Genomic DNA, 71,193 nt, shown 5'->3' with positions numbered 1-71,193 from the left:
CAAACCTAAGGAGATTAATTGTCTTAAATAAGCTTATGGACTTGAATAGGAAAAGCCAAAGACATCCTTACCATGACACTCCTTAGGCCTTTCATTGTGTGGAAGCATGAGAAAGAAATTGGGTGAAGAGGAAAGAAAGATGAAGGCAGAGGAGCTGAAAAATTAAATGCAAAGCTGCTAGGTCTTTGGTAGAGGATTAGTCTCTAGTCCCTACACACTCACAAATGAATAGAAATGCTGTTAAAGTCAAGGATATCACAGGAAATTTTTAATAAAATTAATAGACAGATGTACAAAGGTCTCAGACAAATTTGAGAGTGACGGTGGGAGAGTGGAATTATTGTTGATCTGACTTTTTCTGACCTCAACCTTATCAGCTCAAAGCTGTGCCAGATAAACCTACTAAAGGAATAATCACTATTTTGTCTGCGGCTGAATTTGCTGTTATAGCATATCAGAGCAAGCATCAAGCAGTCTTTAGTTTCTAACCAGATGTATTTTGGTCTTTTATCATTGTAGTATGTAAAATGTTTCCTAGATTCCCCATAGTCTGCATCTAAAGAACATTGATCTGTGATGTAACCAGAAATTATACATAAAAAGTGGGCATAGCTACCATCAGCAATGGTTACATGCACACTTCTTTCAAACTATGGTTACAGCTCAACTTGTCTATTTGACTGGACCACCGTCATTGTAAATGTATGTCCAAAATCCTGAGTTTATTTCAGAGTGAGATGGAAACATGATTCGTCACACTGGTTAGTGAATTGCCTTTAGGTATTTGGCTGTTGCTATCATTCACCACTAGTCTTTTTGAGCCAGAAATTACTATATTTGTTTGAGTAAGTGGAAAGGGTATTACATAATCCAATTAGATCAAATGATGTATCTTTTCCATCTAATAAGTATATAGTTATAAAATGTCCTAAGTGATCATCAGCTGATTGATCAGAAGGAAAGGATCTAGGTAATGACACCCTGATGACGTGGATAAAAACATATTGGTTAAGTATTTCATGATGCTTTTTTGTCTGTTGGAGCAAGTACCAGCAGTGGAGCAGTGACTACATAAATCTGTTTTGTTTTTTTTTCTATATGGTTCACGGATGTTGCAGCAGCAATGATTTGCATGCAACCATTTTGGAGAGACAGTTTGGGAATTTTAGGACATCTTTTGAAAAAAGGATGCGACAATCTGATCTGACTTATTTCTGCAACAAAAAGAGTCCGCTGCTGTCCCTCAGAAAGAATGGAGGACTAAAAAAACTTCCAAAATGGCCTCATTCTCATAATGATGATCAACATGCCATGTTGATGACATTCTATCGAGCTAACATGTAGTTTCTATGATATCAAGTCATTTGGAACAAATTTTAAAAATGACCTAATGATGCACTTGATGAGTCCCTGACATTATAATAACTCACTTTAAGAAGGGCATGAACATCTGTCCCAAGGAATCTAAACATTGTACCGGATATGTCATCCTCCTGGTGCCACGATTACTCTATTTTTAACTAATTCTAACCTGAAATTACAACAAAGACAACACATCTCTCAAAATCAAAGCTGCTATGGTCAGGAAACCATCCTCTAAGGATCATAAATGCCCCAATCCAATTCAAATGAATACAATAAATATTGTTATTGACTAATTTTGTCTGAATCTAAACATGTGGTCAACCCACCAGACAGACACAGTCCACCTTTTCAAAGTTCATTTCAAAGCAGGACTCAGCGCCATGGTTGTAGTTACAGAGTTGAATTGATGTGCCTCTGTTTGAGCCATCTCAGTTTGATCTGTGTGAGTTACCAAAGGTGAACACAGCAGCTTAACAAAGATGTCTTTTTTTGCACTCATAAGGCACAACAACTGTGTGAAAAGGGTTCAAATTGAGCCAGGAGCAGCAGAGATATGCTGACTTTTCTTGTGTTTTGCATTTGCCCATCCCACTTGTTTTAGTCAATAAGTTAAAAGTCCCTATTCATGTTAGGAATACTAAAAATCAACTTTTCTTTTTCCCAAAAGCACCATGGCATTACAGTATAGTTAGAGGTACAAGTTGATAGTACTATGCATGCACTGTCACTGTAAGAACAAGCCAAAATGCAAATAATCAGTAAAATACCAAAGCTTCCATCCCTTTTCTGCTATTGGCACCTGTGTTAGATTTTGATGTTAGGGATGGAGAAGAGTCAGAAATCCCACTTAAGTTGAAATTCAGTTATTTTATTAGGTAATAGGGACATGGAAATGTCTAGTGTCCAGTTCAAGATGTGAAAATGCTGGCTCGCCAATCTTTTGATGGGTCCAATGTCCTTTAAAAATCTGCTTTTCCTTCATGAGCTATCCTCAAATCTTCATTTCTCTGAGCATGCCTGCTCCAAGCAGGCAAAGCGCTGATGTTGTAAGAAAGTGAGCAGTTGGCTGCCAATCCACATTTGGCCAGCTCGTGACTGTGCACTTTAAAACAACCCCCTCCACATCATCCCTATATGCACCAGCTCCACCTGCTTGAAGGCTCCAGGGAGTGGAGCCCAAACCACAAGGCAACACTAAATTTACTCTGCTGTAACGTCATCACACGAGGAGAGCTGGAATTCACAAAAGCGTGACCACAGATGCTTATGTGCACACACATGCACTTTCTCATATCTAAATGCATTATGGTGCGCTGTGGGCAGCAGAGGAACACTGAAGCCTACTTTCACCCTTGTCTGAGAAGATTTTTCAAGTATGCACTGTGACCGTGAGCAGGTGTTTCTGCTTTTCTCTGCTGTTTTTGTTCATTCGCAGTCATCACTTTCTCCAGCACTCTAGCACAAGGAGATACTCTCACAGCCATACATTCAGGGATCAAGAAAAATTTATTTTCAATATACAAACGTGCACAAGGGTAGCGTATTTATGAAGCCGAGTGAGTGCATTTTCTTTGAAAAGTGTTTGGTTTGAGGCTTGAGATGTGAAAACGGTCTAACTGAATATTTAATGACCCAGTCTTTGCAGCTTTTTCCTCATGTCAAACGGAGTCCAGCGGTTATTCACCACAAAGCTAAGAGAGGTTTCTTCAGGACAGCACAAATCTTAATACCAGATTAACTTGTTCATAGGATGAACGCTGGCACAACATTAGAATCATGTCTCCAAATGTCGTGGTTCCAAGAACATTGGTTTCCCAGCTGCGAGTCAGAGAGGAGGGCCGCATCCAGCTCCATGATGTAATGTTATGTAACTCTTACAAAGCCATTAAGCTCAGGCTCAGCCAGGTGGAGATAGACTGACTGACAGGCAAATCTGGAGGATGATCGGGGAATTAGCGTTTTGATCAGGGCACAAGTTCAATCTACAAACCCATATTCAGAGATGTCTAAAATCTTATAATAAATCATTTGTTAATTTGTTTAAGCCTTTTTTAACACATTCAAGTCCAATGAGTGATTTTCGTGGACCAACTTAATCTTTTTTGAGAAAATATGTTTATAACTGTGGACAATAATTGTTAGAGTTTTGCAGGGGAATCTGTGTCCATTCTGGCTGGAGACAAGGTTTCGACTGCTCAATAGTCCGTGGTCATTGTTGTCTCTTTCTCCTTCTCATGATCATGATCCATTTCAATAGGAGACCGATCTGGACTGCAGGCAGGTCAGTCGAGCGCACACACACAGTGTCTACAAAGCCATGTTTCTGGCATCAAATTGAAATCTGTTTTCTAAATACCATGAAGCTGGACAGGGAATTCCTTGAAAATCCTTTCTTTGGATTAACAAATTATAGATTTAAGTTTTTATTGCATTTTAGGAAAGTTTAAACTTTTCTGAAAATGAGTTCTAGTTTCAGCCCCAGTACAAATGTGTACCATGTCGATGCAGAATGCAAAGCACACGAACCAAAGAGGTAACATTGAGAGGTAAAGAGGTAACATACAACAGTATTTAGAGGCTCCAGTGATACTGTTTGGTGACATGCTCACACCATCATATCACCACATAGGTGATCAGCCTCAAAATAATTATCTTCCTTTCACATGTTGACAATAATTATTTGTTGATGCTGGCTGAGAGAGCTCAGCATGCTGCAACCATGGAAAACACATGCAAATAGACAAAACACAAGCAAATTAGGAAACCATCGGCATCAACACAAGCAAGTCAAACCAACCTCACATTTACTGACCTTACTCAAACAAACCATTGAACTTTGTTCCATTTTGACAGTAGGCCGTGTCCCAACATAATAGCTGATACCTGATTTTCATGGAACATAGAACAGCATTTATCTAAGTCTGAGCAGCTTGAAGAGATATCTAAAGAGTGCTGAACTAACTTTGATGTCAGCCTTTTAGACCCATTGCTTCTTTGTACACAGCTGTTACACATAAATTAAGAGGCCCCGGTGTGATGATAGATAAAAGAGCTTCGTGGCAGACATTTATTTGTTCATCATGTAAATTGGCCTGCTAATTTAGCATCATGATGACCTTTCACAACTGTGTATGCCGACACATTCATCATAAACATTAGCTTACATCAGCTTAACATTAGCTTATATTAAGCACAGAGCTGAGGTTAGATTCACACATCTCTGCAAAGAGGTATGAATCACAAAATCAAGACGGTAAAATTAATAGAATGATTTGCTTTTTTTTCCACATCACTCATGATGATCACTTTTAAAGAATACTCAAATGTAAACAAGTACGAAAAACAAGCCCATTATGTGCTGGTTTGTCCTACTTTCATGTCCCTGGAAACGTTTCAGTTGTCTATGCACTGCAGCGTCTATCTGTGTTTGCAGTTTGTTGTGGAGATATCCTGGACAATCATCTATTTGTGTTGTATGCACTTGTGTTGTCATATTGATTTCCTAACTTGTTTGTGTTTTTGTCTGGTTGCATGTGTTTTAAAAAGCTGCAGCACTTTGAGATCTGTTTTTTATAGCTAGTTACACAATGACTGCTCATAAGAACTTCACATAAGTCCACTTAAAAACTAAAAAAGAAAAATCCTAACACTACACCAGAGTTTTTTACTAACATTACCATGCCTGCAGCAGTTTGTGCCAGAAAAGAATAGACTGGATCATTTTAAGTTGTTTGAACAAAAAAAAAACTGTGCTATCATTTTCTTTATTAGCTATGGCAGTTTTTTACGAAAACAGTAGCTGTACGTTACTATAGTATACCAGTCACGATAGTAAAGAGATCAAATCTCCATGAACATCTTGACTGGACATCATTAAGCAAGCTTTGGTCAAACATCATTACAATCACCCCACTTTGGATGTTGACAGGAAGATGGGAAGATATTAGAAGAGAGGCTGAAACAGACAGAAAGAGACAGAGAAAGTGAAAAAGGGATGCTTAGTTCATTCACTGCTTTGGAAAAAAATCAAGTGTAGTTAGGAGGTGGGTTCAGCCAGTGTGGGTTTGAGTCATCCATGAGGAGGTGTATGTAATGTGTGCTTTTGTGTGGGAAAACAAACTCTGACCCGATCAAACAGCTCACATAATTGTATAGAGTGTTCATAGAGAAAGGGCAAAGTGAGTTGTGTTTATCAGATTATCTCCCTCTACCCCACCTTTGCCCAGCTTCAAATGTGAGTGCGTTTCTGAATCTCTTGAGATGAATAACACATTAAGCAGAATTATGAATGAGTGTTTGGTGTTGTGTAAGCATAATTTTATGATGTCAGCGTCACACAACAGTCCACTGCTAGACTGTCACCTACACTACTGATGCCACCGTGTCCCAGGATGCACAAAAGAAATCTAGGGAGTTCACACACTGTTCCACTCGTATATCCTTTAGCCTACTATGGAATCACGTTGTACAAACAAGTGCACAACATTACAAACAGACACACACAAGAATCCACACACAGTGAAGAAGCTGACAGAAAAAAATTGCATACATGCAAAACAACCATGCAGAACAAGAACACACACACACACACTAGACATTGATTAATGAGCTTTTGTTGTTGCTGCATAACACCACATCTGCTACCATAGGGACTTCAGCACGAGCCCAAAACAATATAGCCTGTTTAGCCCATTACACAGTCACACTGAAACACACACACGCAGACGCACACACTGCTGCCCTCATTATTCTGTTAGGAACCTCCTACATCCCCATCTACTTTTCTCCCTAACACCCCCTGTCATCACAGCCATATGCCCATCACACTTTTTGTATGCAGCCCACCCCAACAACAGTCTACATCCTGAAGTGTGGTCCATTCAGAGTTTTTACCTCTAGAGGCAGACATGTTAAGCTGCACATGCTGTCACTGCCCTCACATTGAAACTTTATGAATGCTGATGATTTTTATTTTGTAATCTTAACTCCCACGTTAATTTAGTCTAGTTGTATGTCTCACTGTATATTGTGTAACTGTGCTGCTGTCTCAGCCAATATGCTCTCATAAAAAGGATTAGAGCTTTAAAGGTTAGTGATGACAATAACACTTATGCACACCAAGTCCATGCTGCAGAGAGCATTAAATATTTAAATGCTAATACTTAACTCCCTTTTAATGTAGTGCTGTAAGAGAGCGCTGCAATAACAGTTTTGAAAAGATCAAATCAATAGGGTGTCCTACAAAAAGTGAGTTTAACTAAACCAGAAACAAAATATTGTACAATTGACCAAACTCCCCAAACCGAAGAGAAGACCTTTTGGTTTTGATCTAGAGCACTGATAACCAGAGAAGAAGATTCTCTTTTAATCTAAATTTTGTTATTTTTGGCCACCAGTCAAACACATATGGTAATTCAAGCTTAAAGAAAGCTTAAACAGTTTTGTAAACTGAAATTCATCCTTTGGATTTCGTGTTCCAGCCAGTTTAGCATAAATCGCCTCTCGTCTTCCTCCTTCTCCGCTCCCTTTTGTGACGTATAGGGCTGGCACACGGTCACATGTTTCTGGGAGGAAGTTTGTGTGACTTGCATGTGGCCAGGTCACCTTGCATGAGGTGGGATGTGTGCTACATTTTTAGCTGTTGTGTTGTGTGTGTGTGTGTGTGTGTGTGTGTGTGTGTGTGTGTGTGTGTGTGTGTGTGTGTGTGTGTGTGTGTGTGTGTGTGTGTGTGTGTGTCGGGGGGGGGGGCAGCTTGGCATTAATGCTATGACCTCTGTGGGGGTCACATCAGAAGACAGAAGTTGAAGCCAAATGGTGAAACAAAGGCAGGGCGTGGCTGTGAGTTTTATGGAGCTCGTCCTATGTGTGTGTGGGTCCTCTGGGATAAAAAAGACACCCTAAGGACAATGGAGGTTATGTGTAGCAGCTGACTATCAGGAAAATTATTCAACAAGCAAATTAACATTTCACTCGACCACTTGGGATCACGTCTATCAATCTCGCTTTGCCATTTCAAAACTGTTATCGACATTTTCCTTTGAATATAAAGTATTCTGTTTCCCATTTACAGACTGTTATAACACAACTGTAGCATGTTGTAGCTATAGCACGATAACCATGTCAGCAACATGATATTTGTTGTGCTGAGCACGAAAAGGCACAATTCTTCAGTCTGAGTGTGATTCATTTAAATATAGGTGATTAGCACGGCAGCCTTAGCCAAAGTAATGTGAAGCATTAAAGGCGTTTCAAGACAAAATAATTTTGTATAATTTTGCATAAATAGAGTTGAAAGTATTTGAACCCTCTGGACAAGCAGTTAATTTGAGGGTGGAATTAGATTGAGGTGCTACGTGGATAAAGTGAACCAAAACAAAACATGTTAGGAGAAAGAAAAAAGGCTGCATTAAAACCGTATCTCCAGGGTGAAACACGATGGTGAAAGTATCATGATTTGGACCTGTTACCCTGCATCTGGACTGGGATGAAAACTTTAGATTCTGCCAGCAAGTTATAAAGAAAATACAGCAAAAGAACAGGTCTAAGCAACTTTAATCCTTCGCTTCAATATGGTATAAAAAAAAATAAAGATCTGTAAAGTCAAAGCACAAAAAAATCAACCATCTCCCATCTGTGAGTTGAAGGTGTTTGGGTTGGAAGAAATGACCCAACACATTTAGTTGAAGTTAGGTCTCAGTAAGAGGTCATATCAGGTTTACATGCTTTTACTACTCATATCAAATCATTTCCTCAGTAAATAAATTATCAAATGCAATGTTTATGCCTTAGGACTTGGAATGATGACACAGCAGTTCATATTTTAAGCAATAATCTGGCTTGTGAGTGCATATAACTGAACTTTTGGCTGTGCCAAAAAGCCACACAATGGCACACAAATTGTGCAGCAGCAATCACAGATTTGAATACACTGACTTATTCAAACTGAAAGACTACGTCCAATCAAATTTTGACTGGTACTTCATGTTAAAACAGTTAAAGCACAGGTTCAGTATCGAAACATTAATTAAAAAGCCTAATTCTATTTAAGGCAGCCCATTCGGGGACTGACATATTGTGTGTGCTGGCTCATTGGGAGCCCTTAAATGAACTGAGACCTTGTTAATGTAATAAAATTCAGCTGTTCTTTTTGTTTTTTTCATGCAAGGAGCCAAAATGTCTGCTGTGAAAAAAAAAAAGAATTTCAAAACAGCTCTCAGATTACATGTACTTATCACTTACAAGATACGGGACATGTAGTTTGTGACAAACATCTAGAGGAAGCCCTTCAGAGCTCCACATTCCAAAATGCCTCAAGCCAAAACAGCCTCTGGCGATCACAGACATCACAACGGCTGTAAAAACATGAGAATCTCGATTGATTGTCTTCCCATGCATTGTTTAAAGAGGAACTTAGAAGCTCTAATCAAACATACTGCAATGGTGGAATTACCACTCAAATGCACAGTCAATCGTAGCTATGAATGCCATGGAGCATTGCCTTGTGTAATGAGACACTGTCGGCAAGTGATGAGAATGTTTGATTTCATCTTTTCAGGGTATGATGAGCATGGTTTAAACATCACAGTGGGATAAGCCTATTCCCTTCTCAGCATTACTGCTCTGCCTGCTCTTTGTTGTGGATGCCATTAGCACACACAGGGAAAAGATACACATATATTATACTCACAGACATTTTTATCGCTAACAGTTAACGACCAGAGAAAAAGACTAGGGCTGTCTCAGATAATTAAACCAGAGGGAAATTTTAACAACCTCCTCTGCATCCCCCTCCTCCCAAAATCTTTTTTCTGTCTTTCTTCCAGTCTTGTTCATTCCCACTCTTATGGCTTGTCAGCAAATCAGCCTGGCTGCAGATGAAAACCGAGATCCAAAAGGAGCCAAAGCACTCGTGCCAACACAGGGGTCACAAAGCACAAATGCAAATAATGCTCTCCATCCATTTACAGCCATCTGTGCTGCTTCTCTGAAGTGCAAGGATTCAGTTGCTGCTGTTGGCTCGTGGGAGCTGCATTGCGCAGCAGACATCATAGGGCTAATTTATTGTTTTCATTTTGTGTGTATTCATTATCCAATTATAGGCAAAACACACACAGAAATATTCAAGAGAAACTCCCTCAGAGGGTCCAGATGGTTCTGATAGTTGTGCTCCTTGCTAGGTCTTTTATATGCTGTTTGCAGCATGATAAGGCTCTGCTCACCTCTGCAGCAAAGCTCATTCACTTTACTTGCACTTTGTATTTGTGAGAATGTTTGTTAAGTTCAAAAAGCACCGTGTTGGAGTGTTTCCCCTGCTGTGGTGTGTTGAGCAATTCATATCTGTGAGGATTCACAAACGCCTGTCAGCTGTGATGAGTTAGGGTCTAGTATCACCCCAGCACATGTACACACTTTTAACATTTATCGTTTAGCCCTGCAACACACACACACACACATATCAAAGGGCTTTGTCCAGAGAGGACAGAGCAGGTTGGTGTGACGTGAATGGGAGTGGTGTTTCCATGGTGACCAGGCCAACAGAAGGAACAGGGGGTCCGCCTCCTGACCCTCATTGAGTGGCTGAATGACTGCCAATGAGCCAAGGCAAAACAGGCAGCAGACACAATACGAGAGAGAGAAACGAGAGCGATCAGCAGCCATGTAAGCCCATCACGGCTGTGGGCCACGTTAGCTGCAGCGGTCAGTCTGAGGCACTTAACATTAGCATCAGAAAGACATTATGCTAATAGCATCAAAGGCAGCAGCCCCCATCTTTGTGTTTTCAGCACCAACCCAAGGGCATGGGAGGATTTTTACATTTCAACTGCCTCTCCAGTCCTGAACTCACAAAGAGGATAAAGAGAAGAGAAAAAATGTTGTGCATTAAGCAAATTATGCAGCAAAGCCAAGTTTCGAAAGGTCCAAAGTCCAAAGGAACTAAGAGGAAAGGCATCACGGAGAATCGAGATCCAAAGTGATGTCAGACGTGGACAGCTTAGTTCAAAATTGCACATCATTTCTGAAAACTCCACAGTACTGAACTGTTGTCACGTAACAAGCTATATAACAGCAATCGTTTGTCAGCGAGCATTTTTCCGCGATAATCCCAATGTTAACACCGCCCTTGACATATTGACTTTACAACATTTTCATTTCATTCATGTGATAGAATGGCGACCTCTCCATGATGTTCCCTGCATCTCATCAACTGGGAAAGGCTCCAGCCTGGGACATTTAGAAAGGACTATGCTTTACATTCAGTTTGCTGACTCTTCTGGCTTTATAAGTCACTACTAGTCTGTGTCTTCTCATTGGTCCAAGCGAAGGTCTTATATCCTGCCACTGCTGTTCTTCTTCCATTGGATTTTATAATGTAAAACGGAAAGTAGTGCTCTCTTGAAAATCCATAGACCCTAGAGTCAAAGCCACCACTCTTGTAGCATCACAACAAGGGTTTTGGAGATTTGGAGAGCATCTTCCTCTTCAGACTATTGCAGCTCCCTCATAAGATACAGGAGACTAGATCCTCCCTGCCTTCTCTTTGCTGGCAAAAAAAAAGAGTGTCATGACTACTGCACCATGTTTTCAGAATTATGCCATTATAGCAGTGATATAAGCCCTCAACAAGGTACTTGGTGTGATGGTGATCAAAATGATTATGTTTTCTCGCCGCAGTGATCATAAAAGCAAACACATTACCTGAGTGATAATGCTATTACATATGTGTTAATGGTGATAGGTAGGATTGTGTTTTCCTTTCCTCGTCTAGCTGGCTGATGAGAGCCAGGGCAGCTGGGAGTGCTGCACAGCACAGGTTTGTTAGGAGTGTAATTTGTGTGAAGCCCTGAGGCACCCCCTGAAGAAAGACTTCAATATTTACTTTTTGTAAATGTCCTCCACTTTATCATTTTTGCTCAACTGTTTGGGGATTTTGCTTAGCAAACGTTCGCGCAAGCAGAATTCACCAGAAGCTTCCACTGGCATCAAGGTGCAAATAAGGAAGTCGCACTCACAACAAAATCATTGTTTTGTCTGTCCTTTGTTCCTGCATTGCTTAGTAAGCCAGTCCATGATGGAGTCCAATTTGCCCCACTTGCCCCACCACTTGCCCTCATCCAGTCCAGTCCACTATTTTCATTAATTAATATTGTGGTCTTTTATGCTTTAGTAGTAGTTATATAACCCTAACAAAGCCTGGACTTTGGCATAGGTCCACCTCTTAATGTTTTAGTGTTGTGTTTCACTTGTTGCTTAAATGCTGGGAAATCACCTTCAGAGAAGCTATTGTTTACAATTTACAATGTATTTTCAAAGATGGTAGGTACCAGTGTTGTGTTAAGTCGCTCGACCAATCAACATATAATCATTATTGGACCAATCACATCCACTTTTGTCATTCATTGGATCCTATTGAGCTAGGAAACGAGGAGGAGTAGGAGCCTAATAAGCAGTTCTAAGAAGTGAACTCAGACACGGTTCACAGACACAACAAAGAATAGAAACTGTGTCCAAAGACTATGTTCCTGTGGTACCTATGGAGTCACCATACAACAACTAATGATGCTTATAATGCAGGTAGTGTGCAAGAGTAGTAAAGCAACATCTTTTCCCTCAACTCTTTGTTTTTCATCTGGTGAATTAAAATACATTTCTTTGATGCGTCCACCAAGGTTTCTGCTACAGTCAGTGCGATTACATGCAGGCAATCAGATCGGATTAATGGCTAAATTACAATAACATTGAGTTATTCAGCTCATGTAACAAGCTTAATCTGACCAGAAATCGAATCGGATCGGGTTACTTGCGATCGAATTAAGACCCCAGGATAACTCGATCCGATTGCCCACTGAACGTGCCTGGAGACGACAGTGGATAGGATCGAGCGTTCTGCGCATGCTCGAGATTTTTTTCCCCACAATCGTCACCCGGAAGTCGAAGGAGACGATATTACTGTTGTTGTCGCCGCCATCAAACAAATAATGCGGAGAATGCGCCGTTGTGCATCGCGTTTGTGCCATAATCAGCTCATCACAAATGTAGAGGGACATAGCTTCATCTTGTTCTTCGTTCGCCATCTTTCTCGAATGCCTTAGTTTTGTTGTTGTTGGTGGTGAAGACATCAACCGGAAGTAGCTCTATTAGCGATAGCTGAAATGGGTACAGCGCCACTTATCTACTGTGGTATTGCATGCTTTATGCCAGTAATTCGATTCATTCACCGTCATATATCCAAGGATAATTACCCTTGCTCAGATAAGGAGTATAACCCAACTATAGCTATAATCGAGTTTATCTCATCGTGTAAACCCACTGACTGTCTCCCCTCTTTAGCTCTGGCAAACCAATCATTGCCAGATGACATAAATTCCCTCCCTTCCAAAGTGCAGGAACGTCACAGCAGACATCAAATTTAAAACTCAACAATGCCTTGAAAGAGAGACTAATCGGCATGGTGTTTGGAAGGACTAGTGTATATGAATAAGTCCCACACTCCAGTCCCACACACCAGCTTTGATTTAATCAATCAAACTGTGATCAGCAACACTTTACACAAAGTACAAATCATATACTGAAGTATCAGTAAAGCGATGTATGACTCACAATGATTTAATACATGAATTAAGGCAGAGGGTATCATGAAATCCTACTGATCACTATTAACAACTGGACTGAGTCGTTATGACAACCTGCAGTTAATTAACACCTCATCAATCATCTTTTCCCGTGCATGCTTTGATTTATGTGTGTTTGCAACCTTTGCGCAGACGTCCAGGGGTGCGACTGTCTGTCTGACCCTCCACTCCCTTGAAATAATAAATGAAATTAAAAATAAACCAGCTTCTCTGATAATTACTTCACAGAGAAGAGGGGGATTTTTTTTTACACAATCTGCATTCATTCCAACCTTGTGTCACATAAATACTTGAAATTAGCCTCTTTAATAACATATTAAGAGATGGTGGCACATAATGTGCTGAAATTATATGCTGGCACCTTGGAAACAATAGTGGGTGTGACTCATTGGATAAAGTGGTCGTCGTTCAGCCAGAAGGTTGGCAGTTAGCTCCACAGCTCTTCCCCGTGTCAATATCCTTGGCAAAGACAGAGAGCCACCTGTGATGTGCTCATCTGTGTGTGATGGTAGAGAAAAAGCACTGCATACAGTATATAAAGTTCTTCTTGACAATAGGCTATGGGTTTAGGGTTAGGCTTATTATAAAGTAACTGGATTTATGTATTGTACTGGAACTGGTTTTCAAATAATCCAAAATAAAACCTTTCAATGTTATGCGAAAAAAGCAGTGGCTAAGTCATCATTAAATGGGCCTATTTTTAAAGGGGAGCCCAAAGGAGGACCTGAAGGAGGTGAGATTCCAGCTAAGCAAAAATAACTGCTTGAATCAACTTAGGTTTGAGGTGGTCAATTGGGCCAGTGTTTAATGTCTTTCTTTGACCTATTTTTATGTTTTCAGGGGATTTAATTAACTATTTAGAGCCTGCAAAGCATCAGCTCACCTGATACTCCACCAAAAGCTTCCTTACAATGTGATACCTGCAGGCCAAAGTCAGCGGTGCAGTGCCCTCATGCCTTTGTTTGTGAAAAGCAATTTGTTGAGCGCCTCATTTACACCATGAAATTGGAGAAGTAGGGGCCTCTCAAGCAGACAAAATGAAACATCAAAGGATCTGACAATTACAGTGTTTATTCCACCTAGTGCGCTATATGAACTCCTGCATTAAAGTACCATTAAGCTGGTCAGAATGAAAAGTAATCATGGGGGGTGAGAATCCTCCTCTGCGTGAGTCATTTAAATCAACCCCCCACACGTCCTTGAAACACATCAACGCTCCTGTGAATGTCAGTGAAAAGGTAAAAAGTGTTAGTCACCGAAAACGAGGGATGGACAGTTGCAAAAATGGGTCTGTGTCAGGGTTTTCGGCCCTGGTGTGAGAAAGGAGAGGAGAAGTGAATGACTCTGTGAATGAGTCATCCAAACTACTTCATATTTTCTGTACACTACTCACTGCCTCTTCCTTTTAGGCTTCCTCTGGTTAGTCAAGCATTACGAGACACGTCAACACATACAGTGTCACCCTGTGAAAGAAATGTCATGGGGCTCATGCACAAACGCAGCACTTAATTTAATTTCTGATCTCTCCGAATTGGCTCGTTGTTGGATTGAAAGGGTGCCCTTGACTGCTGCCGCTGTGATTAGCGGCAGCGAGGATGTTTGTCGTGAGCACACAGAGAAGCAGCCCAGAGGGTGAAATAAGGAAGAAATGAAAAGCACAGACATCCAGGCAGCTGACAGTAGATCAATGCTGTTCTGCGTGCTTTTGGGTAAAAATGGGGACTGTATGCAGAGTTACCATATGAGCAGATCCAGACATGGGTTCAGAGGAGTGTTGGCCCCTGCTGAAATCTTGCTGGCCCCTGAAGTGTCCAGGCCCATTCGGTGGTGGACTGACTGTTTAAAGATGAATAAAAGCTCAATTCTGTGGTGCTTTAAAAGCAGCTTACAACTTTTGTGGTGATGTCTTCATATCATGTTGGAAAAAAATGTATTTGTTCGAAACTGGTGTTTCATAATACATACAGACATAAAACGCAGCAGTGCCGCATGGATTGGATGGCAGCAAGATCCTGTATTCTATTTGAACTCAGAAGTGAGAATTTCCAAGTTTCCAGTCAGACAATTCAACTGAAACGCTACCACAAGGCCGGATTTCCAAATCAGGAAGTCAGAGAAACCTCACCCACCCCAACCTCAAAATCCGAAAGTGAAGATAGTGGCAGTAAGGAACTGTCTTTAGCACTTCTGTCACTTTGTGCCTCGCTAAATGCTCACATATAGTGCTGTTCTGCCTGTTGCTGTGGTGGTTGTATCTGCTTGTGTTATGAAGTAGGTAGGTAGCGTGATCAGAGATCAAACAAAGAACAAAATTGAAGTGGCACATTGTGCATGGGCATATATTTCCAAAATGGGTTGAAACACCTTGACACCTTGATTCTTTTTCTCTCTGTTGTAGATTTGCTGGTGTGTTTGGGATTATTAGCCTGTTTCATGACCCAGTTTCAGCCAAGCTCTAGCTGTCAGACAGATGGCCTCACATTTGACTCTACAATACTTTGGTATACAGAGTTCATGGTCGACTTGATAACTGCAAGGTGTTCGGGTCCTGTGGCTGCAAAACAAGCCCAAATAATCATCACTTCACTACCATGCTTGATAATTGATTTGAAGTGCTGATTAGCTTAGTTTGGTTTTCACAAATGGGGTGCTGTGCATTAAGACCATTTAGTTTTGGCATCATCGGTCTAGAGGACATTGTTCCAGATTTCTTGTGGTTTGTTCACCCACATTTGTGGTCTGAGATGTAGCTCTTGGGTTTCTCTGATCTCTCTGAGCATTATACAGTCTGATCTTGGGATGAACTTGCTGGAATGTGCACTCGTGGGAAGACTGTTTTCCACTTGTGAATAATATTTTTCTCTGTAGAATGATGGAATTCTAGAAGTTTTGAAATAGCCTGATAACTTTTCCCACATTTATGGGCAGCAACAATTGCTCCTCAAAGATTGTTGCTAATGTATTTCCTCCTTGGCATTGTGTTAACACACACCTGAATGCTCCAAGCCAGCAAAGTGACAAAACTTCTGCTTTTACAGATGTGCTCACACTCACTGATGATAAGCTAATCAAGTCCATTTGATCTGCAGCACCTGGATGCCACCCCCCCCCCCCCTTTTTAATTCCTGTGGAAGTATTGAGAATGTACTTCTTTTTTTTTTCTATAAAACCTTAGAATTGAAACCGGGTGTGGTTTCTCTTTTGCACGACTTACCTGGCCCCAGACTTGGAAAACTCTTAGATCTGCCACTGATTGTTACAGAAAGAGAACTATGTGAGGTGATTAAGAGAAGTTTACATTTCACAGGAGTCACAGGTTTCCTCTCTGATGTGAGACTTCAAAGGTGTTACACCAACGAACTTTAAATTAATACCAGCTTGATTGCCTGATTAGGCTATGGCTAATGCAGCTTTAAGTCTTCTGTGTTTTGTTTCTTTTCTAGTTACTAAACCTAAAATCTGATTCAGAGTGGGTGCTTTTCCACTTTATCACTGAAGTGGAGCCGACATTGTGACATGTGATGTGCAAAATAAATAAATAAATAAATGCATTATGACTCTTTTTGACTGTATTTCCTCGACGAACGGGGGAGCTCCATGCTACTGCCAGTACTAGAGTTTTCCATAATTGGGTATGTTCAGGTAAACTGCATTTTGATTCAGGTAACTACTTTTGGGTCAGTTAGGGTTAAGTCTGTCTTTGGGCTACTTAGGGATAAGGTCGTGTTTTTTAAAAATTAATTTACAAAAGTAACAACCAACTAGCATACTGATATCAACATTTTGATCATGAATGGTGTTTCTTCTAGCTTCCAAACACATGTAACATGTAAATTATTGCATCTCACGATACCTATATCTATGTTTATACAAACATTTTCCCCAAAACACAGCAAAGTAAGAGTAAAGTAAGCACCAGTGACAGGCAACAATGAATAAAACACTTACAGTTCATGCAACAGTTAAAAAGCTGAGAAATAAAAACAGAAACAGAATGACTGAACGACAGCAGCTTGAGGTTAAGTCCTCAGTCAATTCTGATCACCTAAAGGAGACACATGTTTGAAAATCCTCAGTGAAGCCTGACAGCATAGATCACAAACAAATAACAAAGCTCACTTCTCTCCTTCAGTCTCAGAGCGTCAGCCTCCAGTGTCAGACGGGGGTGACGCTGTGCTCGAGCCCCAGCAGGAGGAGGATGACGCAGTCCTGTCTGTCTCGAGAGCATCTGTCTCCTTGTTTCAGTGGCAGACTTTTCCGGACAGTATACAGTTCCAACACAAGACGCTCTTGAAGTGTCACATGAGCTGAACGATCCCAAAGAAGTTGGTGATATGTAATCAGGTCCGTGCAGGTCATATTATCTGCATGTGACCCACTGACACTTTTCCTCATGTTTCATTCATTACCTTCGACTGATTTGAAAGAAATCCTCAGCTAATAGTGTTTGAAACCCTTTTTTTAAAAAAACAAGAACGCTGGCACAAATGTTAACTAAAGCAGAAAGCAATGCTTCGCAAAAGGTGGTAGTAAAAAGACGATATTAGTGACTGAAACACAAATCTTCATGTTTTGTCTTTTTTCTCTTTATTTAAAGCCAGCATAAAGTTGGTACAGGGCATACTTACCAATAGGCTGCATCGTTTCTCCTTTTAACAACACAAAGGAGTTTGGAACAGAGGAGACCAATTGCTGTAGATTCCAATCAAATATTTGTCTGTTTTTTGATTGATTGAATAACAGATTGAGGTCTCCTCTGTTTTATTTTTGTTTCTTTAGAGCCAAATGTTGTCAGTGGATGGATAAGTGTGTGGGCTGCAGTCCGGCCACTCTCCCGTCTCGACTCTCACTCATGTGTTCTGGTGTCGTCTTACTGAAATAAGCAAAACCTGCTCTGAAAAAAAGATGTCATCCAGATGGTAACATAAGGTCTGGACACACACGTGCTCGCTTATAATGAATGGGCAAGTGTGTCGCTTCAAAATGTGTGCACATAATTCAGCATTAATGGTATCTTTATGGATGTTCAAGTTACCCCATTCCATCATGCACACTGGTAACAAGAAACATGGTCTCCCTCCACTTTAGCTTGGAAGACACAGCATTTCCTGAAAGAATTTCTGATTTGAATTCACTAAAAAGTAGCCCGAGTGCACCTATCTAATGATAACATCCTTAGAATACCAGCACTCACTGATGCATGTTCAATTTATTAAGGAGCAAATGCATTTCAGCAAGAGACAAAAACTAATCAGTCTCTTATCGACGTATCATCTCACCTGCGAATATTTTTTACAAAATCCTACAATTGCTAAGCATACACCCCAAAAAAAAAAGAACACAAACACACAAAATAAATTCAAAAAGACCATTTAATAACTGACGTGACAATCCCAACAAGTTACAAATAAAGACAGAACTGCTTTCAAATAACATTTGCATTCAGCCGTTATGGCAATTACAAACCTGAGCTCGATACAAAATGTTATGAACTGTGGGTGGTATAAATGTATGTTGCACATGATAAGGAAGCATTATAAAAAGTAGAGAATATGAGTATAAATAGACAGTATTTACACATGATGGGGTCAGTTCCTTAATGCAGAATCAGAGAAGACCCTTGCAATGTTTTCTTTTTTCTTTACAACTGGACACTGGGAAAAAAAACACTGCAGCCAGTTTCGTGTCCATGCATCAACAGGGACATTAAAAATGACCATGTACCCTTAGAACGCAACAACCCAGGGGTTTAAAAATAAGCCGCTTCTCCTTGAAAGCCAGCTTTAGATTTGTTTAAATGCAGAGGAAGGCGATGACTTGCTGAGTCAGGACGCTGAGCTGAAATCAAACCTTCTTCTTTAGGATTCTGATCAGTGACAGCATCACAGACTTTGAGGGGAAAAAAAACACTTGTTATCACATGTCTTTGGCAACCACAGAGCCTCCTGCTTGGTCAAACACCACTTGGGTTTTTGTTTCAGGGGTCACAGGTTGAAAGTCTGGGGCCAAGGTGCAGGAGTTACTAGGAGGGGGCGTCCTCTCCATGTATAGCTCTGTACTTGACCATCTCCTCCGGGAAAACTTTGCTGAGCTCGGAAATTAAAAGGCTCTTAAACTTCTGCAAGGACAGAAAAAAAAACAGTATAGTTTGGTTTGATACTGAGCTATAACTACTTCTCATTTTAAGCAGGATAAAAACTAAACTTGTGTGTTTAGGACAGGTACAACTGTAATACACTCAAAATAGATTGTCCTTGCATCCATTTCTGTCATCAAGCAAAGAGAAGATGTTAGCCACAATTATTTATAGGAAAAGTTACATTAACTGAATTGGATTGCGTTTCCAACTGGGCAGGAAAAAGCTGGAAAATGTATTCAACGCACGTGAAAAGGGTCATTTAAGAAAGAGATTTCTTAACTTTGCAGGTATTCTAAATATGCTTATCAACATTTCTTCAGCAGAATATTTTTACAGTTCTCTTCAGTTTAATTCAGGCACTGGTGGGGAATCTCAGTGTCCCTGGCATAATCTCTTACCGTCATGGTGTCTATCTTCCCTTTGACCTGCTCATTCCTCGCCAAGGCTCTCTCAAGACATTCCTTGGTGTACAGCTGAGGGTTTCGGCCTTGGTCAATATACCTTCAAACACAAGATTTCATATCAGAATATGACATTATGAGGCATCGATAAAAATAAATTATTATATTATATTGGCCCAATCTCTAAGCAAAGGCATTTTCGGCATTCAAGCCACCAGGGGTGACAGTTTGATTTGTTATACATACACATATATATCTATTTAAAGTTATTTTAACAGTATGTGCATGCCGAATGTTTATGCTGCTCTCAATAGTTGTGAAAAATAATATTAGAAGCCGTTTAATTGCAACAGGCCAATCGACAAGGAAGGACAGTATTAAATCCGGTGAGTTTTGATCAGGATTTGGCATGGCTTTCATGCAAAACTATGTGTATGATCTCAACGCAACAGCATGCGGAAAAGACAAACGACAGCAGAAAAATTCAGTGAAATATGTCACAAAGCCTAACGTGCTCAACAATACACGCTAACAGCCGCTGGACTCACTCAAAGACTTCAAGAGGAACGTTGATCTCATGAAGCTGCTGACGGCACTTCTCGATGTCTTGGAGCCCAGATATCATGAAATTACTGGGAAGAGAAATCAACAAAGCGGATTAACACATTGTCTATCGGCGCAGTTCTGCATCTGAACCGATCTGAGTTAAACATGACTCACAGTTTTTGGTTAAGAACTGTCTGACTGCTCGGCTGGAAGTCGCTGACGATGATTCCCAACTGTCGAATGTTCTCGATAAATTTTTCCAGATGTTCCTCGAGGTTATCAAATTTCTCCGCCATTTTGATTTAAACTGTTGGTAAACTACCAAAAGTCAATATAAATACCACTGTTTGAAATATCTATTTATCAAATTATCGCTGTTTACTGTTAGCAGCCAACGCTACGACAGCTACGATACTGCTGCACTTTACGGCCAAATACTCGCCAATCACTGTAGGCTACATTCTGCAACCTTGGTAACGGCCAATGACAGACTGTCGTAATGCGTATCAAAATGTCGTGCTGGCAGTGTGAGAGAATCTTCTTTGTAGAGTACATAAATTTAATTGAACTCGTAAACGATGCTTCAGTTTCAATGACTTTACATCTATTGTGTCAAATATCCTTTATTCAAGGTGAGACAGTGCAGATTAACACGGTGATATTTATAAGTTAACACAATTATTGCTTAAAAGACTTTGTTTAAACTGATTAATATGAAAATGGACTATTATATATACAAAGAATATGCCCAATATTTATATTTCTTGAAAAATGTGATCATTAGATACAGTCATGTTAAAAATTCTTGTCATATATTGTTGATAGCAGGCTTTTACTGGGGGGATTTTGGGCATCTCTCCTCTTTATCACTAGATACATCACAAAATGTTGTCAGTAGCAAGAATTAATAATTGAAACTTAACCAGTCAATGAAATGTATAAGAATAAATTCATTTAGGGGGAAAATATCTTAATAAAGGTGACATTTAAACTGGAAATACATTTTATATGTACCTTTTATTTTCAAAACATGTCTAAATTATGGTTTCGTTGGTCATGTCTTGTTAGGATTATGTTTAATGTCATAATATGCATTACATGGTACATCAATATAGTAGCCTGTCATTGTTTCAAAGCTAGCATGACTCAAGCTTTATTGGTTTATAAAGTAAGTATGTCTCAAACCTGACAGAGATGCATATAAAGCATGGCCTGCATGAGTTTATGTCAGGTTATCATTTTGTCCAGTGTGACCTTGGTGGCCTATAACAGTATTTTATCAGTACTGAGCCAAATGTAGTTGTAGTTTGAGGTATGAAACTGCACGTTCTCAGAAAATCAGGTGCATGTTGACTGCTTTATAAAACTAAAAAATCAAGACGGACCTAATTAAGCATTACACAGAACAATACATGAAAATTAGTGACTTAGTCCCTGTATACCATCCGGAAAGAAAAACAACAAAAAAGTTGTTAACATAGTCCAACACTCAAGTTGAACTGAAGAGTCGTTTCCAGTTAACCTGGAAAATAATGCTGAGCTCCGCTGACAGCGTCGAGCTACTTCACTCTTTGAAAAAAATATACAGACTTCGCTGAGAACGAAAGGGAGAATAAAAGTTTAAGTGAATGTCAGTGATGGTGACATTTCCTTGCTCTGGCATCCACCTTCCTGCCAGTTTTACTCTTTAAAGGAAATCCAAAGATACGAAGCTATATGGAGTGAGCTTGGGTTTGCCAGGAAATGAGTACTTATCCTTCAAAATAAATGGCATTTTGGGTCAACTAGTGGCTCTAATTTGTCTGTGTGTGAGAGTGTGCATGTTTTGTTTATTTGTTGTTGTTGTTTTTATCTCTGTACATCTCGTGTGATGGATTGCTGAGCTGTCCAGGGTTTACCCTTCCTCACACCCATGTAGTCTGGTGTTGTCTTGCCGAAATAAGCAAAACCTTCTCAGTCGTAGCTAAGACAGGCCTCAGCCCCTCCATAACCCTGAATAGATTAAACCAGGAGTAGGAAATTAATAAATCAATATGCAACATCAAATGGTTATGACAGCAACTACATGTAAAGTGTATTTTCCCGCTCGCTGCCTGTAGGGGCAGTAGTTTGGTAGATGTCCTTGAGGGTCGTATTTAAGGATATGGACAACACCTATTTCATCGTTTTGATTGGAGGACTTGTAGCAATAAGTATGGGCAAAAGATAATGTTGCCAGATTTAAATATTTAGGAACTGTTTCTAAGTTTCTGAAAGGATTGAAACTTCTGCCCCACCTTCTATTTGTGTGCTTTCCCCTTGTGTCATCATAAAAGGTCGCAAAGCCAGATACGTTTATAGATCGTTTAAAGTAGTTTAGCTGACATACGACGGTATGCGCAGTCAACTTGAGAATGTAACGGGGCTACAGCTTAGAAAAAAAGAAGAAGAAAAAGCTCGCCTTGAATTTCAGCGGACGTCTATACTTTTATTTTGAAACTCAGCGTCCAGCCGACGAGAACGAGACCGGCTGAAGAAGGATTACTGGTGGCTGGTTCGTCCTCGACTGCATTAAAGCAGGGAGCTGCTGCGGCAGCACACACACATCAAAGGTCCTCCTCCTCCTCGTCCTCCTCACTGCAGCTCCCACCGACGGCAGGTCCACTGGATGGTGGAGGTTTTTCTTCGTTTTGCACGAAGCGGGATCGGTGTAGATTAAAGGTGCAGAACGGGTCATAAAACGGACATACTCGGAATTTCATCAGTCTGAGGTAAGATCGGTTGCTCTCAAGCGTTGGGTCTGTCTGTACAGGCAGGAGAATACACATAATGGAAGGACTCCAGGAGTATGGACAGAATATGGACAATGTCTCTGAAAGATTGATCTCACCCAGACCTCATTGGATTGTGTATTTTTCTTTACTTAGTGGTACTATATGTCATGGTGCCTGACAGCTTGTTGAAGCCAGTGTGTGTCTTTATAGCCATTGTGAAATGGCACCATGAAAAATGACTGTTACACTTGCGTTTTTATTTTATATATGTCAAATTCCTATAGGAACATAACCTGTTCATCTTGTCTGTAGCAAGCTTGGATTTCATTGTGGTGTTTTTTTTTCTCTTGTATACCAGCTGTAGCCTTCCTGCTGCTTTTGTGTCTTCCTTTGGTTTTCCTTTCTCAACATATAAGATCACCTAACTACCTCTGTGTAACGCACCGTCCTTTTGGAACAACTGCAGTCATGATGTCTCTCCGTTTGTGAGGGGGAGAAAAGACTAGATTCCAGTGATCTGTTTGGCTAAACTGTTGTTATTTCAGGTGAATATTCATCTGAACCTGTGTTTATTCGCCGTTTCCATGTTTTTTGCTTTCAGTCGAGGCTTGTCGAGACGATGCACTGAGGAGAAAACAGCACAGGCTCCCCCGGTTGTCTTCATCCAGGCTGCAGCGAACGGAGGCTGGGGGGGGGGAGGGTTGCGGTATAACAAGGTTAATAATCAGCATCAGTAAAGGTCGTCTCTGTGAGAAGGAACCCACCGGAAAGGGTGAATCTCGCCCCTGTGCGGGGGGATCAGCAGAGAAATAAGTATAAAAATTATGGCCACTCTACTGCGGAAGATCGGTCTGATCCGTCTGCACGACCGAGACACGGAGGACCCAAAGCACCACCAGGGCTCGTTAAAGGGGACCAAAGGGAACCAGAAGAACAACGCCAACAAACACTGTCAGACCGCCAACGAGACCAACATCCTGAGCACCCCGGAGATTAAGGCGAGGAAGCTGGACCAGCACGGCAAAGATAAGCAAGGCAAGGATGCGAAGGAGAAGCAACAGACGGGAGGAGGCGGGAGTAAAGCCACCAGTGCCTCCTCCATACCACCGCTGGCGCCTCACCGGCAACACTGCACCCAGGTCCGGACGCGGAGGCTGATGAAGGAGCTACAGGAGATCAGGAGGTTAGGGGACAACTTCATCACGGTGGAGCTGGTGGAGGACAACCTGTATGACTGGAACGTCAAGCTGCACCAGGTAGACAAGGACTCGGCACTGTGGCAGGACATGAAGGAGACGAGTACCGAGTTCATACTGCTCAACGTCACCTTTCCCGATAATTTCCCCTTCTCGCCGCCGTTCATGCGGGTCCTGACGCCCCGGTTGGAGAACGGCTACGTGCTGGATGGCGGGGCCATATGCATGGAGCTGTTGACCCCCCGCGGATGGTCCAGCGCCTACACAGTGGAGGCGGTCATGAGGCAGTTTGCGGCCAGTCTCGTAAAAGGACAGGTGAGGAGGGGGCAGGGGGGTTGGAAGGGGCTGATGGGTGAGAGTTTATGTTTGGAGTATCATCAGCAATCCGGCACATTAATAATCTCTGGAACATGTATTATTAGTCATGACACGCACTGGATGTGAGCAATTCTATTAGGAATTCATGCGTAAATGAAGCGTTATAGCGCGTTTTACCCACATAACAAATGTCCATCCTGGCATTTTTTTTGCCTTAGACAGCGTTTGGAATCGATATATGTTTTAGTTCAACTAAAGAAATATATAAACCCGTATTTAGTGTCTCCATGTATTTCTGATTCAGCTCATAATCTATTGGATCAAGCTTATCTTTGACAGCTGTTTTGTCTGAAGACACATCTTTGGGACGATTTATTATGAATCTGAATTTCTGAAGGGAAATATCTTCACACTCCAACATTATTCCATAAAACTGATGTTAATTCTGTGCATATAACATTCTATGCCACTCTGTATGCTGTAAGTGCAGCACTGTTATATCCAGACTCAAAGCAAAGTCATGATTGCAAACACTATTAATCCTTGTGTGACTTTATGGCAGCCATTTCATGCAGAGCAAACCTCGGTATCCTCTGCTCTTCTCTGCAGTCACTCGCCTTTTATCGCCTCCATAAATCAGGTGCATCTGACAACAAAGACCTACTGCCATGCAATGGAAATGTCCCCCTTGCATGCCCTGATGCAGCTTCATTGTATCTGTACCCCCATCGGATTATTCTAAAGGAGGAAGGAAACAATTATTCAACACATGGTGATGGATAGAAAGACAGATGGAGTCATAGAGACAGCAGGTAGCCTAACCTACACTAGCTGTCCTCTGTGAGTTAGAGTGTCTGGATTATGTAACCTTGTCAAGTGTTGTTTTCACATCCTCGGTGCACTGCAGCAGCTCAGTGAAAATGGCTGCACCTCTGCATGCACTCCAGTTTAAACCGAGCAGATTTTCTCCTCTGCGTCCAGACTGCTGCCTCAAAAGCTCATTTTTACATCACGTTCCTGCCCCCCCTCCTCCTCCTTCAGTTTCACATTGGCAGTCTCTGACAGTGCAGTGGTGTCAGTCCTTATGTAAACTGTCACTGGACTCCCTTGCTCTCTCCCCATCAGCACTCCGGTGATATAACTGAACGTTGTTTCGAGTCATCTGCGGTCATTAAGCATCTGTCAGAGAGAGAGAGGGGTCATGCAAAAAAGTGTACCCACTTCAGAGAGAGTGAGGAAAATGTTTGTGTGTGTGTGTGTGTGTGTGTGTGTTAATCTTGATTAGCTGCTTGAGGAGATGAGCAAGCAGCTCTGCAGTGTTCCCTAATTATGGTGCAGTGTCTTCCTTCTCTGGTTTGCTAATGGAAACAATATTGATTAATTATCCCCATGTGTGACTTTGTGTGTGTGCATCTCTTTATCTCTCTATTTGCCTATTTTGGGCTGCGTGTGCACCGGCGGTTGCATGTGCTGCGTCCTAATTTTTCGGGAGATGTATTTGTCTCTCGTACATCATGACAGACAGAGTACACAGACCTATATATATATATATGTATAGATATATATATAACTGGAGCACAAAATAGAATCCTTCGTCCTTGGCCAACGCTTTCCTGTGACAATAGTGATCTAGCCTGTTTAGAAGCTTCCTGCCTATTTTTAGAGTGAGAGGATACATGCGGTGACACATTGCTGAGCTGAGAGTCAACAGAGTGTCTTCACCTGCAGATGTGAGGAAGCGCAGACACACGTACGATCACACAGGTCGGTGTGTGGGGATATTTTGTGTGAGATCTGACCGAGCTGGCGGTAGGCATCAGTCTCAGATACCTGACTTCCAGTCTTTGGCAAAGCGTGATCATCGATCTTTGGTCAGAGAGAAAGAAGACTCGTACTGGTCTGCAGGAGGCGAAGAAGAAAAAAATGTGTAATGTAAGGCAAACCCAGCAAAGGAGTCTTTGAAACGAAATCCAGTTTGGTTATTTATTCTGTAGTGCTGTGTTGTCACTGCAGAAGTGTTTAACGAGGCACTTGTGTCAAGAGTTGGATGATAGTCCGTTTAATGCTGACTAGAACCTGCTCTCCTCTTGTCACTTTACACTGCAGACACATCTAAAAAGATTTTTTGTTTATCAACCATAAAATGTGTCAGAAAAAGATGCCAAACAGGTTTAAAGATGGCCTCGTTTCGGAGCCACTTTGACATCTACTTGTCAGGGTGCACAGATGGAGATTTGTTGCTTCGACAGAATATGAACTGTGAATTTTAATGTAACATAGTCTCATTAAGTAAAGTGCAAAACTTTCACTCCTTTTTGAAAACCTGCAGATTTTCCTTCATTTTCATCAAAGTCATTTGAGTATTTGGGATATTTAATCTGTATTCATTTATTGGAACTGAAAAATGGCAATATCTGGGTTTTCATTGCCCTTTTTTGTTTCACATCCAGAGGATGGGGGAAGGGGGCAACACAAATGTGCAAAAAAGTTATATATTTCCTGTTTCTAAAAGACTAAATGCACGTTAAGCTGGATGGAAACAGTTTTGAAAATCATGTCTCACCTGGCAGAGAATAAAATGACATGAGTCATCAGTTTCTGATCTGAGACAATAAACTCATGAACACATGACTGACCGGAGTCTTCCCCAAGATGAAAGTAAATCCTGAAAAGGAACTCTCAACATTTACCTCTTATGGATGTCCACTGCTGTTGCCGTTTACTCCTCCTCAAGATTTATTTCTGGAGTTTCTCATTCGCATTACTTTCTTGCAGATTTTCAAAAGGTTACTTTAGGTTTGTATAGTGTGACTGGAAACCCAGCTAATAATTTTCAGCTGCCAACTTTGATGGTATTACTGTGAGGATGGCACCTTACCAAGCTACATCAATGGGATTTTCCTGCAGTTTCACTATTAGTTAAGTTTGGGGACGCACAACCTACTGATAAAGGTGAAAGAAAAAGTGAAAGAAAGTAGAAATAAGTTATTACGAAAGGATCGTCAAAGTCCAAGTGAAGCAAGTAGAATATAATGTATATTACTTGATCTCAAAGATACTCCAGTGTTTGATAACCAAAATAAGAGCTTGTCACTCAACAGTTTTTAGTATTAATCTTAAAACAAGAAAGCCAGGATGACATCAGGAGTTATTTTTACCTTTGGAAATCACCCAGCTGAACACCTTGAGGTTTCACAAGCTCAGTCATTGACCTTGTGATGAGGAAACAGAAACTTGCGTAAATTCCTTTTTCAAACTCCCTGTTTTACACAGTGGACTTTGTTTCCCTTTGATCCTGTAGCCTTGAAAAAATACAGTATCCTACCTTTAGGTGTCCAGGGAACGTAGACCATGGTATTTAACCTCTAATGACCCAGCCGTCAGTCCAATGGGCCTCTCCTTGCTGATCTGATGATGGCATCGATCCCTGTTTGTTTATCTCAACCCCTTAGAGCATATGTCTGCGTTATGCAATCCCACCCGACCCGAAAGCCGCTTCCCAACATGCACCGGGGCCTTCCCCGCTCTGCCCATTGACTGATCTCCATTCACACAATTACCCAGCAGCCACTCTACATAAGTGTGTCCCTCTCAACAAGCGAACGCGTAGCTGAGCTAGATAAACACTGACATGGCACTGCATCGGCCCAGGGCGATGCACAGGAACATTTGTTTGGACATTCTTTCTCTCATGAGCAGATTATTTTTACCTCCTATCTCTGTCCACTTTTGGATGTGTCACACTGAGCCATTCTTTTGGATGACTGCCTGCACAATGGTGCTAATTAGTGCCGGATTTCCCTGTTTCACGTAGGAGTCAAAAGACTCCGCATAGGCCTGTGCCTTAATACACAATCACGCAAATCAGTCTCTCATTTACAAACACACGTTCGTCCTCTCTGTACTTTGTTTCCGGTTGGGTGTCTCTGTCTGCCTTTGTCCCGCGGTTTTTCACGCACTCTACGGTGAAGGTGCCTGGCCGCAATCGGAAACAAGCATTTGACGCGTACAATGATTGGTTCAAAGGCAGCACAATGCTCTGCGGAGGGTGCCATCCTTCCCACCCTTGATCGCCATGGTAATCACACCTCGTTAACAATTGCCAGTTGCCATAACAATATCCCTACGAGGCAATGGTCTGCCATTTTGAGGTGGTGACAGCAACCATATGGGGGGTGGGGGTACACATGGATCATTAGGTTGTGCAGATGGGTTTGGGGAAAGAGAAGAATGTTCTTTAAAGAAATTCACAATGAGCTTATTTTTCCCCACTCTAATTCTAATCAACTTCAAACATACTGTCAGTGTTTGCTTTGTTTCAGTTGATTTGAAGTATTTCATGTGTAAGACAACATGGAACTAACTGAATGACTTGAAATGGTAGACGTTTGTGACTGGGATTGCTTTAAAGACAGCGTAAACAGAGGGGTCATAATAGATTGACATCTTCAGAATGTGTCCATCAGACGTGTAGAGAGACAAGTTGACAGGGAAAGTGTGAGTGTCTCTAAGCCCCGCAGTGAAACGAGGCCACCGTTGCTACAGGAAAGGAAACTGTAACCCTAATCTCCAGATCGTTCCGCGTTATCACCTCATCCTCTTTTATCCCCTGCATCACTTTTGACCCAAAATAGCCGGGCAAGTACGCAAGGAGACATGCTGCTCATCCATCACATGGCATGGGAGCAGAAAATTTTATATTTTTATGATTTATCTCACCGCAGTCCCAGAATAAACTTTTAGTAAGAGGACATGGACATTTTAACATCTAATTACTTCCACAGATGGGTTGGATTTTCTCTAAATAAATTAAATATGGCGCATTACAATGAACCGTCTTGTTGTTTGACTTAAATCTCATATTTGGGGTCTCTTATTCCGGTGTATTGCTTTTTCTTTTTTAGTTCTTCACTTAAACTAGGGCCAGTCAGCAGCTCACATCTGTGGCACAACTGCAGCTGAGCATTTTCATGAAAAATCTCCAAAGTCTGTTGGTGTTAGCTTCGCAGATGTAAAGATTAGCTGTTTCTTAGTGTGTCTGTTAGTAGTTAAATGTAAAGAAAGTACTAAATGCAGAAACAAGCATTACTGAAGCCATGTTACTGTATGTAAAATGGAATCTTAAAACAACAGATACCAAACATTCAACAGAATTCTGGTGTAACCTGCTGGAATTATTCGCTCCCACAGTAAACATTGTTCCTGAGCTGCCTGAAATGCCATGTTTGTGTTGCTTTGTTTTTCTTCAGTTGCATCACTGTGTAACCAGGCCTTATGCAACACGTATTCATAATGACTACTAAGTCACTTGTCTGGCAAAACGGAAAGAAAGAGAGCGAGGCTGAACCGCACTCCTCGTTTTTTCAGACGTTATTTGACAAAGCACCGTTAGCCTTTTGGGAAACAAAAACTGACCCTTTCAGACAGAAAGAGACGGCAAGTGCCGCGGTAGAGTATGTTACAAGGAAAATAATGCCTTCTTTTTTCAACATTGAGACTCAAACATTTTCTAATAGATTAACAAAATAAAATGATGGGCATGTAAATAACCATAATATGTGTTCTTTAAAGTGCAGTGTAATGCTTAGAGTCTTATAAGTTGAAATGCAAAACCGTACTCAGTAATGATATTTCCATTGGTGTCAATTCCCAAGAAATCCAATAAACTTAATTCCCAAAACTATTCCCTTAAACACCAGAGGAAAAAATGCTTAAAAGCAGATCTATTCTTTGAAGCATAGCAGATAGAGTGTCACTGCTACACAAAGACTAGCCTCTTGGTCCTCAGCTTTGGAATAATGACTCTATTTATGCACAGGTACTGTCTCACAGAGAGGCAGGGCAGGAGTAAGGGGCATACTATGGATGTGTAATCATATATGGGTGTTTTTCTTCACTGCACTGCAGCATGCAATTTCATTGGTGTTGGTTTTGTTGGAAAGCCTTGATGCCGCTTTCCCTCTGCCAAGAAAACACTCCTGGTAGAGGGAAATGGTGCTATGTTCCAGCACACGTACAGACAAATTCGAGTGTTTCGTGAGTCGACAACAACCAGATTTTCTGTATGGTTGCGGTATGACTGGTGGACAGAGCATCACCGTGCAAGTCAGATCTGCTTGTTTAGGCCTTCCCTTTGCGACGCTCCATCGTTTCTGAGATGATTTTGGTCCACGGAATAGCTAGTGCCACTGGTATGAATCACACATTTGTCACGGTTGTGTTGTCACTGCCATGCAAGTCTCACAGCATTAGTTTCTGCTGCATGAAGGGAGTAGTTTCTTTTTCACTTCGCCCTCCTACGCAGTCTTCTTCAGGGAAGACTTAGCGCTGCTGACAATAACAGAGTTAAGCAGCTTTATCATAGCAGGCAAGGCCCACACCTCTTTTCTCTGTTGCTCCCACCATCCTATGCCTTGTATATTATTAGCCCAGTGTGGGAAGGAGGAAGGGCTTCAGCGTGGTGTTGCCAAGGTGAAAATGTGCAAGTCTGACGTGGCAATGCTTTTCGCACGGAGCTGGATAGAATTTTGTGCACATATTCTGCAGTACGTGCAGCTTTTACATCACTCAGTGCAGCGGCTGCTTCTGGTCTCCTCTTAGCTCCCCATTGCCTGGCGTGCTGGAGGAGTGTATTTTCCCTTCTGATTGAACCTGACTTCTTAAAAGCTCTTTCTCTGCCTTTAAACATTGATCTAGTGTTGGTCAATCTGCGTTCAGACCACTCGTCCTGTCAACATCTCCCCTGTGGCAGCGCCTTCACCATTAACCCCATCAATGTGCATGTGTGGGCTGGGCTCTATCGTTACATGTGCACGGTCTGGAAAGTGTGTTAGCAGCTAACCGTGTTATCAGAATGAGTTGGGCTCAAACCAAACAGCAACATTCTCATGTGCTGGTTTTCAAAATCACTGGGTATTCTTAGAAAAGACTTAAAAAGTCTAAATCAATGTGAATATAGAAAATGATGATGACAAGCAAGACTAAAGCGTCATCAAAAAGAATGAGCTCAAAAAAAATCTCTGTAGAAGTTTTTTGATTTTCTTCCAAACAGAAATGATACTTTGAGAATTATTTAAGAGGAACAGCTGAAAAATGTGTCCATCAACGATTTAATATTTCTTAACGTAACCTTTTCCTTTTAAACTAAATTTGTTGGTTGCAAATAATTTGGCTTATTGTCGCTTTTCTTACGCTTTGAAAGGTCTCATTTCGTGATCATTTGATTATTGTGATAATTGAGTCAGTTTCTGCCATGTCACAGGTGGAACAGTTAATTGATTTTCTTTTAGAATGACTGGCTTATTAGTCAATAATGACAATAATTGTTAGGTGCAGCTTTGAATTCTAAACATAGTGGTTTCAAATTTGAAGGGCTTTTAATTTTGTGACCCTGCCACGACTGAAAGACTTGGAAAAAAGCCTTGGTCTCCATTAATTTGACACAGCTAGGCAGAAATGCATTAGTCACACAATGGCAGGGATCCCATTATTAGATCAGTGCCAAAATCAAATCAATAGTTTCTTTTGGCCCAGGATCTGTTTGGTTAGTTTTTTCAAGTTGGTGAAAATTTCCGCTCAGGGTGTCGACGTGTCTTTCTGACAAGGCACCAGAAAAACAAACATGTTCTATGAAAATGGCTAATTTGACAGATGAACTCAAAGAGACAAAGTCAAACATAGAGAGCTTGAGTGCTCTCCCTCGCCTCACCCCTTCAAATTGTTGAGAATAACCAGAAAAAGGTTTAAAATTCTCAAAAAAAATCATGTGTGAAGGACTCTAGCATCCAGAAAGCTCAGGAAAAAAGCTTTCCACACGCGTTAAATTGTGGTAGAAAGCCCATTTTATATCAATATGTTTGCTATTATAGAAAGTTGACTCTTGAATAGCACAATCAAAGGCAGGACACAGCTGTCCTTCATGTCGGCTTCGCCTCTGCCACGGTGTCCGTCATCCATCAGAGATGAAGGAGAGCTGATGTCAAACATGTGCCTGAAATGACAAAGTATGAGCATCTGCAGACATCACTGGGAATTCTAGAAAAACTACGGGATCTATCGCGGATATCCGTCAGTGACAAACTTAATGACTTCTACATCTTTTTTATCTGCCCACACAGTTCTAACCTCGTTTCCCTCTCACCCCCCCTCTGTCCTTCTTTCTGCACATCTGTCTCTCACAGGGCCGTATATGTAGGAAAGCAGGGAAGTCCAAGAAGGCTTTCAGTCGTAAGGAAGCCGAGGCCACCTTCAAGTCCCTGGTGAAGACCCATGAGAAGTACGGCTGGGTGTCTCCGCCCGTCTCGGACGGCTGAGAGCGCTGACACCGCCCCTCCCACCGCCGCGCTAGCCGGACAAACCCAGCTAGCCCCGACACGCAAAACGACACCGCGCTATCTCAACGATCTCTCATCTTCACCTCTGGCTGTTTCACGCAAGACTTTTTTTGTTTGTTTGTTTTCGTTTAGGTTTTGTGTGTCTGTTTCATTTCGTTTGCCACCGCCATCATCATCATCTCCAACACAACTGTCGGTGACCTGTGGGACACGCAGTTATCGTCGTCAGCACGCCACAAAAAAAAAGAAAAAAAAGAAAAAGAACTATTTTTTTTGTTCACCTCCTTCTCGCCTGGGTATTCTTCCACTCATTTCGGAAAAGGCCTGAGGGGGAGGAGTGTACGTGTGTGTATGCGTGTGTCACCTCATCAGACATCAGCTGGGAGTTCGCACACGTGCACTGGAGTTTGCGTCGCTTGTTGGTGGATTTCTTTTTCTTTTTTTTGTCTGTTTGTATGTTTGTGTTCCGACGCACACCCATGCACGTGCAGTCGACAAATCGGACACTGCGGACTTTTCCCACCCTTGTAAAAGACTACTGAATGATGGACACTCGTCTCCCTCTCCTGTTCTCTGACTCCATCCATCCTTCCTTTCTTCTCCTTCGCACTGAACTGGCGTCACATCCCACCGTCTCTCTCTGTCTGTCTCTGTGGCTGTCGGGTCATTTACATATAAATGAAGCTGTTAATGTTTAATAGGCGGGCAGCGCAGTGGCGTTGATACCCACTCATTCACTCCTTCATCTCTTTCTTTTTCGACTGTGCCGTTGCTCACAGTTCAATGCAACATAAAGATTGTAATTTACATGGAGCTGTGCTCTTTCTTTCTTTAACTCGCTTTGTTTCTCTTCTCTCTCCGTCTCTTGTGGCTAAATTTAGAGCTCACTGTTGCGTAGATGGATATTGATTCTTAATGGAAGAAAAAAGTCACATGTTGCTTTATGCAGAGATCATGTATGATAAGTAGAATGACAGTCAGTCACCTTCTTTCTTTCTCTGCTCTCATGTTAGAGTGTGTGCGTGTAGGAGTGGAGGAAGACTATAATTCCCATGATTTAGATACCAGATGGTACAGCTGAAGGCCAGGCCTCAGAACGTGTGCGAGTGTGTGTTTGTGTGTGTGTCTGAGCAAGGGAGACAACCCTTTAAACAGTGAAAATATGATTTACTGTGAATGACACTATGGCCTAAAGGGAGTGCTGTCTTTTTTGCTAAATGACACGCCGTCTTGTTCCACTGTCTGTGTCGGCTCCTTGTTGATATTACTGTAAACGTGTGCAGTTATGGCCGCAAATTCACGTGCACATAGGCGCGTCTGTCTCTGCCCCCCGCCCCATCCACATTAAGAACTAAAGGTCAGAGGGGGGAGAAAAGAAAAAAACCCAACAAGCTTCTGAATTTTAGCCGTGCTTCAGACACGCACACGCCTCACTCACGCATTTGCACGACACACGTGACAACGCGGCGGCGACACCTCGAAACGGAGACGGGTGAGAGCGTGAGCTCTGTCGCGGATGAAGTGGTGCTTTGCATGAGTACGCGCTTCAGAGCCCGCCTGAGTGATGCCTGCTGGAAGAGGGAGACTGAAGGCAGTAGGGAGAGGAGAAGAAGAACAACAAGAACAGGGGGAGAGGAGGGAAGCGTGCGAGCTCTGATCACTGCCGGCTGCTTCTGGGAAATGTCAGGTGGCTCGCAAAATAGCTGAAGACAGATATCATTTCCTCTACCCGCTACACAGAGCTCTGGAGTTCCAACCTTTAAAGGGACTTTAGAAATGTCTAATATTAACTGTGCCGCTGCAGCAGCATCAGTCCATCAGCATGTCTGTCCGTTCAGTCCTGTGGGCTCCTGGCGTGTTTGTTTAGCTATGTACCGGCTAAATGTCAGAAGGAGAGCTGCTAATTGGTCTGACATTTCAGCAGAGCGTCGTTAGAAAAGAGCGGGAGGAAGGAGGACGTCGAAACTTGACATAGACATGTCGTCACTTTCCTCTCCTGTCCCGATTTTGGAGGGAAAGTTGGGTGGTGTGGGGGTGGGGTTGCCTCGGTGCGAGTCATCCTCGAGCGGGCACACCGTGTTCTGATCGGGTGGCGTCGCGCTCGTGGCCGATAGCAAATGCCTGCCTGCACACGTGTGAGTACAAATGTGTGTTGCACTCCCATAGTTAAAACAAAATAAATAAAAATAAGGTAAAAAGAGACTAAGTCAGCAACACACCATCTGGTATGTGATCATGTGGGAAAGCGTGTTCGTGCTCTTTGAACTTGGCTAGTCCTTTCAGGGTCGATCGTATAGTGATCTCGGCAGAAAAAACTGTAAACTGAATATTGTTTAGACAAAATATCTCAAAAGCTGAGTGTTTGCCAGTTTCGAGAGAATAATTTTGTGATATAGTTTAGAGTGGTAGTTTGCAGACACTAACTGGGTGAACTGATTATGTTGTATTATATCTGCATGTGATATGTGATTGGTAGCTAGCTGCTGTATATCTTTTTTCAAGAAAAGCAAGAAAAAACGTGGGGAAAAACAAAACATGCAATGGCTTCTCTTTTCTTGGTATATATATATCTTTATATATATATTAATTTTTTTTCTTTTTCTGTACTGTATAAACTTTTCCTTTTTCTTTCTACGCGTCCTGAAAACGTCACATTGTGTTATATGAATGTTTGTGTTTTAATTTATTTGTGGTTTGCCAAACTGATGATTTGAAGCATGTTGCAGGTATTGTCACAAGAAAAACACAAAAAAAAATACAAAAGAACGATAGCCTATGTATTTGTGTGATGGGGAAGGTGTGTTTATTTTAGGCGAGGGGGGGGTGTGTGTTCAGGGAGCAAAGACAGTTGTAAAAGCCTCAAGATTAGAAAGGGGGTTATTTGGGGAGTGCATCAAAGCAGAATCAAGAAAATTCCCTCACTCCATGGAATACCTCCTTGTCCCCACCATGATGTCACTACTGTCCCTTCCCCATTGGTCCTGCTCTATACACTGATTTGGCTTGTGGGCAATGCAGTCGATAACTGGACTTTAGCTACCCTCAGTCACAGATCTAGGATCAGTTTGGCCTCCCTGTGCTTCAAATCTCATCTCGTCAAGGGAATCTGACCTGTGATCAGTCACTGTCGGCAACTTGGGTCCCACTAATGACCTGAGTGTTTGGTCGAGACCGAGGTCTTAAGGGTTTCAAAAGGTGAAAGGTCATTGCAAGACCAAACAGGAATGTGCAATAAAAGTTACAGCTTATTCAAACTCTACGTACTTGGTGGTTTTGTTTCATATCTGATTCATGAGCTGCACTTTTACACATTTTGATGACCCACTTCCAGCTGCTGTGTCCTCTGCCTGGCCCCTGCATTGTCCTACTTTCGTTCACTGCAGTTGGTGGCACACGGCTTTAAACGCCCTCAGGAAGGACAGGCTAGAAGAACGCATCCTGTACGCACATCACCTGGTTACACCAGATTGAAATTCAGTGTTACCACTGTGAGGCCAGAGCAGTCTCCCTTGAGATCTGCAAGGGAGCAAAGAGTCATAGTGAGATTTGAGTTTGGCTCCAGATGAACATAAATTTAAGTTATGTGGACTGTAAAAGACCATACAGCATATTAAAAATAGTTTTTGTTTCTGTTTTCTTTCTCGGAAACTACCACACTCAAGTCCAACACCTAAAAATTTTTCACTTTAACTATGTATTCACTTTTACTTTCACATCTACAGAACTGATGTTAAAATACAGCTGAACCAGTTTGTTTGGTGACAACATGTCTGTACCTGATACGCAGTCAAGGGAAAAGAAGTTCCACGCTGTCATAACTAATGAGATTGATGGACAAAGCCAAGAATAATTAACACGCACCAGAACATGAAACAATTGCATGGGACCAAATGCTCAAAAATGGTAGAATTATTCATTCTCAAGACTAAAAACTACATGCTTGTGCTCTACTTTCAACATTATTATGCCCAGCATTGTGTGAAACTGCATCAAATGTGATATTGCAAAACCAGCACATGTTCAGAACTGTTTACAAGGCGGTAGGAGGGAGTGGATTGTGGTTTTACAGCACACACTGTTGTGCAAGAGACCCAAACCGCCCCATTATTGTTCAAAAGCTCTACTGTCGGCTTGCTGTTGGTTAGGTTTAGATATTAATATAAAATATGATTGGGGTTTGGGATAAACAAAAAAACTCATGATTTGGCTCACATACTTACGAATAGACATCGCCTGAATGCTTTCTTATGCAAAACAGGAATATTACCATTTCTGGCAATTTATTGTGCCACTGCAAGATTTTGTGAAGGTGGTGGAACATACCTATTACCTGATTTCTTTAGAGACTGAGCTGAAAAAAAAACCATCCTTAAAGATGATATAGCCCCATCATTAGTACTGTATTACACAGTGTCACAGCATTGCTTGTAATAGTCACATTTTTGTTACATTCACCAGATAAAAAAAGTCTGCGGTCGAAGGTGAACAAAGTGGGGAAAGCTCTGTTAATGCTACACATGTTTGTGAAGACAAGGCCTTACACGTACCTACATGTACCATCACTCACACAAACAAGGTGAGTCCAGTGACTAAACTGTTACAGGTAGGGCATCCCACCATGAACCCAGTGAAATAATATTGTGAATATTTTGGCTGTTTAAAGCATGCCGTAACAGGATAAGACAACTTGATTTAGCTGTAGTATGAACAGGTAAAGGAGGTCAAATATCCTTTCTTTGGAAGTACATTTCCCCCTCAGGTCAAGAGGAGGTTCTTTTTTCATGCTGAAAGTTTGAAAAGGCCCAGCATGCAGTTCTAGCGGTGCCCTTTCAGTTATTCTTGTGTCATTTTTTGCTCATTATCTGTTGATCATGCTTACTCCCGCAGGATGATAAAGCTGTCAGGAAGAAACCGTTTTTATGATGACATTTTGACAGCATGACTAACAAGAGTCTAAAATAAACAATGACTGACTCAATTTAGTTGAGACCAACCTGTTCCTTAAAGGAATACGGATGGGGGTAAAATTGTTGTTAACCTTCGACTGATCTGAATCATGCTCTTGTCATACAGAACTGTACATACGTTGTTTTCATAATAAAACAAAGCCGGTGTGAAAAGATCACATTTTTACCCTGAAACTGTACAGGGAGCAAATATAAAGCTAAAAGTACTTGGGAATCAGTGGAATGAAAATATTTGACTGTTCTGATGTGACCTACTTGAAGTCCTGACTTCATTCCAATTATCATCTAAGGAGAGAGCTGAGATTCACTTCTGAGACACGGAGGCAATCAAATTTAGAGAACAGTTCACTCAGATGGGTGGGCCTGACTACCGACTGAGAACAACAGAAGTCTCATAGAGACTAATTTGACTGCATAGATTGTTTCAAAGGGTGTTCCATAAAATCTTACATAAAGGGTTACGTTACTACATGTGATGGAAACAGGGAACAGTCAAAACACGACCAGAGTTCATTGTCATGACTCACATCATTTCCCAAAAAAAACAACTAAAGAAAAATTCCCCAAACTTTTTGTTCTCTATTTTTGAAATATGACATAATACAGAGCAAAGAAGATTATTTTTTCCATCCCATTTTCATGTGAAATCATTGTCTAGGGGTTTTTCGTTGTATTCTTTGTGCCTTTGTTATAGCGTAGACCTTGGTTTTTTTTCGGATTTTCATGTTGTCTATCAAAGCCATTTTACTACTCTTATTATTGAAAAAAATATGTTTTTCAGATGGCATCTGCTTTTATCAGCTTGGCTTAAAGAAAATTGTAGTCTTCCATCTTATGGTGTAGTGTTTCATCAATATTTGAAGTATGCTTGTTCATTGTCTTGTGAAGTCAGCTTAATTTCATTCAAACAATGACAGCACATTGAATGCACATCAGGCCAAGCACATCTGGGATCTTTGATCTGCAGTATAACATTGTCCCTTTTGGTGGTAAATAAAGTATAACTTACTACGTACTTTAATATAAAATCCCATAATAGGTTTGTACAGACATTTTTCTGGTCTGAGGTCCAAACTTTCAGTGCCCACGATTATCTGCTCATTTTGAAAAACGGTCACGATTAGATGCAATTTTCAACTGTCGTGATTCTGGAAATCACACAATAGCTCACCGCCACTGTCATAAAGCATCTGTACTAATGACATTGGGCTGTTTATTTTTCAATTTTGAGCAGTAAGATAGTTTGTCTCTGCCGACCTTAGATAATTTAAGCTAACACAGCACGGGATGACGAGTGTCACAACCCTGCAAAAGAGTGCGCAACTTCCAACACATGTAGTTAGTTCATGTCTTAGTGGTAAGCTAAAGAAACTCGTAGCTCCTAAGCTTTTTGTTAAAAATAGATGCTAAAGAAGCTCTTGAGCTTAGAACTTTTGATTTCAAGTAGTTGTTTTGGTTGATGTTGTTGGCATTTATGTAGTTTGTCGAATTCATTTTTTTTTCCCAGAAAAGATGAATGAGAGCTTAGTGTGGATCTATCCAGTTTGATTCATAGCAGCAAGTTAGCTTAATTTAGCTTACAGAGTGGAAACTGAGGAAAACACCTTGACTGCCTAAAGATAACCTTTATCTGTCTTCACCTCTAAAAGCTCGCAAATTTACACTTTATTGTGTAAATTTCACAGACAATGGGCCTCATGCAAGCACATTTTCATATTTTTATTCTAAATCTCTCTCACTTTTTTTTAAGAAGGTCTGTACAAACTTAACTTATTTAAGTGCACAAAGATTGTAAATTTGCATACTCCATGCCCAAAATAATACCATATAAGGCTACGCTTCCTCTCTCCTATGCCAGGAAGTGTTGAGTCATGATAATGGCATCAAGGCGCAAAAAGAATAACTTTACAGGCTCTGAGATTGAAGTTCTGCTTTCAGAGATCCAAAAAGGAAAATCTGTCATTTTTAGCAGTGTCAGCAGTGGAATTGCAGTACCTGCTAAAGCAAAAAAAGCAATTACAAGTGCTGTTAATTCTGTGTCACCTATAGTTCGTAATGTCACCGAAATAAAGAGGAAATGGTTTGATATGAAAATGGCTTAAAAAAAAACAAACAAAAAAAAAACATCTCGCCATGGGCAGGCGCTCGATGACTGCAACTAAAGCCGTGCAATCAGTTATTCCCCCATCATGATGGCACTTTGATGGGGCAGTCCATGGGGGCCTTCTGGCACAACACCTTCTGGTCTGCCTGGGCTGGTTCAGGTAGTGGGAGACCCTCGTTCATGGCAATATTGTGCAAAACACAGCCTGCCTTCTATAGAGCAGCATCCCCCCCCCCCCCGCGTATTGAGACACACCAGGCCTTCAGCTCAGTGTGCTGTACAACGGCACGGGTGCTTTTACGCATATATGTGTGCAGTCTTGAGCTCCGATTATGTTTGACAGTCCAGCCAAGGCATTGGCCTCGTTATATACATCCATCCATTATCTATACCCACTTAATCCGTCGGTCGGGTCGCGGGGGGTGGGGGGGGGGGGGGGGGGGGGTGGCTGGAGCCTATACCAGTGGTCATCGGGCGAGAGGCAGGGTGTCCACCCTGGACAGGTCGCCAGTCCATCACAGGGCGCCATGTTATATACAGTCAAATTAACCTTCAATTAGTGCATAATTTAAGTCAAACAGAATAATGTCAGCATAATGATGGGGTATAGTGTATATATTTATCTATGATTGCTTCAAAGTAATTAAACACACAATCCATTAGTCAAGCAAACTTGATTCGAATAACAGCAGACTATTTTATGAAACTCCTACGACAGATCTCGATCACTCGTAAATTCTGTTCGTACCTGAAAGATACGAAAACATTGGTAAATGTGCAAATTCTCTTAAATAACTCGTACGGATGACTTAAGAACAAATCTGTTCGTGTGAACTGTTCTTGCATGAGGCCCAATGAGTCCAGTCTGAGGACTGGGTCCAGTCTCCAGTGATAAAACATGAGTCTTTATCCATATCTGGCCTTGTTAGTTTATCATACCAAAAATGAATGGAAAAAAATTTCTGTTGTGGGAAAGTCAGAAAAACTGTTTCATAAACTAACGTCAAAATACAGTCTCTGTCTGCAGATCATTTATAAAATGAAAGGTGCTGATTTATGCAGAAAAGTTTAACTGAACACACAAACACACTCTTACACACATTACTATCATCATTGTGAACTTGTCCCTGTTAATTATACCCTGAGCACTCTGGGTTTTGTCTTGAATTTCCTGCTGCTCATTAGGGCTGCAAGACAGAGCTGTGTACGTATTGTAGGGAACCAGCAAAACATTGATCACTAAATGCTCATATTGGATACTGTACAGACCTTGATAAAGGCAAATTAGCTTAATATTCTGATTAGTAAACACCAAAAGCATACAAAAGAGCTAATTCTTTATGCGTGTTTCAGTGCGCTCCCTCTTGAGTGGTAGCATGAGACCATAACATTCATTATTTAGGTATGAGGCAACAATACTCAATCCCCTGAAGATTACCTTGACACAGAAACAACCTCAGCAAGGTTCAGAGATACAGCAAAAATAGAAATTATAGAGCTGAGATGAAAGTGACCTTGACTGTGTTTATGTATTCAGGGTTTGGCTGCACAGTGGTCTAGTGGTTAGCATCCTCACGTCAAAGTAAGAGGAATCCCAGCTGGGGCCTTTATGTGTGGAGTTTGCATGTTCTCCCTGGATCCTCCCACCATTCAAAAAACATGCATGTGAGGTTATGTTAATCTACTCATCCTCCTGTGAATCTTCCGAAGTGACTTCAGCAGCTGAGCTATCTTCTCTTGCTGTCCAGTTCAACTGTCCTCCTTTCATCAGGGTGTTTCCGATGTCTCCAATGCTACTTTCTTTCTGTTCGAGTTTTAATTTTTCTTTTTTTATCCATTGAATGTTCTTGTCATGTCTCATTGGGGTTTCTCCCGGTACTCAAGCCCCCTGAAAGAGTGTGAGCGCTCATGGTTGTTTGTATTGTTTGTCTGTGTTGTCCCTGTGATGGATGGGTACCCTGTCTGAGATGCATCCTGCCTCTTGCCTAATGACAAAGATAGACTCCAGCATCTCTTTGACCCTGAAGAGGAAGAAATAGGAATAGAAATGGCATTTTATATAATAGACATTTCTGTAAAACTGCACATTCTTTTATTAGATTTTGCCTCATTTGCACTTCTTCGCATGAAATTTCAGTAGCATAATTGTCTTAAAGTCAGTAATCAGCTGGGGTCTTAGTTTACTTAGATACTTCAAAGATACTTTTCTTTCGTAGTGTCCCTCCTTAACAGAGTGGGAACAAAGTATATTTCTCAAAATCGTAATTTATTTATGTAATAAACAATCAAATAAACCAGAGCTGTGAAAAACACAAATTATGCAAAATTATCTTAATTTCTCAGAGTAGGCGGAGTCACCCCATACCATTTCTGCTTGTATAGCTCACAAATATGCATATTCCTTATTAGACATAAAGTCAGATCATCAAAAACTCTCATGCTCACTACAAGCATGCAATGTTCAAGTGAGTACAGAGTTGCTGTCACGACACTCAGCAGACACAGAAACAGGCTGAAAAAAGGTCAGAGAGGGAAAATCTCTGAGGAGATGCCATTGGAAAGCGTGTGCTGAATTATACATTCTCCCACCCTCCATACATTAGCCAGTCCATGATAAATTACTTTCAGAATGTATAAAGTACTAGAGGTAACTTTAAATTCATATATAGATCATACATTATGTATTATTTGCTACCTGTGATTACTCCCACAAAATGATAAACAATGATGCTGTCTTAAAAAATCCCATTTCAAAATGGAAGAATGCTCCTCCTCCACAGCAGGATGGGGAAAAAAAGCAAACATTGTGTGTGCATCACTTATGCACACACACTTATGCACACTGTATAAGTCAAGGCTTTACTGTGCTGGGACATTTTACTCTGAACAGCAGTAGGCATTATTCTTCCCCCATGCCCCATATGGAGGTATCTCCCTTTGAAATATGATGTTGAATAATGAATTTGTTTTCCACTTTCCATGTTGATACACGGATGTATGGATGAGACGAACTGTGTCAGTGTATATGTGTGTGTGTGTGTGTGTGTGTGTGTGTGTGTGTGTGTGTGTGTGTGTGTGTGTGTGTGTGTGTGTGTGTGTGTGTGAATACATATGTGTGAGTGAGTGAGCATGTTTTGGAGTCATGATGGGGACCTTTAGCTGAAAGGACACAAACAAATTGGGGTCTCCAGTCAATGTGGGGACCAGATTGCAGTCCCCATAATTCCAAAATAATTTTTGGGGGGTTAAGACTTGGTTTTAGAGTTACTGTTAGATTTATTGGAGATTTAGATTTAAAAAGTCAGGGTTAGGCATTCCTTTGTGGTTATGTGAAGGATACAGGTCTAAGAAATGTCTTGTGTCAATGGATGGGGATATAGAACAAGACGTATGTGTGTGTTAATGTGTGTGTGTGTGTGTGCATGTGATCTTTTTTTAATATTCAACATATTTAATATTGAAAACATGTTATATGTTTTATTTAACTGAAGCCAAAATCTGCATTGTGGACCGTGTAGCATACCCAGCTGAATGATGGTCATAGGCGTTGACTGATGGTTCACAGTGTTTTATTTTAGTGAATTTTCTTCATTCATGAACTCACCGTAAGAGCTAGAAAAGAGAACACAAAACATTTCTATCCCTTCTCAGAGAAAGCCTTTTGAATCATAGCTCTTTCACAACACAAACTAAAATCATGCATTCTCCAGCTATTGCAACATGAAAACAACGCCTTCCATAACCCATACCAAATCAGTAACAATCTCCGATAGTCGTATGCTATTGTTTCCAACTTACATTCTGATTTTCAACATGTCATTTCCGTATCAAACAAGCAGCTCCAACATACATACCATGAAAAACAACACAAGGCACACAAATACATTGTTTTTCCATTAATGAACACACTTGTAAATTAACTATAAAACGACCAGGAGCTCGGCTAACGCCGATTAGCATTAACGCTAGCAAAACACGTCTTAGCAGAAAAATATCCTAGAAAAATCATACAAAAAGCACAACAATTCCAACTCGTTGTTAAACCTTGTAATAACTTAAACAATCACAAACCTTGTGCCATATCAGCCAGGAGCTTATTAATAAGAGCATTTTCTTCTCACTCCGTGAATGTACTTCTCTGCACACTTTCACGCTTTCAAAATAAAAGTTTCCATGTCTAATGTAAATAATTAAATAATAACCTGGCTTCAAAGAATATTAATAAACTTAATGAAAACACTATGTGCTTAGAAACAATCACATCAAAGGTCATTTACAGATCGCTAAATTCACTTTGAGTAGATGCCGGCCTTGGTCTGGATGCCTAGGCTGAGTTTGAAGAAACATGGATGGGGGATAAGCTGCTGAGGCCAGTGGCCCAGATACAGTCCAGTAGCATTTTATTCATAGTGTTGTCATACAATCACCAAAAAATATTTCAAATAGATGGAGACACTAATTATTATGGACACTGGTCCCTCCAACAGAAGTTACCTTGGAGTCCTTGGTGGGTTCGGGCTTTTGTGAATTATCAGTCACACCTGTGAGCTGACGGTTCAGACTCAGTCCTTCAGTCACATGTTCAGCTCAGACTGCATCAGTTATGCAACGTCTTCATCATCATAATCAACAACAGCATGCAGAGTAATCTTTGCTGGTTAATGATGAATTACACCCACATTTGCAAGCTTGGGAAAACCACACAGTAACAAGTTGTAGCATTCTAAAAGGGTGGCTGATAAATATGGACTGCTGTTGAAAGACGGCATAGGGAAATCAGTCTTCTCTTTCTTTTCACGTCACTCCCTTTTTTTTTTTTTAGCCTATGCTTGTGTTAAATTCAGATAGAGTAAAGCATACACTCCTCTCTGTCAAACTGTATTTAGCTCTTATGTAAATTCTGGCACTAGGATGGAGGGAACTTTGGCAGCTACATCGTCTCTCTCTCTGTAGCATCTTTGCCATTCTTAGCAGACTAGGGCTCTCTATAAATATTTTATATGGCACAGTGCATGTGGGAAAGATATATTTTTAGCCTCTTTCAGTGCATTCACAAAGAGCCAGCTTGCTTGAAAGCCAGACAGATTTTTTTTGTGGATTCTTTTGATTCCCCTATTGTATGGATGCACATCTGCATTAGGGTTGACCTTGATTAATTCAATCAATTGCGACTGCTGTCCACAGGCAAAAGCTACAGCATTGATTCTCAATGGTTTCTTTTAACTAAGGATATCCTACGTGTGCCCTAAGGTCAATAAAGTTTGCGTTTCAATACCCGCATCTCACCACGTTTGGGAATTAACACAAGGTGATCCCTCTTTCCCTAAGGACAATTAGTAAGAAAGAGATGCTGATAGCACAAGACAGGAGCTATGTAGGAAAACTAGGAGGGGACTAAACCCTTTTGGAGGCATCTATCATCAGGGACTGATGTTGAAATGCAACGCACACCCTTCCCTGAGCAGAAGACAGGAGTCAGACACTCATAACTGTAGAAGATGCATTTATTTTTTGTGTGTGAGTGTGTTTGAACATTAAAGGAAATAGAAAAGATTTGACCATGTTTTTCTCTGTTCTGTTTTTGCTTCCCACAAGCTTGTTAGACTTGATCTTTTACTGTCACTATTTCTTTAACAAGTCCACAAGTAAATTGTTTGTGCACACACACAGAGAAAGAAATACTCTCCCATCCAGAGCTCCTTCAGTCTAACCCTGATCAATAATACAAATAATCACTACTGGTTGAAAGATACAATTGCACATGGAGTTTTTTATTGAGTTGCCTTCCTTACTCATTTTATATGCTCTGCAGCAAGATGCAGAATATAAATTAGACTCATTAAAAGACGTCATGCTGGCTTGATGTGTGGTGATTGTGTTTAAACTGGAGAATAACCTTTCAAAACACACTTTTACAGACAAATGTCTTGCAGAGCAACAAATGCTATGGCAACAACCTTGGGGTTTTGTTTTGTTTTTTTGTTTTTTTTGCACTCAATTTTCTCTTCTCTGTGTCTACTTTTTCTCCTTAATCCATCTCTTCCTCTTGCCTCTCCTTGCCCTCCTTTCTACGACGTTTTTCCTGACAGGAGGACAGCAGCCATCCTGACTGCTAATGAGGAGCAGAGTTTTTGCTGTGTGCAAATGGCTGAGTCTGAGGGTGAAATGCAGAGGGGTGGCATGATTGCATGAGTGTGTGTGTGTATGAGACAGAGAGTGCATGTGGCCTGTATTGGGATTTTAGAAGAGGGTACGGCCAAGAGCAGAAAGAGAAAAAGCAAAAAAATTAAATAAAATATAGGGACACATTCTCTCTAGCTCTTTCCCCTCTATCTGTTTCCTCTCTGTTACTAGGCAACACCTGCAGGCATGCACTAAGTAAAGTCTTGTACCCTCCATTCACCCCACTCCCTTGCCTCAAACTCTCACTCAGATTCCCTACTCATCACCTCATCCATCTATCCTTCTCTCATTCATCCATTCACAATCCAAGACCCTTGCCCTTCACCCCATCATCCATTGCTTTCACTTGTTGTCATCCTCTTCTTGCTTCACCCCCTCTCACAGTACTGTAACATTTTTTTTTTTTAATGTAGAGTTAAGGAAGCGGACAGTAAAGTAAATTAGATGACTGGCACCTGTGTTTTTAGAACTTTTCACTAACTGTACGTGGTGAATCCTGATCCAACCGTGACTTACTTCTGCAAATAAGAATACCGCCAAGATACACTGCAGAGAACAATCCAAAAACGTAACCTACCCTTTTCCTAATATTATGATCAAGGATTAGTTCCCAGGGCGTCTCGCAATGTCAGCTGAGATGTGGATGTATAAATCGTGAGTTTTCTGAAAAGTGAATACTATTATGTTGTTATTATGTTATGTGCTATTATCACCTAAGGCAGTCCCTAAAGATGGATCTGGTTGCACAAGAGTAAATACAAGTAAGCAGGTTAGATACATAATTACATTCACCAGTTTTAAATGTAAAAAGGAAAGAAGTCCCTCCGAGGTTCTTTGATTGTAGTTGGGAGAACTGGACCAATGAAACTTTAGAAATTTCTTAGCACATTCACTTCAGCTCTCAGTTTTTCACTACAATGTTACAACCACCTGCCAAAGATTGTGTAAGCTCTTCTCGTGTTGCCAAAACAGCTCTGATCCATTAGGGAATGGACAGCACCTGACCTCTGGGGGTGTCCTGTGGGGTCTGGCACTGCGACATTGACAGAAAATCCTTTGGGTAATGTGGTTTATGGGATAGAGCCATTAAGGATCGGATTCGTTCCTGCACATCCCCTCAGATGCTCTATCGGACTGGGATCTGGAGAGTTTGGAAGCTGGACCAACACTTTCGTTGTGTTCCTTAATACATTCCTGAGCAGTTTTTTAGGTGTGTCAGAGGTTATATTCTTGTGCCGGGGGAAGGACTCTATTGTCGGAGATGGCAGCTGCCATGTGAGATTTGCTCTGCATACAACACTGTTTACATGGGTGGCACAGGTCAAAGGAATATCGTCACACATGCCAGTACCAAAGGTTTTTCATTCCAGAGTACTGTATTGCATGTTTTTCCCTTTACTTGTCAGAAGGTCTGTTTTTTTCAGAAAAGCTAAAATTACATTGACTTTATTCACATTCCTGGGCTAAAACTATCCTAAAGTGCCCGGAGAATGAGTTACCACAGTTCATGACTTTGGTTTCCAGCCTCCAACCACATTGTTTTGCTGTATGGTCACTTGACATCTTTGTTGGGCTTTTAATGATGTCTTGGTTTCTTCAACATGAAACAAATTCATGAGTAAAGTTATACATTTGAAGGGATCATGCAGATGTTTTTTGTTTTTATGACAATGTGTTACATCCCACAACTGTAGGGGAGCCAAAGAGCAAAAACAAACAAACAAAAAACTTTAACTCATTTTAAGTCCTACTAAAGACCTGATGATTATTTTCTATGTCCTGATACATAAAACCTCAGAACTGAAAGTGGGTGTACGTTCTTTTTCAAATGACTGTAAAATTACAAAACCAAAAGTATCGATCTGAGTAAAGGCATTGCTGCCAATGTACATGTGAGGAATCCTATGAGAATGATGCATTATTAATACAGGGCTTGCCCTCACCTGGATTCAACCCTGAATTTTGAATTCCTTTGACTTGAGCATTTTAGTGCTCTTTGGTGATTTATCAGCAGGGACAGGACTGCTTAAGGAGACAGAGACGGATAGACAGCGATGGGCAGTAGATAAAGACAGCCCACTCGGGGGCAGGGGCAGGTAAAGCTAACCCCAAACTGTCATTCTGATATAGTACTCGATCTTTCTCACTGGGCTGCTGAGAAGGATAAATCTATGACCCTTATACAAGGACAGTCAAACTGACAGGTAGCAAGAAAGCACAGCTTGTAAGTAGTTATCTAGTTGTGTATGGGGTGAGTCCATAGATTCCATGGCTTTTATGATGTCAAATATTATGTTTGACTGGCTTTATTAATAGTAACAGTGAGCAACGTGTCAGCACATGTTCATTGTGATGTGGAACTGTTCAGTAGCTGATTATGGAGAGTGTGAGGGGGACCCAACTGTGTGTCTGCTAACCTGTGTGAGTGGATTTTAAAACACATCAGGTGCATTCAGGTGTAAACCCTAGATCCAGTCCTGGGAGATGGTGCTTTACAATACAGTGTTGCCATATGAGGAGTCTGCATGGACACTCATGCACATACATACATTTAGCACAATACAGGGGCAGGGGGTGAGAGGAGGAAAGAGGGTTTAAGCCTTCAAAAGCTGCTGTGTCACATGCGAGCGAACAGAGCCTGTGTCAGAGAGGGAAAAACAAAGATTGCTTACAAGAAGCAATGGAGTGGGAAGGAGGAAAATTCGTACATTATCAGCATGCATGTTCACACGTGGAAACAAACAGTCCCTGGCTTTTGCAAAAAAGAGCCAGCAGCTAAAACCAGAGATTTACAGGCAGATTTTAAAAGGGCGAGCACAGCGAGTGTGTGTGTGTGTGTGGAACTGAGTGGGATTTGGTTTAATCCAAACATGAAACACTAGATTCCCACCAACACACAAACATGACATGTACACACCACCACCGCCCGTCCCGTCCTGTGTGTGTGTGTGTGTGAGAATTTGCTTCCCGCAGTCTCTTTTAGTGTTGCGTAACAGCTTGATTATATAATCCCAGACGTATGTGCATCTCCACAAGGCTGAGCGCTGCAGGGCATGAACTATGCAAGAGCATCAAATTGAAGAGGATGATAATGATGGGGAGAAGAAGGAGCAAAGGAAGGGAAGAGAAGAAAAGTAAAAAAGGGACACTGTGGTACTTTGAGGGCACTTCTTGTGTGGATTAGCTCTCCAGTGAAATCACATATTTGCTCCTGCAAATCCATTCATGCTGATGTAACTTCACTTACACGTGAGCAGAAGAGGCAAAGTAGGCAGCTTGTTTTATGTCATTAATGTCCCTAATAGTACAAGATGCAATATAAGTCAGAGCTTTGGACACGTTTACTCGCTCTACATTACGAGATGACTTTGTATAAACTTTTGACTGGTACAGAACATTAAATAGTGAAATAGATATCCTGCATGATAAAATTGTCCACCTTAGATGGCTTGTTATCCCTTGATAGCACCAAAGATAAAGCCTTTTAGTGAATAAATTGCCAAATAATGTAGGAAGATGTAAATTTACATCTTGAAAAGTCAAAAAGCTGAGAGTTGGTTTAGTTGATTTTTACCACTTTGGGCCATAGCAACAAAAAGTGGAAAAATTAATCAACCTCCCAAGGGGTGGAAGAAGATGTCCACCCTTTCCAAGTCTGGTTCTGCTGAAGATCTCTACTTGTTAAGGAAGTTTTTCCTCTCTGCTGTTGCTCCCCACCCCATGAATGCTTAGGACCAAAGATCGACTCGGGGAAGATTCAGTGTGATCCATAGGTCTCCTTAGGTATGCCACTTTCATGGATTGGCATTGTATAATGAATGGCCCTGAGCTGAATCAAGATAAATTGGACTGAAGTGGATTATAACCGTGTTGAATCGGACTGCATCTCATTAGAAAAGTGCTGTAACGTCACACATGAGCTGACTGCAGTCCAGTTTCAAGTTGTAAACTCAGTAGGATTTTGCACAGTGATGAGGCCAGCAGATAGACAATTTAGAGATTGCAAACAATTTAGAGGAGCATCTTACGAATGAAAAACAACATTCATTACCAACAGAATCCAAGGAGTTAGCAGGGGAGAATGATAGGTACAGCTGGGTGTCGTCGGCATAGCAGTGATACAAGAGACCATGAGAGTGGATAATCAGGGTGGGGTGTACATTGCAAAGCAAAAGGGTCCCAACACCAAGCCTTTGGGGGACTCAGGGGGATTCTATGGGACAGGAGTGTTTTTTTTTTTTTGTCTTGACACCCTGAAAGAACTCCCTTTAGGATCCAAGAGGCTGCCTCACCTAAGACGTACACCTTTCCAAACTTTTCTGAAAGTTCTTGCTAGCTTCAAATTCAAAATAAGCAAACATTTTTATTTTAAAAGACTAAATGTATTGGCTTCAGCTTTGGATATCGTGTCTTTTGACTTATGGGGATTGCTTTTTCTTATGCTTCAGATCAAGAGCAGGACAACACCTCAAAACAGCCATGTTTTTGTCAAATTTCTATAAATACCCATCCGCCCTGCACACCTGCTTCTTTTCATTTTCTGTGCCCCACTATTTCTCTTTTTCTCTTCTGCTTAGCTACTCTCATTCTTGTCAGAGGTCTGGAAATCCTTGTGGTCATATAGTGCCTGGATCACACAACCAGATTCAGAAATATGAGTAACAGAAATATAAAAAAAGGAGAAACAAAGACATTGTAAGCTGAGTATTCAGTATTCAAAGCCTGAGCTCTATGTTAACATTTTTTCACATTCAACAGCATTATAGCATTATGCATATGACAGCAAATAAAGATGAAAACAAAGAGAGGCTAAATATAGACCAAGGTGAGGTACTGGTACTTTACTTTTTAACCTTGTTGAAACTTGAAAGCTTTCTGAAAAGACAAATCAGCCGTTACACTTCAGCAAGCAGGAGGATAAACAAAGCCAGAGACAACTCGGTTCGATCGACCACATTAAAAGGGACTAAACAATAAAAGGAGATTGCTGAAGAAAATAACCAAAGGAAGTGGCCTTTCAAGGGGGGAATTTTAAAAAAATATGTACTGCTGGAACAGTTCAGTGTATTAACATTCAATAGTAAAATGAAATTGGTGCATTAAGAGTTTTCTAACTATAATCAGAAAAATTTTAGAATCTGAGCTTTGGGAGGCTGCGACTCTTCCACAGAGAAACATAATGAAAATGGAGAGAAGACTGGAGGGGTATGAACAAAGTTCAAAGTAAAGAGAAGAGGTTTGGTTGTCAGTGAAGGATCAAAAACCCAAAAAGTTAACGCTTGTGTCATGTTAGTTTGGATGCAAAAATTGTGCCTCAAGGGCAAAAGTCAGAACTCACATTCACAAACCAGCACACACACGTTTTGACCACACAGATACTGGCTTAACTCAAACACTCCCACACACACTGACAGGCCAACGACTCCGTAACCACATTTGCATTATCTCCAACCTCTCCCAGTCGGTCAGTTTACTTTATTCATCGCCACCCATTCTCACCCTCCAACCACTCATCTCCCTTCATCCTCCCAAGGCTTTCATCATTTTGCAGCTCTTTCTGTTTTCATGTGGCATCTTCTAATCAGCTTGAAAGATTTGGGCATTTTTTCTCCACTTCTTCATTCTTGACTGACTCCACAAGCAGCTATTTCCATCCCCACTCACTGTACTTCCCCCTTACCCTGAACTAATCATTTGTTTAAAACCTCCCTTTGGCACATTGACCGATATTCAACCACTTGCTCCTCATCAGTTCCTTTTTTTTCAACAGTTGGTGAACAAAACAGGAAAAAAATGGCAGGTTTGCTTCCCTCTTCAGTGTCAGCACGTAACTCCTCTTGTCCCCGACTTCTGCATCCTCAGGCAAATCTGTCGTCACATACCTAAAGCCAAGGGAGCGGCTATGACAGCCGCTCTCCTGAATGGTCACAGCTATTGCTGCGCTGGTTAGAGGTCACAAGTCAAATAGAAAGAAAACAAAGAGAGGAAGAAGCGATAGCAAAAGGTAAACGCAAGGGAAAACAAGGAGGAGAAGCGCAGGATGCTCTCTGAGGTCCCTCTCTCCTCTCTTCCCTCCTGTCAGCAGAGAGGTGAGGGAGCTGGTTGTCATGACAGCTGTTGTCATGGCAGCTGGACTCGTTAATAAACAGGAGGAAGAAATGCCCATCCATCCAATGCAGGAAAGCTGCTGTGGCAACTGCTGATGAGATACAGCACGTATCCATGCCGACACGTGAAGCTTAATTCTGTTTTTAATTAATATTTTAGCTTTTTCAGAGCAGCCATCCCCTCGGACACTCTCAGCCAGTTTCATCCAGTGGTAGTGATGCTGCTTCAGAGTGCCGTTAAACTTAAATTTTCCTTAAAAGAATGTAAGCAAAGGGTTAGCTCTTTAAATTTCTTATGTTTGCACTGAAATAACAGCCAAGAAGTTTGCTGCCAAAGCTACAGACTTTTTAACAGGACATGATGACGTATTCAACAGGGTGTCAATACGAGCAATTTTAATTTCCTCCATACATTTCGTGTAAATGCTCTCAAAATTTAAGGTGGGTTTAAAAAAAAAAAGAAAAAGTTGATGGTTTTCTCTATATGCAAACATCAGATCAATAACACGGCAACCCTTTGAGACTTTATCATAGGCGACTCCATAGCTTTGCTTTTATTACAGGTGTAGAAACTGAGATTGCAGTTATTATGAACCTCTGAAATAATGAGATACAAACAGAGCTGATGTCACTTGTTCAATGGGTTATATTTGATAAAACACACAAAAAAAGATGTAAAAAAAAAACAAAAAACAAGCCATTAAACTAAAAAGCTGACTCCTGGAAGGGAGTTAAAACTGAAAAATCCATCACTGTGGGGGAATCCTTCTGCTCTGGCAGTGTGGCAAACCGAGGCACATCATCATAATCATCCTCCTCCTCATATGGTTTTTGACCTGGTAAACAGCATTTACAGCTCTAATCAGTCAGTTGTCCTTTTTCTTTACAGTCTCCTCTAAATCCTCAACTATTAAGTCTCTTTGCTGCCACTGTCGGTCTTTGGTTGTGATGATCCGTTTTGTTCGCCGTTCTCCAACTCCAGCTCTGCCTCATTTTCCGCTGTGGCCCCTTCCTCTTCCACCTCCTCCTCTACACCCTCCTTCCCTTCCTTCTCTCCATCCCTTCTTTTCTGCCCCTGGCCCTGTTTGTCTCTGAATACCTCCACGCCTAACATTCGGAGGTAATGAAACCTCTCGTTGCGGGGGACGAAGGCTCGGATGGATGTCTTTCCCCTCCAGCCACACAGCTGGATGGGACACTGAGGCTCTGTGGGATTACTGATAAAACAGAGAGAGATAGCAGGTGTCAGAACTAACCACAAATTAGACCATAGCTTCCAAAGATATTAAAAGGTGCACAAACAATAAAATAAATTGAAGAGCTTACTTTGGGTTTGGAATGTACTTCAGCACAGTGCTACCCATTCCTGTGGAGAGATGTTTTATAAGGATTAATAACTACAAAGTGAGTGATTTTTCCAATTTAAATCAAAAGAAAACGTGAACACGTTTGTCACATACTGAGATTTACAGCAAAATCTGATCATTATACCGCCTGCCTGAAAAGTTTTCAACAGCTGGAACTGTTCAGCTCCTTTTGTGAGGCTTTTTTGGGTCAGTGCCTTGCTCAAGGGCAGCAGCAGCCTCCGAGGAGCTTTTTACGCATTTGCTTCCCTCTGTCAGTTGTTGCCAGCGACGCCACAAACCTTCTGAGCACTAATCCGCTTATCCAGCCTCTATGGCACCGCTTCTTCTTAAATTCTGTTGGAAATATTTAGCGCCACATACCCATCTGCTTGGCCTGAGTGTGAGCGTCGTCCTCCAGCTTGCTGAGGAAGGGGTTCTCCTGCGTCAGCAGCACTTTGATGTCCTCCACACTCACTCTGATGATCCTGGAGCGAATGTACGGCTGAAGACTGTAGATGCCCTGGCAGGACGGAGATGAGAGTGCTGATCAACATAATAAATAATCATTCTTTACAGTTAGACTGCGAGTATTAAATTAATTCATTATCATGGTAATAGTTTCTCAGCTGTGTTCGTCGGCTCTGTGGCGGCGACAATAATAACAGCGAGAAGAATTTCTTGCGTGTTTAAACAAATTGAAATGTATTATAAACCTCATAAATATACAGAGTGCTGAAGCCAACAAAGTTTTGCATTCCACATCATGAGCTTCATTTGCATACAACAAACAGGATTCTGGACGTTGTGTAGCTGAGATTCAGACTCACAACTCCAGCAAAGGAACAAGTGGCTTTACACAAAACGATTTCTGCTCATCTGAGGATTATTTGAAGATCGGCTGCAACTCCCTAACAACTCTTTAAAATCCGCAGCGTGTGTTTGCGTTACCTCCTGAGCCAGCCTGAAGGCACAACCGAACTCCTCTCCATCACTGTTGCGAGACCACACCTTCACCCCTGTGTTAATGACCTAAGAAACAGACAAACAAAAAAAAACAGAATGCTGACAAACGGCTCTGCATTCAAACACAGTGATGTTTTAAAAAAAAAAAAAAAAAAAAAAAAAAGGGATTTATGGTGCTTATAATAATAAAAGATGCTGGTTAACTGTGTGGCAGGGTTTCAGGCAGGAGAACCGCAACTTTAAGCGATTTCAAATGTGAAATCCAAGTACACGTTTGGGATAAATATGCACCTCAGGGCAATTAAGCTCATTTTGTAACAATTTCATATGAAAAATATCACAGACTTCTTACACAAATGAGCATTCCTGACACTGACGCTGAAGCAGATCGTGCAGGTCGGTGCTGATTAAGCCCATTAGCTCAAAGTATGTTCCCAAAATCTGAATCTGAGTAAACGTGGAACTCGCCGTGCTTCAGCACAAGAGAAAAATCAAACGGGAACAAAGAGAAACACACGCACAGCCACCTGAGGAGGTGTTAGAGGATAGAGGACCAGAGGGATTTGGTTAAGGATGGGGTCCCATCTGTTTATGCTGCTTTTGCACCCCCCCCCCCACACACACAAGCCAAACTGATGTATTTCTGTGCTCAGATGAACAAAAGATTTTTACCAAGGGATCAATACCAGATCATTTATCTTTAGGAGCAGGGAAAACTAAAATTGATTATGGATCTGTTCCTAGTCAAATGAAAACATTCCATCGTTATCATCCAGCCTGACCCCCTCATGTGCAAGCTTGAAACCCCCCCCCCACACACACACCTTCATGCGCTCACTGTTGTTGAGCAGCACGTTGCGCAGCTCTTTGGACACCATGTACAAGTGTCTCTTCTTGCCCTCGTGGGTCCTGGTCAGCACATTGAGCTTGGGGAAGTCGGGAGACAGATTATAGAAAGATCTGGAGAAGGCAAGAAAGAACAAGGGAAAAAAAAACATTTCACTGGATTAAAATCATCAAATTAACCCTTTTTACATTCAATACACGGAGGCACTTACTGAATAGTGGTGAAGACGGGGTCATCCTCAGTTAAGAACACAAAGGGGTCTTCTTTATATCCAAACAGCCTCAACTTTTTAGAGGGCGGAGGCCTGAAAGAGACAAAACAACTTTTGTTTTGGTTTCTTTCCAGTTATCTCAGGATGGTGGCAAAATATCCCATCTGGAGGGAGGGTCAAATTTCATGTTTCTCACAGTCCAGTGATGGGTTTGAGGAGTTGCTCTTTAGCGCTGACAGTTTTTTTTTTGCTTTTTTTGTTTGTGCATTAGCTCATCAGACAAACATGACTCACCCACACACTGCATCTTGTTTAGCACCGGCCTCCTGAGCCACAGAAGCTCCTGGGGGCACCTCCTGCTCTTCCTCCCCGTCTCCTTTCCCTGCTGGGCCGCCTCCCTCCACCTCCTCCGGGGAGCCTTCGGGGAGTAGGCAGGGAGGGTCCGCTGGGGACGAGGCCGCTGGAGAACCTTCAGTCTGGGCCGCCGAGCGTGACGAAGCGTCCTTCCTCAGCTGGAGACGAAAAGGATGGGAGGGGATGAGCGGACAAAGAGGAGAAACATTTAATCCCAGCTGCCTGCGGTTAGAAAAACTGAGCAGGTACATGATGCCGAGGGGAGGGTGGAGTTGGAGGTTCAGCTGGTTTAACAGCTGTAACCACATGGGAGAATTCTGCAATCACCACCATAAAGTACGACACAAATATCAATCGTCCTTTAAATAACGAGTGCGTCTGTGGGAAGTACCTTGGGAAATCTTTTGTTCCAGGGCATCGGTGCCTTCTTCACCAGCACAGCCACAAAGAAACCTCCAGTGTTCTGGTGATGTGGCAAAATCCTCATGCTGGCATTAAAATACAAACACACAGACGCATGAGTCCTAGCTTTGAGTTTTATGATGCCACCTACTGTGGGAACAAGCAAAGAGTTTTTAAAAAAAAAAAAAATCAGCATTAAATAGCAAGTGCTTTGACAGTGTGGAGCAACAGCTCCCTCTGCTGGCAAACATCAGGTCAGACAGCGCACTGATGCAGAAGGGTAGAAATGACATCATCCTGCACAGTCAGAGTGTGGGTTTATGTGTGTGGGAAATCAGAACATTTCTCTGATATCAAGAGAACAAAATAAAAAAGGGAAACCGCCAAAACTCTTCAGTTCTAAGAAAAAAGCATCTCTTCATAGAAGTGAAAAAAGGTTTTGAGTGTTATGCTAAATAATGCAAAAGGGATTTTCACTCGTTTGCGTGCCTACCATCTCTCCAAATGCATGCTGGCCACTTTCGCCGGGTCTGTAGGGGGAAACATGGTGGGACGGATTTGGGTGCGCCGGCTGCTCGGGACCTCGGACCAGTCCGAGTACCACTGGCCCTCTTTGGTCATCAGCTGGAGAGAGAAGTGCACGATCGGACCGTGTGGAAGCTGAGCGACAAAACCCGGCAATAACGAGCAGTTCTAGAATCAAGTTTGCCGTACCTTCCAGGAAGTGACACCAGGCATCCACTTCAGTCCTGGCAGGTCTGCCGACGCATCAGCCAGCTCCAAGGCTCCTGCAAATGTGGACGGGGTAGAACATTTCTATTAAAAGTGAAGGAAGTTTGTGAGAAATCAAGGAATTACATAAGACAAATGCAAAATGGGTTAGTAGGCAACTGACAGGTTGTGACTAATCCTACATCTTTCATATTAGATTTAGCAGATTATTTTATCCACAGCGACTCCCATGTGAGGAGCACAGAGCTGTGGCTGCACTGAATGAGCCAGCCTTTAAGCTCAGAGAAAAGGGAAGAAAAAGACTGATAGAAATCCTCACTCACAGTTACTGAACCCACGTATTGATAAGTCACATGAAACACAATAAGTCACACAGAAACATCAGATTTATGCTGCGAGTTGTGGTGCAGGACTTTAAACGTCTTCCGGAAACAAGGGCTCGCCATCACATTAAGTCTTTCGGTCATTCGCCAAAGTCATTACTATGAAATGGATAATAACAAACTGAAGTTCGGTTCACACAAAGTCATCACAGTATTTTCCATATCCCGCAACCATGCGAGTGGGTTCGTTACCTTCACTCTTCTCCAGCAGAGCAGCTATAACAGCCTCGTCCTCTATGGGGTTGAGTGAACAGGTGGAGTAGACCATCCTTCCTCCGACTGCCAGCTGCTCGACGCCACGCACTGCGATACGCAGCTGGAGCCTGTTGAACACACGCCGCACACTCTAATGCTGCCTCCTCTTTTGAAAGCAGCCCCAACACAACACAGTCCCTGCCCTTGTCCAGTCGGTCTGGTTTAATCGCACGGGCCCGCAAATTCCTGCGCTGCCTCGCTCTCACTCACTCACTCACCCGTGGAGGTGCAGGCTGTTGCTGGTCGTCCACTTCTTCCACACGTCTATGTTCTTTCTCATGGTCCCGTCGCCGCTGCAGAACACAGAGCAGGGCTGGTCAGACACGCCTCTCACAGAGGAAAAGAAACGCCTGAAGCGCAAACTGAACGCTGCGCAGTTTTGTTTCGGCCGCATGTGGAAGGATGCTAAAATGTCTTCTCCAGCGGGTACACCAGAGCTTATCACCAATTTCCCTCTTCACTTTTTTTTTTTTTTTAGGCAGCTCCCAAAGGCAAACTCTCCTTAATTCTACTAATCAGTGACGCAGACACAAGACAAGAAAGCTTCATCTGCAGACCTGCAGGGCACGTCACACAAGACGCGGTCGTAGAAGAGGACGTCCTTTTTGCCCTCCGAGGCGATTTGAAGCGTGGGAATGCAGGAGGCGTCGTGGTTGACCACCATGATGCAGGGGCTGTTGAGACGCTTGGCCTGGTGCACAAGCAAGTAGCAGCGCTTGTTGTCCACGTCGTTGGCAATCACAAAGCCCTCTGAAGGGTGGAGGCGAGGATTAAAAGAAAGAAAGAAATCACATGCTGTTAATGCCGGGACATTTGGAGGGGGGGGGTTAAACTCATTTTGTTTGAAATGACTTTACCTGGAAATGGCACGTCCATGTCTGAGTGAAGCATCTCAATCAGCTGAGCCGTCTTTGACCCTGGAGCCGCACACAAGTCCAAGATCTGCAAAGAAAACCGAGTCAGAAGAAAAAAAAATGCAAAAAGTGCTGTTTGAGCCACTATGATCAACTGTTAAAAGCTCTGCTTTTACCTTGTGGTGCGGCTCGATCTTCAGGAGCAGCGGAGGGATCATGCTGACAGCTTCCTGGCGGCTGATGTTACCCTGCGAGGACAAACAAACGATGCTTCATTTTTATGACCGACTGAGCTCGGGTCGTCCGAAGAAGTTTTGGTGGATGCTTCAACAACTTTTTGTGCACCTGGTCCCGACTTCTCCTCCTCTCCCTGTGGTGAGCACACTGCTAATGGGCCACAGGTGCGTTGGCTGACTGGCAGAGTAAAAGTTTGTGTTTGGTTGTTTTTTGTTTTTTTTTAAGCTAGCTCAATGGCTCCAGTCCTTCACTTTCTTTTAAAATCCAAATCGCTTTAAGAAACTGCATTTCTAAACAGTCTGTGGCTGCACTTATTGACATCGCTGTTTCAGCATTTATAGATCCCGCTTGGAACAGCATTTATAAATCCTGTTTCTATGACTGCTCTAAAGTACCCGTCAGCTTTTGGAAACCATTTGGAGTTTCTGTAGAGACCTAGCGTGCGGGGTGACAGTTTACCTTGTTTTTGCTCATTCAGGAGGTAGACATGTTGTCTTTTGTTTCCTTTTATATCAGTAGGTAAAGTTATGGTTATAAGACTGGGCAGGTCTGATATTTTGTGATTTTATGCCTTTTGCTTGCTGGAAGCTGGTGCTCCTTGGGAGCTCAAAGCTAATATTTTTCACATTGCACCAGGGCGTCTTCTTATATATATATATACATACATATATATATATATATGTATGTATGTGTGAGTGACCACTCCTGGCATTTTGTATTCTTTGTTGATTCAACTGATTCCTTGTCATTGTTTTCTTTTCAAATCTTCCTTTTGTGTTGCATTGTACTCACAGACTCAGTCTCGCTGACCAGAAATTGGTGAAACTTCTCCAGCAGAGGAGACTTCCTAATGATCTTCCTGCTCATGTTGGTGTGCCAGGCCTGCTCATCAGGATACCTGGAGAAAAGACACACTGTCACCACGTGCTGACTTTTCCATTCAAGTCTGTGCATTTCAGGCAAATGTGAACTGTGCTACCAGCTGAGAGGCTGCGGAGCGTCGATCTTCTGGCCATCAATTTCAAGCTCCTGAATGTCCTTGAAGTATTTGTCCTTCAGGCAGTGCAGGATCTCCTTGGCATGGCTGGAACATGGCGCAAAGGAGGAAAAATTAACTTTTTTTATTTATTTTTTATAAACAAGGCAGCAGCGTTCCAAGATGACTGAAACAAAGCCACTTTCCTCCTTACGAACATATACTTTTTACAGTCAACAGGCTGCAAAAACAGCACACACATGAGCAGACTTATTCATGCCTCACCCTTTGAAATGAGGCTTGCCATTGTCTGATGATCAATCAATCAGGGCATTGTACAAATTCTGTTCAAAAGCATGAAAAGTGGGAATTCAAAGATGCCGGGGTAATGAGTTATCTCAAGGACTCAAAAAAAACATCCAAAATGACGATCTATGGGTTCCGAGCCCTGGTCAGTTAAAGGGTACATACATTTGACAATCTCTTACATAGTGAGGAGCATGAACAAAACAAAGTATGACTCAAAGTTCTGAATCTGTCCAGCTCACCTCTTGTATCCAGTGATGCGAATGGTTGCTGGCAGCGGTTCCCTCATTGCCTCCATAAATTGTGTAAACTCTCCCTCAGGCACCAGGCCTTGCTCTTTGTAGTAGTGCTCAAACAGTTTGTTCTCCTTAACAATGTCAGCATAGCCAGCTCCCCAGCCCTGGAACACATGGATGCATGGTTGTTAGCGTGGTTACAGCTCTGCTTTATGACAACCTTCTGAGTGGGGGATGATGCTACTCGAAATGTCTTCTTTCTGATCGTTTTTTTTTTTTTTTTTAATTCCCTAAGCATTGAATACACAACTAATGCCTTTCAGTGAATGTGTTGAATGCACTCTGATAAGTTTGGAGGCTCCTATATGGGTAACACAAGCCCACATTATCGTATGGCCATTTTATATTAACACATTTCAACTGAAGGTCGGATAAATGTGGAAAAACAAACATGCCATGCATGTCATGCATCTTAAAGAGTGACATATGGTGTTCACACATGGATTTGAAAACACCCGGTAGCTAACAGCAAACCTTCCCAAAGTTGCAGATGAGTTCCAGCCGAATGTTTTCTCAAAAATGTCTACTTAAAACGACCTGCATGAAATGCCACTATAACCGGCTCCCTTCTTTTTCATTAACTATAAATATCGGTTTTTGTTTGGCCTGACCAAGCTATTAACATTAGCAGTTTTCGCTACAGCAGGAGTGTGACTCTTACAGCGTTGTCTCTGTTATCCCTGCCAGCATTCTGGTTTTTCTGCCTCTGTCTGCTTCTTTTCCCCATGTTGGAATTGCAGAGAACCCTGGAGAAAATTCTGAAGAACAACTTGGCGGCTGGACGTGGAGAAGAGAGTCCAAAACACGGACAAACTACGAGTCTGTTGGGCGTTTTGAACATGAATTGCTCTGCTGTGTATTATCAGAACGTGTTGCCTCTGACGCACGTGAATCAGGACCTGTCGAGGTGGCCACAAAGTTTGCCTGAAATGTGAAAAAAAAATTTTAGTTCGGTTAGTTCGGCCATTTGTTATGAAATTTGAAATAGTATCAAACCTAAATATATTTTTAGTAGCTTAAGTGTAATGTGATATTACGCCTATGAATAGAACTTATTCAAAGATGACACTAGATTTGAAACATTTTTACCTTTAGGTAGGATTAACACAGGCAGAAATCAAATACTTTTTTTTAACCTTAACGTAATTAAAATGAATAATTGAATTTTGAGTGTTTAGTGCTTCATCATTATCATTATTATTATGATTGAAACACAGCTCACAGATGTCATAGAGCACATAGACATATATACACATACATATACACATAGACATAAAGATATGTATAGAGATCTTTATAATGTCTATGGATATACATGCATATATATCTATGATAGAGCACACCACCAATCAGAACCAGGGGGGCCTTGGATGCACACTTACAAAAAATAACTTTAAAAAAGCTTTATTGAACAACATAAGTACAGCATAAGACAGGATGCAAAAATAACAATCAGCAGTTTTTTTAGACCATCTATGGTCTATCAAGACACAAATGGCAGAAACCAATAAAAAAACATGGAAATTTTGTCTATTTTCATAGAAAGCCAACGGTAAACGTCTCATCAAAGTAGACTCACGAGGACAGTTAAAAAAAAGCTCAAGATCAACAATAGTAATATCCCCGTTATTCTATATCAGTGAGGTACGTTGAGAAAAACTGTGAGCGAAAAGCATTTCCCATACTGTAATGCTTGTTTGTGAAAGTTGTTAAGTTTTAAAGGATTTTTTGCCTCTTTAAAGTCACATCGAAGCAAGAAATCAATCACTTGTTAAAAACTTTGTTTGGAATGTGACACCACATAGAATGAGATTGAGAAAGACATTCTTTCAACTATTTAACTCTAAAGGCAGCAACAGCAGGTTTAAAGTCTACGGCTTTTGAACCCCCCATTCTCGTCACACTTGACCAGCTGTGACTTACATAAATAATGGTTTTGTGTTTCCAAAAAAAACTTGAATATGATAGAGTTAGACCTCTTTGAAACTTTGGGGGACAAAAACAAAGAATGACAAGGGTAAATGAGTCTCGACAAGCCTTTTGTTTTAGAAAAAGGAATGCGGCCCAGTAAAGGCAGATCTCGGCTAAGTCAGTGGTTCGAAGTAGTCAAAGGCCTTAAAGAAATCTAAAAACTAAATAAATATATTATGAGGGATTAGTGAGTTATGATCAAGCATGTCTAAGACTAAATGGGTGTGGTTTTATATATATATATATATTCATATGTCTGCCTTTAATGAACGCAGACTGAATTTCTTTAATTATTTTTCCAAGCTCATCTATAATTAACATGTGCTACAGGTTTGTAATGGGTCTCCAGTTGTCTAAAAACCTTTCCTCCTTATTTGGTTTTGGTATTAATCAATTCAATGTCATGTCTCATTGTTGTTGACAGAATAGATTATTTCAGTCCAAAAGTACTGTGACATCATCAGTGTCTGGAGACTCTCCACGAAGCATTTGGAACATCTCTTTATCTGGTTCATAAATTTTTTCAGTTTTCAGTGTTTGGTCCTGAATTCTATCATAAAAAAGCTTCACAGTCATTTCTAGAAAAACTGGATCTATAAAGAGAACTGTTAAAAACATGCGATGTGATTATCTATCTTGTCCTGATCTTCACATGAACAGTTTTCAATAAAGAGTTTATTAATAGCCATTTGGACCCGCCCTCTTCGACCCATCTGGCCTTTCGAGGGAATGAATGCACCTTTAGCTTTTTCAGTGTAAAGCTCATCAAGTTTGGTCTGTAACTGATATCTCATTGTTTCTGTCTTCTCAAATTTGCACCACTCCTATCTATTTATAGAAGTTGAATCATGAAGCAATATGACCTGGTTGAATAGCAACAGAATTCTATAACAGAAAGCGGTGCTTCTTAAAAGGCTGCTGTTGAATTTCCGATGAAGACGTCTTGGTTCTGGTTGTTCATCGCTTGTGGTAGCAGAAAGAGTAATAGCACAATGGTCTGTTAGAAGACAAGGGAATCTATCTTGCCATTCATCTGGGACAACATTAACTCTATCAGTATAGTAGCTACTTCTCCAGACATCAATCATGGTGCCTAAACTGTAAATCAAGCTCTTCCTTTTTGCCTGGCTGTTAAAGCCATAAATATTCACCAAAATGTTAGAGTTATTCATTTCTACAATAACAGAAAGTCAGTGACCTTCATTATAACTTTTACGCTCAATAACTTTGCCATCCTTTCGTCAACGAAAGGAAAGAAAGTGACATTAGAATAGCTTAAACAATCCTTACAGCTGGTGCGTTCGAATTAAGTCATGTAAATTAACAACTGCCAAGACTAAGAAAGTTAAATTTTTAAGGCTCAATGCCTTAATTATGCATTATGGGTCAAGAAGCAAAGAGAACCAAACATCTACTTTCTTCAGTCAAAAGCATTGCTCCTCAAAATTGCTTAAATACATGTGAAAACTGTAACCACAAGCCTCCGAGGTTGAAAATACCTTACTATTTATATGTTGTGAAGGAGGAAGTGATGTTTTATGGCAAAAATAAGGACAATTTATTTTATTCTTTCTTAATAACTTGAAGCTGAAGAAAAACAAGCGACATATGAAAGTAATAAAGCTATGACACATTTCCCCATCAAGTCAAAGTGTTCAAAGTGAAAACTCTTAAACCATTACAACAGTATTGTGCATTACATTATATGTGACATCTAAATACAGCAGTTCGTTTAGAATTTAAAAACGAAGAAAGACCGTTTTTCACAACACAAAAACGCTGTAGATAACAAATTTGGTCCTTCACACTTTCCTGACTAACGCCGTGATACGACTGCACTACGTCGGTAACGAGACTTCAGCGAGGGCGCGCTTCTTCCGCCGCGTGGACGCGGTGGTGTTAGTGGTGGAGCGGGTGACAGACCTCGACGTAGCACCATGCCAGAAATCTCACCCTCGTAGTCCGGATATTTATTTGTCTTCTAAGGATTTGGGCTTTATTATTTGAGTATACTGTCTGCTCGTCGTCACATGCTAGCTGTGTGAAGTCCTACTCTTAGCCAACTCCAGCCATAATTGCCGTTGAACATACAAAGGTGATCAAAATATTATGAAACCGCTCAAAATGCAGAGATTTACCCATAACACAATGATAGCTAAAGAGATCTGATTTAGCTGACCACTGACCAGTAGAGCCTGCAGAAAGTCCGCCTGTTTACTCCACAATTTTTTTACACGCCCTCTTGATTCCACACCCACTAAATAAGGAAATATTGGATGATAAATTAATATTGTTAGTAGAAGCAGTTGACAACGGATAGAGCCGAATATTGTCTTGTTTTTTTTTGTTTTTTTTACTTATTTCCTACTCAATAAACTAACACTTGTTTCTGTCGCCGAATAAGCGAGTGTGTTGTTAATAAATATTTATCAGCGACACGAGACAACCCAAAATAACGTTGAATAACGCTGATGCAAAACTGAGCCCTGTGATTGGTTAAAAAAAACTGTCACCATACCGCTTCAAATCTGATTGGACAGAATCAGTCGCGTGCATGTAAACAGTCTATGGTGTACTGGAGCATGGGCGTATAAATCCTCGCGATATTAAAAGCTATTCATACTATTTTGTTTGTGTATAAAGTGGTAGCATTAAGCTCCCCTCCGCAATGGACTCATTACTCTCCTCGCTCTTCTCCTCGGAGGACAGGGAGCTGTACATTTTGGACTGCTTGGCTCACTTAATGATTTTCTTTGCAGCGTGCACTTTCGTTAGCTTGCTCTTTGAAAACGTCCCGTACGGACGATATGCTACGAGCAAATACGGGTTTCCAGTTAATGTCAAGTTTGCCTGGTTCGTCCAGGAGTTGCCCTCGTTCTTGGTGCCCTTTTGTTTGGTAGTTTGGGCGTCCTCCGCTAAAACGTCTCTATTACCAAACCGGCTTCTCATTGCCATGTTTATTTGCCACTATTTCCAGAGGTAGGTAGCCACAATCAGGTATCACTGGGAGATATTCACCTGTTTTGTCGTTTATGTTCAGCTAATATTACAGATTGGCGCATCGTTGTCAGTACCCGCAGTTTCTGTAAGAGGGAGTTTAACCTCTCCCCCAAAAGTAAGCTGAGAAGAAGTTATAATGTCAAAGAGTCATTGCATTTCTGTGTGTCTGAGGGGGGCACACACAAAAAACTCTATTTGAAATAATGTATATTTGTTAAAGAGCATTTCTCTTTCTCTCTCTCTTTTCTACAGAGCTATCATTTATCCATTTTTAATCCGAGGTGGAAAATCTACACCATTCGTCTCATTTTTCCTGGCCTTTGTTTTTTGCCTCTACAATGGCTTCATGCAGGTCAGATATCTGAGCCATTATGCTGAGTACCCTGCAGACTGGGTTACAAGCCCGTGCTTCATCACTGGTAGGCGCTCAGTCTCTTCTGTTAGGAAACTGAAACTGGACTTTTTATTTGGTGTGTTAAGGTCACTACAGCATTCCTTAGAAAAAAATCCCTGGGTAAAGGATATTGAACTAATCAGAAAGAAAGATGCAGGCTTCTTACAGAGCGGAGTCTCCCTTCTTATGCAAGTCCCTTTCTCTTTGAATAAATCCCTTTGTCTTTAATACCAACTTTCTATCACGTTTTTAGCCTGATAGTCAGACAATTCAATGACCTGAACCCTGGCTGACATAATCGCAGCGTTTCTTTAGCCCCACTTTGTCCACAGAAGTCCAGAATCTCTCTCAGCTCATACAATGATTACTAAGGACAAACAACTGCATTGTTGTCATTAACAAACTGAAATGATTTCTCTTGACATAGACAGCTCATAGGTAGCTCCCTGGGCTTAAAAAAATACTGTTTTTTTTTAAAGTTGTATGCTGTGGGATGCAATATTTCAAGATTCTTTTGTGACGACTGGATGTGGATTACTAATTGAGTCGATAGAAGAAAGTTGGATTGAAAGCTTCACTTTGTTTATTCATACAGCACTTTTTAAGCATAAGTGCAACCCAAAAAATGGATGTTACGCCAGCTCTTTATAGCTTGTTTGTTACTTTGTGGCTCTTGTGCGAATATTAAATATGAAAAGACTGATTTGTAAAGCATTTATATGTGGGGAATACTGACCTTCGTTATTTTCATTGTTGAGCGGTGATAACGATTATCTCACTGTTGTAGAGCACACACACACCCTGCATTATGGCAGGCGGATGGATAAGATAGAAAGACTGTAATCACCAGGGTATCTGATCCCCACTCTCTTATATTTGATAAATCTGAGTCCTTGCTGATAACCCACAGTGAAAAACCCCTAAACCAAGTAAATCCTTTACAGCAAATCTCACCGCTCTCCTCGTGTTCCCCTGTGCACGTTGACGAATGCAATGTATTTATTTCATTTAAGAAAATGAAGCTGTCCTGCCTGGCTTTTTTTTTTCTGTCAAATCTCCAGCTGAGGCAGCTTCCACTTTGTCTCCAGGGTCTGTTTTGTGGTTGGTTGGATGGCTGATAAATTTACACTCTGACCACATCCTGAGGAACCTGAGAAAGCCCGGTGAGACTGGCTACAAGATTCCCAAAGGTGAGGCCTTTCTCTCAGTCCTGCACCTCCACAGTCCAACAGATATTTAGCCTTTGGATATTTGCATGAAATGAGGAATATGTGTGGCTACAGTGTTGGGAGCGTCTGGCCGGGATGCAGCTGTGCATGCTTCTTTGTCAACGAGCAGCGTCACCAAAAGCTTAGAGGATTTACCACCAACATTTTACATTTTGTTGCTACTTTTTAGGTTCATTCTGATCATTTTCTTTCCAGCCCTGGGTTGAAAGTAATCACATCACGGCACTGAACACGAAGATCTTTGGACAATAGCTGTTAACATACCAGTGTGGTGTCACAATTACGCTACACACAGAATAACAGGTTGTCACTAATTGTCTTTTTCTCCAAGCTACGCACTCTGTGCACCCTCTCATCAGGGTACGAAGAGGCAGACTCTAAAAATGGTTCAGCTTGGAGTGCGTTTGGTTTTTCTGTTGCTGACACAGACAGAAAAAAAAGCTGCACAGTGTTGATAGTAATCGTGTTGGAAAGGGAAGCCAGCCTACATTGGAACGTGTGCGATATATATATATATATATATATATATATATATATATATATATGAGCACGAGCACGCCAGTCTGACTCGGTTTTCATCCTGAAAGAGCATCCAGCTGGAAAACAAGTTAAGAATGCCAAATTTCTGTTTAAAAGTACCTGAAGTCTAAGACAAAAAAACAGTGGGGGAGGGAAAAAAGATGGTTGTGGTTTTACGGAGGCAGGTAAGCCATTGCTGGCAGTTTTAAGTCTTTTCATTCAACTAAACTAATTTGCTGCTTATATGCTGTTCCCTACAAATGAAGGAGGTACATTGTGCATGTATGCATCTTTTTCTCGAGAGAGAGGTGAGAGATAAACAAATCCAACTCTCAGACGTTGTCTGACTTGGAAAAAAAACAATTATTTGTGATGTTTCCGTAATATATCTTCACCCGGAAGAGGAAAATATAGCCTTATGAAGTTCTAGTGTTAGAATATAGGAAATAATCCCCAGATGCCCGGCTTTTGAATGCAGTGCGAAAGTGTTTAATGATCATTCAGCCCAGCGTCGGATGACTTTGCATTAGTGTTTATTCCAGCTTTGTTGGGCGTCCATGGTTACAGATGCAGGAAATGAAATGGTTCATTTTCCGGAGGATCCTGTGGACACAGTTCACTTATGCGGCTCCCAGAAAACCGTACTTCTCAAACTGGTCCAACACAGCCATCATCTTATGTTAGAGGCTCGTCTCATAGGAGTTTGGTGGTTGTTATTGGACCGGTTTTTGATACACTGAAGCCCCACAGCTTTGGAAAACCGCATAACAATGGGCATGTTGATGGGTTATTGTGTTAGCCCAAACAAAATGGGTCAAAAATCTAACTTCTAAAAACCGGACGAAAGGCCTTTGCACTCCAAGTCTGTATTTTTTCATCCATCATCCATTGCACTAAGTCCGATGCATTTTATGACTCTATCTGTTGCGTATGTTCGCACTGCGAGGCAAATTCATTTCCAATCCGGAGCTGTTTCGCGCAATAACCGGCCACAACCTGTCTCTGTTTCCATGTCTCTGCCTGTACAGTGGCTCTGAGGGGTCAAACATCTTTCAAAAAGCACTTGACTGATGCGAGAAAAGAAATGCAGGAAATTCAAACCTGTTTCCAAAAACTTTAAAATCACTGAGTAAATATGTCTGGCATAGTGTGTCTTATTCTGTTTTTTTATTTATTTTTTTTTTGGGGGGGGGGGGGGGGGGGGGGTCCCAGGACATAAAAATCCAAACTCGTTGTGTAAAGGCTTTAACGCAGCTCGACGTGTGAGAAAGTAAGTGAAAACCAGCACGCTGAATTAGTTGCAGACACTTCAAACGTTTCCAGACTGCAGAGCTGCTCTGATTAAATTCCTGATCTGATCACTGCGCTGTCGTCTTGGTCCACATCAGCTTAAAGACAACAGCTGTGCAGTGAATTCAGCTGTATGATGATCCCCCAGGGCGAAAGTTGAAAGCAGCAGAATGTCTCCAACATTTTCTCACAGGGTCCACGGGGTCGTGTTCGGTCAATAGCTCGATTCCCCTTCCGTGCATTTGTAACCATCGCTAAACCCTAAATTGAAATCTGGGTGTGCTTTGAATATGCTTGAGTCAACTTGCATTTCCAGCAAGATGAAAACCAGGCTAAACCTATCAAAGCAGGTGAGGTCTTTTTTTTTTTTTAGTGTATGACCTTTACCGTGTGGAAATGGATGAACAATAAGTAAGATGTGACATAGAGGGAGGCATGATTGATAAGGTTTTGATTGGCTGATGGCCTCGAGACCGAGCTGTATAGCTCTACAGCTTTTTATTCATCAAATTAAGCTAAATGACTCGGTATGTAATCATAACACGTTCACAGAAGGATTCTCCTCAGATGAGAACAATAGTCTTAACTCCTGCTGCTGCAACAATCCCTCCTGAACCCGAAAGGAAAATAAAACATGGAAGGTGGGGCCTAGAGGAAGCTGTGAGCTTTGTCGATCCAAACCAACTTCCTAAATCCACCCAGTAATGTGTGTTCCAGAGTTAAATGTTTGCATTGTGATTGGATGATAGGCAGACCTGCCCTGATTTCATTTTCCTCCGTGTCATAGGTGGAATGTTTGAGTACGTTTCTGGGGCCAACTTCTTAGGAGAGATAACAGAATGGGTGGGCTTCGCTCTAGCTGGCCACTCTGTTCACAGTTCAGCTTTCGCCATTTTTACCACAGTGGTCCTCTCCAGCAGGGCTGTGGCCCACCACAAGTAAGAATAACAACACACACACACACACACACTCTGCAAGAAGGTTTTCCTGGGGTGCATGTGTACGTTCTAAGGAAAACGTCCTCCCTTTTTCCTTGCTCTGCAGATGGTACCTTGCTAAGTTTGAGGACTACCCAAAAAGCAGGAGGGCGCTGATTCCCTTTCTGTTCTAGAAAGCACCAGAAAGTCAATGGAAGCTTGAGAAGGTATCGTATACGTTTACGGCAACAGTGTCGTTCTTTTTCTAACCTGAAAATTAGAAATCCAGTCTGTGCGAGTGAGGACTTTCCATGAATAATGTGATCTGCCTTAACTTCAGTGTTTCTCAAAAGTCATTTTAGACAGAAGTACAACAATCTCATCACATTTAAAAAAATATATATATATATACATATGTCTTTCAAGAAATAAATTCATAGACAAACCAAACTGACACTGGCTTTCATTCAAATAAAACTAGACACCCAGAGACGGTGTGCAGGTCCATATATGAGAGGTTTATAACTCAGCCGTTGTGACTCCTCATTTCTCTCTTTCCCAGTGGAGGCCTGTTTGCAACACTAGAAGGACCCAACATTCTTTTTTTTTTAATTTAAATGTTCCATCCATCCATCCATTTTCTATACCCGCTTAATTTGTCGGTCGAGTCGCGGGGGGGCTGGAGCCTATCCCAGCAGTCATCGGGCGAGAGGCGGGGTACACCCTGGACAGGTCTTTTTAAATGTTTTTTAATTCAAAAGAAATGTATTTAATCATGCTCTTATACACACGGTTTCATTAATAAAAGTGAAAAATGATGTCCTTGTGTCGCTGGAGGCTAAGCAGAATGAGGTCCTTCATGTTCCAGATTTATACTGTTTCCCTTTTCTTTTGCAGGCTTTTAAATCTGTGTGCATTTTATTTTCTATTTTTTATTTTTTTGCCACGCCTCTTGTAAATGCATCACTGTGTTACACTGCCAATGTAAAACACTCAGGCTCAGTCATGTGGGCTGCAAATATCCCACAACGAGGGCTGTCTTGTCACCTTCAACAGAGCTAACCTGCAGAGGAGCAACAGCTGGGATTTTCACTGATTCCAACTAACGCCGAAAATGATATCTTGAAGAAGACTCATCGTGCTTTTGGATTTTTTTCCCTTTTCTTCATTGTGTTACAGCTCAGAGTTGTTGTGCGTACGAAAGATCTGCAAAGTTTTAAAGGCCAAAGTCCACGGCAAAAGGATGTGATGCTGTGTTCAATTAGCCTCAGATGTAGAACTTGGAGATGGGACTAACCTCATGCTGGAGTTGATTGTGTTTGCTTTCTGACAAAGTTAGCTACAGCTAATTATGCTGTACTTTGCGCAAACACCATAGCCATGCATCCACTGGTAGAGGTGTGACAGTAATATGTGTGTAAGTAAATTAATGAGACACAAACTGACAGAGGTGCACTGCATTGCTTTAGTTGGCACTCCTTTTTGTGCACATGGCAGCCATGTTAGATTCTGAGGTCATGCGCCAACTTTCTGAGATAGAAATCTCGCGTACGTTTATCCTACAGGTTTAAATGGAACAGTTATCAAACACGTACCTGAACTGTCTAAAAGCCATTGAAACCGTGTACTGTACTAGTAGTACGTACTGATTTTGCCAAATTGTTGTATG

The 71,193-nt window shown here is 41.5% G+C and overlaps 4 protein-coding genes across 4 annotated transcripts; 2 read left to right on the top strand and 2 right to left on the bottom strand.

Annotated features, from left to right (window-relative positions):
* Positions 1-18,349: 18,349 nt before the first annotated feature.
* On the bottom strand, positions 18,350-20,524 carry med10 (mediator complex subunit 10). The gene is made up of 4 exons (XM_072370131.1): positions 20,256-20,524; positions 20,084-20,167; positions 19,533-19,635; positions 18,350-19,113 (listed from the first exon to the last, which is right to left on the bottom strand). The coding sequence occupies exons 1-4, from the start codon at positions 20,375-20,377 to the stop codon at positions 19,018-19,020; spliced, it is 405 nt and encodes a 134-aa protein (XP_072226232.1). The 5' UTR covers positions 20,378-20,524; the 3' UTR covers positions 18,350-19,017.
* Positions 20,525-22,614: 2,090 nt separating this feature from the next.
* Positions 22,615-35,935, top strand: ube2ql1 (ubiquitin conjugating enzyme E2 QL1). The gene is made up of 3 exons (XM_072370723.1): positions 22,615-22,831; positions 23,436-24,345; positions 32,529-35,935. Exons 2-3 carry the CDS (start codon positions 23,659-23,661, stop codon positions 32,658-32,660), a joined length of 819 nt encoding a protein of 272 aa, XP_072226824.1. The 5' UTR covers positions 22,615-22,831; positions 23,436-23,658; the 3' UTR covers positions 32,661-35,935.
* A 16,682-nt stretch (positions 35,936-52,617) lies between these two features.
* nsun2 (NOP2/Sun RNA methyltransferase 2) lies at positions 52,618-61,098 on the bottom strand. The gene is made up of 19 exons (XM_072370495.1): positions 60,866-61,098; positions 60,151-60,308; positions 59,606-59,710; positions 59,419-59,524; positions 58,566-58,637; positions 58,393-58,477; positions 58,093-58,285; positions 57,754-57,828; positions 57,473-57,603; positions 56,880-56,953; positions 56,659-56,789; positions 56,155-56,251; positions 55,704-55,921; positions 55,410-55,502; positions 55,176-55,311; positions 54,337-54,417; positions 53,770-53,908; positions 53,369-53,408; positions 52,618-53,259 (listed from the first exon to the last, which is right to left on the bottom strand). Exons 1-19 carry the CDS (start codon positions 61,043-61,045, stop codon positions 52,953-52,955), a joined length of 2,421 nt encoding a protein of 806 aa, XP_072226596.1. The 5' UTR covers positions 61,046-61,098; the 3' UTR covers positions 52,618-52,952.
* Positions 61,099-64,757: 3,659 nt separating this feature from the next.
* srd5a1 (steroid-5-alpha-reductase, alpha polypeptide 1 (3-oxo-5 alpha-steroid delta 4-dehydrogenase alpha 1)) lies at positions 64,758-70,134 on the top strand. The gene is made up of 6 exons (XM_072370664.1): positions 64,758-65,154; positions 65,428-65,594; positions 66,658-66,759; positions 69,395-69,545; positions 69,652-69,751; positions 70,087-70,134. Exons 1-5 carry the CDS (start codon positions 64,844-64,846, stop codon positions 69,716-69,718), a joined length of 798 nt encoding a protein of 265 aa, XP_072226765.1. The 5' UTR covers positions 64,758-64,843; the 3' UTR covers positions 69,719-69,751; positions 70,087-70,134.
* Positions 70,135-71,193: the final 1,059 nt, after the last annotated feature.

The sequence above is a fragment of the Leuresthes tenuis genome, unplaced genomic scaffold (genome assembly GCF_036924035.1).
Source record: "Leuresthes tenuis unplaced genomic scaffold, fLeuTen1.0.hap1 SCAF_18, whole genome shotgun sequence".
Lineage (NCBI taxonomy): Eukaryota > Metazoa > Chordata > Actinopteri > Atheriniformes > Atherinopsidae > Leuresthes > Leuresthes tenuis.
Note: the sequence above shows the minus strand (reverse complement) of the source record. Positions and strands in the feature narration are given on the sequence as shown.

Bases quoted from the DNA above. Each gene is read 5' to 3' on its own strand.
- med10 (XM_072370131.1), bottom strand. From the start codon at position 20,377: ATGGCGGAGAAATTTGATAACCTCGAGGAACATCTGGAAAAATTTATC. The intron at 20,168-20,255 runs GTGAGTCATGTT...TTCTCTTCCCAG, and splicing joins ACAGTTCTTAACCAAAAACT to TAATTTCATGATATCTGGGC. The intron at 19,114-19,532 runs GTAAGAGATTAT...CTGTCCTTGCAG, and splicing joins GGAAGATAGACACCATGACG to AAGTTTAAGAGCCTTTTAAT.
- ube2ql1 (XM_072370723.1), top strand. From the start codon at position 23,659: ATGGCCACTCTACTGCGGAAGATCGGTCTGATCCGTCTGCACGACCGA. The intron at 24,346-32,528 runs GTGAGGAGGGGG...TGTCTCTCACAG, and splicing joins CCAGTCTCGTAAAAGGACAG to GGCCGTATATGTAGGAAAGC.
- nsun2 (XM_072370495.1), bottom strand. From the start codon at position 61,045: ATGTTCAAAACGCCCAACAGACTCGTAGTTTGTCCGTGTTTTGGACTC. The intron at 56,790-56,879 runs GTACGGCAAACT...TTCTCTCTCCAG, and splicing joins CTGGTGTCACTTCCTGGAAG to CTGATGACCAAAGAGGGCCA. The intron at 56,252-56,658 runs GTAGGCACGCAA...TTTTAATGCCAG, and splicing joins AGCATGCATTTGGAGAGATG to CATGAGGATTTTGCCACATC.
- srd5a1 (XM_072370664.1), top strand. From the start codon at position 64,844: ATGGACTCATTACTCTCCTCGCTCTTCTCCTCGGAGGACAGGGAGCTG. The intron at 65,155-65,427 runs GTAGGTAGCCAC...TCTTTTCTACAG, and splicing joins ATTTGCCACTATTTCCAGAG to AGCTATCATTTATCCATTTT. The intron at 69,546-69,651 runs GTAAGAATAACA...CTTGCTCTGCAG, and splicing joins AGGGCTGTGGCCCACCACAA to ATGGTACCTTGCTAAGTTTG.